Genomic DNA, 72,089 nt, shown 5'->3' on the forward strand with positions numbered 1-72,089 from the left:
GGTGTGGTTATTAACGTAAAAATAATTTCATTGTGATCGGTGATGTGATGAATTTTTGCCGTGAGATGTGAAATGGGGAGGAAGGAGACGAATTGTGAATTAGGGTTTTTTTTTATTTGTTTCTGCGTGAAAGGAGAGATAAAAGTTGAAAATTTTTTAAGGGCATTTTGGTCATAAACTATAAAATAAAAATAAGGATGTATTAAGATGAAGGGTAAATTAGACATATCAAGTTATTAAATTTAAATGAGGGGAGTTGGGTTTATTTTATAAAGGAGTATAGATAAAACTTATTATAGTAAAAATCTAAATAAGGAATATGAAGTCATCAGATAATCCTATGGTTATGATTTAGTTTTGCTTTTAATCTAATGGTCTTGGTTTTTTCTTAAAAAAATTTAGATGACTCTTTTATAATTATTAAAAAATAATATAAAAAAGAAATTCTAAACACATTATATACTATTTATATATTTATATATGTAAAAAAAAACAACCTTAAGATCAATGATAGGCAATGTAGAGTTTTAATTCTTTTATTCAATTAATTATTTTTATATTTTTTACTTTATAAATTGTAATAGTAAGGTTCTATTTTTTAATTGTTATTGTACCTACAAAGATAAACAACACATTCAAACTATATCACTAAACCAAATTATAATATTATCAATTTCAAAGTTAAATTTTGAAAAATTAATTTAACTCGGATGGGCAAAATACCATATATATATATATACTAGGTATTTTACCCCGCGAGATGCGCGGCTAGTTATAAAGGTTATTTTATACATTAGTAAATAGGTATTCTATAAGTTTATTATGTGGAAATTGATTATGTTATAGTTCATAGTTAAATTCTGGTCACCTTTTGACTTTTCTAACATGTCAATATTACAATCACTCAACCTACCATAGTTATTAAACACTTCTTTTGAGAACATTTACCCTAAGATATTTTGATATCATCAACAACACCATTTGTGTAAAAATAAATCAAATGTAAATCGATAATGTAACAAATTCCTATGTGGCAAAATCTAAAAATATTTTTAAAATATATTTATATTATTATTTAATTATATTGTATATAAATATTCGAAAAAAATATGGAGGCGACACATAAAAAAATTCCTATATGGCAAAGTCTAAAAATATTTTTAAGTTGAGTTGGATGGTTTTATAAAGTTAGGATTCTTATTGTTTTATTAGTTGTATAGATATATTATAAATTTTAATTTAAGGATAAAAATATGTTTTTACTTCAGCTGTAAATTTTGATTTGTATTCATATATTTATAAAGGCTTAAATTTTGATTTGTATTCATATATTTATAAAGGCTTAAGCTTAGTAAGTGCATTATGTTTTGTAAAAATATATACTTTATAATCATGAACCATAATAATTATTTAATTGAGTCGTTAGTTTCTTTATATATTTGTGTATAAAATTATACTAGTTTTAATTTAAAACTCATACAAGGTATAATGATCCAAAATATGATTTAAAATGGTGCAGTTACGATTTTTAAAAGTAAAAAGAATAAAAATAAATAAAGAGACTTACATTGAAAAATTATATGAAAAATATGTTAGTACATTTAATGACTTTAACCTAATATATATTTAGTAATTTGTGATTATTAGTAATAGTAAAATAGTAATTAGTAGTAATTAGTAATCTAAATATGGTTAGTGATGTCATCAAAACAATCCAAAGGTTAAATTTTAAAATTGTTTTTTATTTAAATGTCGAGGCTTTTTAAAAAAAAAATTTTAAGGTGTTCTTTTATTCTTATTGTTACATCATCCAAGTCATATAACTGACACAAGGGAATAAATGACTAAAAACACATAAATGAGACTTAAAATGTAGACAATTGAACAATATTAGCCAACAAATCAATATGGAAAACATGTATAATTTGGTAAATATCAGCGTTGAAATGAAGATTAGAAAGTAAGACGTAGAAGACATGGATTAGAAGGAAAGGAAGGTTAAGATTCACTGCCGTAGTTCATGTGAAAAAGTGTTTTTATAATTAGCCTTAATATATTTCATGTTTGAGAAGTGGAACATTCATTTCAAATTGATATCCAAGAATATGTGGATCTCTAGATCTATATACATATTGTTGTGCATATCAAGAATTAAGTCGAATAGTAAGCTTACATTTTGGGTATAAATGTATATGTAGATTTGTAGACTATATACATATTTTTATGGATATTGACATATTGTGAATGATTGAAACTTTATTTCTTCGGTTTGAAATGAAAGAATATCTTCATCTAATAGTTGATGAGTGTTGGTGTATTTCCGGGTGACAACATCATTATAGAAGTTTGTCTTGAGTCTATTGAATATGTACTTGTAATAAACGTTAAGTTTTCGCGTATAATAAAGTCAACCTTGACTGTTGACCAAGTCAAGCTCGATCTTTGACCAGGTCGAGGTCAAGGTCAAGTCAAGGCTTTGGCCTATTACATACTAGGTCCGTTTAAGTCCATTATGTTTAGTATAAATAGAGATTAACCTTATGTTTAAGGTTAATCTTCTAGCTTTTGATTTCTTTCATATTCTTGCATTTAGGAACTTGGTATTTACTTGTAATAGCATTTACTGAAGTAATATACGGTTCCAGTTTATTCATATTTGTGTTCATGTTGTTGATTGCTTTCGTATAAGAATTTCCGAACTTATACATTAGATACTTAATCTTGTTAGATCCGGTGGCCAAGGGACTTACAATTGGTATCAGAGCCAACGGAGTTATTCTTTTGGTTCGGGATTAAGGTATTAACAACAATAAAGGTGGTTCATTTCGATTCTTCAAAGTTTTTCGGTGAAAACAAGCTTGATACGTCCATTCGCTCAAGAACAAGCCAAACTCGACCTCGAACACGCTCCAAGGTCGAGCTCGACCTCACTCCAAGCTCGACCTCGACCTCACTTAACCTCGACATCGACCTTTCCTCAAAGTTTTTTTTTTTGGTGAAAATAAGCTTCATACGCACTTAACCTCGACCTCGACCTCCTAGCTCAACCACCATTCTCCTAGCTTGACCACGCTCCTTCAAGCAGACTCGACCTCCTAGCTCGACCTCGTCGAGGTCGACCTCAAGCTCGACCAAGACTAGTCAAACTTGACCTGATTTTGTTTTGACCATAACTTTCAAACCGTAACTCCGTTTTTGACAATTCAAGCGGCCACGAATTCATAAATGAGTCTACTTTCCAATGGTTATGGGAACATCACTTGACCTCGACCAGGTCGAGCTCGACCTCAAGCTCGACCTCGACCTCCTACTAGCTCGACCAACCTTCTGGTATTTTGTGTTCGAAGGTTCGTGCACTATAAATATACGTATCTTTTGTTCGAGTAAAAAAAAAGTTTTAGAATTGGCAATCTTGATTATGTTTAGGTTCTGAACTTGTCTAAATATTGAACTTGTAAACTCTTTTGAGTTTAGGTTTGATATCTATTAATCGAGTTTTGGACTTGTAAACTTGATCAACTCTGGATTCTAATTTATCACTTTTCGAATTGTCAAGAACTTGTAAATTTGATTTAGTTTTGGTCTATGCTTGTTGGAATATTGAACTTGTAAACTCTTTGAGTTTTGGTTCGAATTATGTAATAAAGCAATAGACTTGAAAACTTGATCAACTTTAGGTTCTAAATTTAGACAACTCGAATCAATGATGGCTAGAGTTCTATCCTTTATAGAAGATTCTAAGAAATCTTAGAAGGAATTCAAGACCATGCCAAAAAGGTTGTTCTGACAAGGAGCTACTAGGTTATCTCTTGATTGTATATGTGAACAATTGTGTCACCATGTTGTTATGGCAATGAGCTATTGTGTTATCTCTGGATTGCATATGTGAACAACTATGGGATTAAGATGAGAATGGGAGAATTGTTGTAACAAAAAAACAAACATATAGGTTGTTTTAAGAATTTTGTAGAGAAAAGGGGGGGATAAAAATTTAAAGCTTCCATGTTTTCTATGCAAAATTCTTGGATGTTCGTAGCAATGAAGATCATGGTGTTTCGACAGGGTTTTGTCATGATATCTTTTTGGTTTTGAATCTGTGTGACATGTGTCCGACCTAGTTTTTGGATCAAAGGCGCCTGATTTAAGATTAGGTGATTCAAATGAATCAGATGAAGATTGAAGACCGTGATTGAAAATCCGAGTAAGCTGTTCATGATCTTTGCTTAACATGTGTTTAGGATTTTGTCGAAAAGCTTTGGTGATAAAGTTAATCATTTGTAGCCGAGTAACTGAAAGTCAAACCTTTATTTAATGCCAATGATGTAGAGATGATTAATCCAGTGACTAGTGAAGAGGTTGCAGATTAAGTGGTTCTCTATGTATTTTGGAGATGCTTACCTTGAGGGGGAGATTTGATATGAAAGACTTTAGGTGATTGGTGGATTCATGAAGATACAAGACAAAGTCAGACACTATTGGTTGAAGACATGGATCTTGTGAGTGCTGCATATTTGAAATTCAAGTTACAAAATTTCTTATCATTGTGAGAGCTGATTAAATTCGATGCTGATTGTTGGAGATTCAACTTCTTTATCATATGTCGGTTAAGCTTGAAGATCAAAATAGATTGAGCGATGTTATTTTGCATAATATTTGGAGTGATGATATCCGAATTGCATGAGGAGGCAATGATGTCTGTATTACTTTGAAGTGATGATGTTTGGCATGATAATATTGCTTGGAGCTTAATTTGGTATTGTTCAGGGGGAGAATTACAATCTGAGTATTGGATTTATTAATTGTCATAAGGATACAGAGATTTTGCAGTTTGAAGATCAGTGTGCAGCGCATAAAGATCAAGTCTTACTATACCAAAAAAAGACATAATATTATTAGTTAACGAAAATTTGTTGATTGCAGATTTTTTAACTAATGATTGTCATTATTGATAGCAATAGTCAAGGAGTGCTTGATTGAGCATTTCCATTACTATCTCCATGTATTACAAGTGAAGACTTTGAAGATCGATGGAAACTTCTAAATGCTGATGTCAAGGGGGAGTCTGTTGGTGCATTTCCGGGTGACAACATCATTATAGAAGTTTGTCTTGAGTCTATTGAATATGTACTTGTAATAAACGTTAAGTTTTCGCATATAATAAAGTCAACCTTGATTGTTGACCAGGTCAAGCTCGACCTTTGACCAGGTCGAGGTCAAGGTCAAGTCAAGGCTTTGGCCCATTACATACTAGGTCCATTTAAGTCCATTATGTTTAGTATAAATAGAGATTAACCTTATGTTTAAGGTTAATCTTCTAGCTTTTGATTTCTTTCATATTCTTGCATTTAGGAACTTGATATTTACTTGTAATAGCATTTACTGAAGTAATATACGGTTCCAGTTTATTCATATTTGTGTTCATGTTGTTGATTGCTTTTGTATAAGAATTTCCGCACTTATACATTAGATACTTAATCTTGTTAGATCCGGTGGCCAAGGGACTTACAATGAGCATATTATAAGAAAAAAAAAATGTTAAACTCTACACAATAAGAATTGAAACCCAAAATAATCTTCATCTAATAGTTGATGAGGATATTATAAATATACAATATACTATATCATGTCAAATACACATAGCAATGTATGATATTATTTTATTTTTTTAATTATGAAGATGAAGTAAAAGAAAGAAACTAATTAACCAACTATTTGATATAATCATAAGCGTGAATTTGTCGTGTATTTTTGGTACCTCCTATTTTTAGGGGCGTTTTAACTCATCAATTTTTAAGACTAATGGGAGCAAGACTTTATGAAGAATTCCTTCATAGAGGCATCTTTTGACAAGTGACAATCTACTCATTAATGCTTCTCAAAAGAAGCCCCTTTTATGGACCAAACTTGTATTTTTTATTTTCTGTTTTATGTTTTGTGAAATAAAACTTTATTTTTTACAATTCTTTACCCTTAAATTTTTATCTTTGTATTTTTAAGCTTGGAACTATGTTTTGCAACTTAACCAACTTTTGTATTTTTAAGCTTGGAACAACATTTTAGTGATTCAAAATTTCCATTTACTTAAGCATGTTTTGTGAATATCTCATAACAATATCAATATTAAAAATCTTGTTGCAACTACACCCTTTAAATGGTCTACCAAATACAAATGTGGTGAGCGAGCCTTACCAATGCTATACTCATCTACACATGGGAGAGTAAACTCTTTATGGCATTGCCAAGATTCAAACCCAACATGGACGCATCAAAGTTGGGTGTGTTAGCCATTTATCCGCTATACCTTTCAAAAATAAAAGAGTAAACGACATAGATTGTCCCTGTGGTTTATCAAAATAATCACATTATGTCCTTTCTAATTCAAAACGTCACTGGCAGTCCTTTATAGGCGGATAAGGTTCACGTATGGTCCTTTGACCGGTCAATCGTTATCTACTCGCCGTTAACCCTCTCACGTGCCACCCACGTGAGGGGTAAATGGGTCATTTCCCTATCTAACTAACCAATAATGATATTTTATTCATTTTCAATTCTTCCACAAATTTATCCTTACATTATATAAATCTCACTTCAAAATTTGTTAGTTATTGCATATGTGGCATGCTTAGAAATGCAAAAAAACCCAAAAATCATTACAATATTGCTCCTTGGAAGGTCTACGGATTAGTTACTTTTATAAGAAGTTCAAATTTTCGAAAATGGATTAGTTATGCTTTCAAGAAGTTCAAATTTTTGAAAATTTGAATATGTAACCGTTCGTGTATTGCTTGTGGCGGTTACTTCCTTGAAATTACTTTTCTCCAGTAGGTTTAAGTTATTTTAATCCTATTTATGTGATTTTGTCCAAGTTCATGATTTATATAATTTATTATTGATTTATTTATTCCTTAAAATCCCTTTTAAATTCACTAAATTATAAAAACACTTAGAAATCATCACAAGAGTTTTTGTCTAAAATCCCAGGCCCTTTTTAGGCAAATTTTATCAATAAAAATTTGTAACCATTCAATCTCTCTTGTGTTTTTATAATTTGAGGACTTTTAAATATAAAATCGTTTACCGAAATAGTGATTTTTGCCTCATTTCTCAACCAATTTAAATGCTTCAAAAGGGATTTTTGTTCTTATTTCATTTTGTCCAGAATGTCCATCATATTTTGATGACCTAAGTCGTGATTGTGGTGGTGGTGTGCTATGTGCAATTTTGTGCTTTCGGTTGGTGATTATTTGACCCGAAAAGACTATTTTTGAGCTTATTCTTGCCATGCATCAAATGACTTGAGTTTTATACTTTTAATATGTCATATTTCCAGTATGTTCATCACATTTTCATGGTCATATAGTTATGGTGCATGTGTGTGCTCAAAATGCATTTTAACAAGTTTTCGGTTTTCGATTTCAAGCCTATTTTGCCTTGTTTGGTTCCATAATCATATTTTTGTTATTACCATAATTTTTCCAGAATATTAACTTTGATTTTAACACATTTGTCACTTATGACAAGCCTAGCTTCATCTCATAATCCAAACAATAATCCAACCTTCTTAAATCTAGCATATATGCACTTAAATCAATACTTTTTAACATAAAGCTTTAACTATCAAAAATCCATCATCATAAAAATATATTTTCATGAAATATTCCAGAAATATATATACAAATATTTATACATCATGTTCATCTTTTTATATAAAAAGTTACTTTACAATCTATCAACACATATCCGCCTTTTTGATGCTAGCTTTTATAGATCCAACACTTTATCAATAAAATCTATATTTTTATAAATATTTCCAGAAATATTACTTTCATAATATGTATGAATATAGCCATCTTTCAAAGGAAAAATCACATCAAAGACTATTAAACTTATATCCACACTTTTGGGTCTTAAACTAGTTGAATCCTTGGATCTTTCTTCATGGATTCAACATGCATGAGCATGGAAAGAAAGATCCTATCAACTTTGCCCTCATCAAGTGTATATTCAAAAGAAAACATGAAGAAAACACAATCTTTTGATAAAACCTTTTTAATATAAACAAGAACAAGATTAATCTAATAAAGAGATGAAGATATATACCCTTGAAGATCACTTCTAGATGATGAAAAATGGCAGATTTTCATGGCCTATATCTCCAAGAATACCCTCATTCAACACTTGAAACAACCCTTAAACTATTCTTGAATCAACCCTTTGTTTATCTAACCTACAACCCTTATTATTATTATCAAGTATTAAGGTTGATTGTTGTTGGTTTTCTTCTTGTTTCTTGGCTGCCGAAAAAGAGAGAGAAAAGGGAGAGAAGAAGAGTGTTTTTGAGAGAGAATTGATTAGTGTGTGTGAAATGGGAGTGTAGTGTGTGTTGGAGTGGTGAGTTCCAAGACTTAAGGCATGCAAAATTTGAAATGGAGGGATGTATGTGTGTGAAGGGGGGGGGGGGCGGCCTCATGGGGGGGGGGATTTGGAGGGGTTTTACTTTTTTTTTTATATAAAATTTTGTTGTATAAGTATAAGTGTAGGTATATGTTAAGTGTGGATTTAATTTGTAAGTGTTTTGTTAGTAAAATATAAGAAATGGGTTGTTTTAGTTAGGAATATGTATATGTGTGTATAAGTCATGTATATTTATGTGTGTGGATATATTTTTGTATTTTTAGTTGGTTACATAGGTCATTGGTTGTAAATTTGTATTAATTTTTAAGCTTATATGCTTACTTATTAAGTTTTCGACGCTTTTACGTACATAATACGTCCAATTATATTTTTAGTTGAAAATTTTATTTATCATGATCATATCCTCTTGATTTGGTTTTATTTTTGATTTGTTGGGCAATCCATAGGAATTTTGATTGGTATCTCAATTTTCGAGCCTTAAGCTATTATTATCGTATCGATTGATCACCTCTAAAAATTTTTGTTCCGAGGTATTTTCATTAGGAAATTCTTTTACATATCATTAGCTTTAGATTACTAATTTGGGGCATTACCTACTAGCTTCAAGTATAACTATGGCTTGCGGGAACGTAGACAACCTAACTAGCACATATATAATATTAAAAGTACGGTTGTTATAACCGCTGCCTACAATTACCACCAAATACCGTCGTCTACAGTCACCTCCAACCACCGCCGTCTACATTCACCACAAACCAACCATCGCGACTAGAATCACCACAAACCAACTGCCACCACCTAGTATCACCACCATCCACCGTCCCCCTTTCAATTAAAATCAAAATTTAGAAAAGAAAAAAAAAGATGACTGGCATGTTTGAACTATAATTTGTTTGATTGATTATGTTTTGAATGTCATGAATTTGAGTAAACGATTTTGTTTGTGGTTTAGATTTGGATTCAAAGTCGAGTTTTTATTAGGTATCATTGGAAAATAAATGTATAGTCGAAAAATTCCATCGGTAAAAATGATCGGAGAAGATGATCGGAAAAGAAAGAATGGAAGAATAAATTTATTTATATGATTTTCAGTTTTCGTCCCTTAAGTAGCAATTTTTCACTTTTCGTCCCTCAAGTAACTATTTTTTCACTTTTCGTCCCTCGGTGTAAGGTGAAATGACATTAGTATCTTCACGTGTCTAGCACGTGCGTATGTTAACGGCTATTTTTTTAACGCCGTAAGGCCAAAGGACGTTTATTGAAAAACTTGTCCAACTTTAGGGTGAAAATTGTAGTTTTCAAAGTTTAGGGATTAAAAGTGAAAAACGTGCCAACTTTTAGGACGAAAAGTGTAATTTACTCATTTATATATGTGTGTGTGTGTGTGTATATATATATATATATATATACAAGGAGACATAAAGAGTGTGAAGCCAGCGGTGGTTGCAGTGGGGTCATGGTGGTGCTCGGTTGGGGGAAGTCTGACGGTGTGGGGGAGATATATAGGGTTATTTTGATTTTTGGGATGTATTATGTATATATATGAATGAATGAGTGTGCATATTTTATATATGTAAAATGTAATAAGAGTAAATTACATTTTTCGTTCCTGAAGTTGGTACGTTTTTCACTTTTGATTTCTAAACTTTAAATATTACAATTTTGACCCTAAAGTTGGCCAATTTTTTCAATAATCGTCCTCTGACCATACGACGTTAAAAAATGGCCGTTAACGTTAGGGGTGTAAATGAGCCGAGCGTGAGCTTTAGTATATAAACTCGATAGTGCTCGAGCTCGAGATCGTTTAAGGAGCTCGGGCTCGAGCTTGTTCGAGCTTTAGTATATAAACTCGAGTTGGGCTCGTGATTTGTTAAGAAAGTTCGAGCTCGGCTCGTTTGTCAAAAAAATAAACAAATATGAGTTTGGCATGTTTAGGCTTATATGAAAGCTCTATTAATATAATAAATGTATATATATTATTATTATTATATTATATATGAAAGCTCGTTTAGGCTCGCGAGCTTAATCGAGTTATAAATTCAAAGCTCGAGCTCGTTTAGTAAACGAGTCAACAGTTAAGCTCGAATTCGGCTCGAAACGAGCTTTTTTCGAATCGAGTTCGAGTATTTCGCGAGTAGGCTTGACTCGTTTACACCCCTAGTTAACGTACACACGTGCTAGACACGTGAGGGTACTAATGTCATTTCACCTTACACCGAAGGACAAAAAGTGAAAAAATAGCTACTTGAGGGATGAAAAGTGAAAAAGTAGCTACTTGAGGGATGAAAATGAAAATCATACAAATAAATTTATTCTTCCATTCTTTCTTTTCTGATCATCTTCTCCGATCATTTTTACCGATGGAATATTCCAACTAGACATTTATATTCCAAATGACATTAGTACCTTTTTTTAACGCCGTAAGGCCAAAGGATGATTATTGAAAAAATTGGCCAACTTTTGGGTCAAAATTGTAACTTTTAAAGTTTAGGGATCAAAAGTGAAATACGTGCCAACTTTAGGGACGAAAAGTATAATTTACTCATGTAATAAATAAAAGAATATAATGATTACAGAAAAAGGAGTCAAAGTGGTGGAAATGTCATAAGTACCCCTCACGTGGGTGGCACGTGGAGGGGTTAACAAAGAGTAGATAACGGTTGACCGGTCAAAGGACCATACGTGAACCTTATCCACCTATAAAGGATTGCCAGTGAGGTTTTGAATTAGAAAGGATAAAAGGTGATCATTTTGATAAACCACAGGGACGATCTGTGTCATTTACTAAAAAAAAAAGTTAGTGGTCAAACAAATTTAAAAAATATAAATATTTTTATTTTAATAACTTCGATGGAGTTTCTAGTTCCATTTCATGGCTAGTAAAATCAGCCTCTGATTTCTTTTCATGACTTTGGTAAGACATAAACGAAGGATTGAGAACTAGCCGACTTACAGCACAAAACCAAGACACAAAAAATATCCTTTGTTACCAATTAAATTTAATATCTTAAGAAACCTATAATAATAATCACAACTTAAGAGCTGCTATGGCTTCTGGTTTAAAATCAACCCTCATACCCAAAACTCTCCTAACTTCAGCCGGGGTAAGTCTCCAAGTCATGGGTCCTGAATTATCACCCCAGAAATCCAAAATCTCAGACACCTTCTCCAAGTCAAGTATGGTAGCCATTTGAGTTAACCTGGAAAACTTATCCCTAACAGTCCTTTGGGTCATGCATGAGAAATAGCTAACCAGAGCCCTCACGTCTCGGTCTAGCTGCAGACCTCCAAGCTGACTAAATCTTTTTTGCATCATAATAAGTTCAAGCCTTTTTACAATAAAGTCGATCACCAAATGAACAAACGAGTCATAGTTGTTGGCAGTCATTAGAGACTGGAGCCATCCTGAGTTAGTCTCGACAGCATGAAGAAGTCTCTGGACCCATGGATCATTTACCTCGTTTTCTGCATATTCAGCTTCAGAGAGCTCGTAACTAACGGTTGCAACACTGTCTAACACGGGTCGGATTCGGAGTGTGATTGTTCCTACAAGCTGCTCTAAACCAGCAACTAAGGTTTTCTTGAAGGCATTGCTCAACTCCCCCAACTCAGATAGACACCACTTGATCCTTTCTCTATCAGCTGGAGCAGGAAATACCTGATAGAACCACTATTGTTAGATCATGTTTAATCAACAATACCCCCCTTGAGACTAGTTTAAAAAGAATAACATTGGTAAGGTGGCAGTATTAACGTGATTACTCATGAACGGGCACCCAGATTATGCTTTAGTTTTAATGGGTCAAAAAGATAATAGTACAACAGAATCTATAAAGGAAACAAGCAAAATGGGAAGAATGTTATCCAAAGTGTAGCGTTAGTTCATAAAACAGCCCAAACCATTCTATTCAAAAACTAACAATGACAAGTACTCAAAAAGTAGAAGTTTTTATCACTTTTGACGAGCCAAGATTTATACAAATGGACAAAATGGTGATCCAGGTCAGCCAAATCCTGCATGACTCAACACGAAAACATAAGTTACCCAATTTGACTCAACCCACTCCACCCGACTCACAACTTCCCACTTCTCTTGATGATACACTAAGACTCTTCCATGACTTTCTTAAACTTGGCAAGGGAAGTCTATGTGAACATTCTTTCCCTTGCACATTGACATTTTCTATGCAAGTCAGACACAAGACCTTCTGATCAGAAAAAAGTAATTTTGCCAAGTACTCAGACTGACCTTTTTATCGCGATGTTTTTTATTAGTGCAATGTTAACATGTAGAAAAACAGATGGCCAATATAAAAGGAGAAAAAAACAAAAAAAAACAATCCTAAAACATAACGATACATCCAGCTCACATCAAGAAGTTCAAATGCCTATAAATTACAATTACTAATACATGTGTATGCACACCATTTCTTCAAGAGTGCAAGCAAACAAACCAAGTATGCAGACAACAACCATCTAAGCTTCGTCATTTTGATATGTATAGCTAAAAAGGGTGCATGACCATGAACTATTACAGTTATAACCAAATCGGTCACAGTTCAGCAGTTTAACTTATAAAAAACACAGGAGTTGTGCACAGTTTATATCACTTAACTAATGATGTCCACCATACATACAAAATCATATATATGTTTCCAAATTCCAATCTTCAAATGTATAAATATTGTCTTTGCAAAAGCTTTCAGAAAGTGTTATCTACACACTGAAAATATAATTCTAATACCCCACAGTGTGCCAGGTGGCCAAATGTTCTCTACATATATCAAAACAAAACTCCACAGCATTCAACCAAGGAACCATGTCGTAATGTTCATCAGTCTTGCACTAAAGCACATCTCACCAAAGGCAAATAGAAAATGATCAACATGAATACTACATAAAAGCATACTACGTAGATGTGCATCAAGCAAGCCTATGGAGCATACTGGGAACTATATTTAGTAAACTTTTAAGGTGCAAGAATCAAACCAAAAGTTATAGTTTCACGAAAAGAGACGATACTTTCCAGGAGAGGTCCTGGGTTCGAGTCTTGCCAAAGGCAAACTTGAGATAATCAGGGGGGATTATTAAGTGGTTAACATTCACCTGGACATTAGCCTGGCTGGGGGATTAATGGGTGCCAAATGGTACATGGGATTAGGGAGTTCCCATCCAATTACCCTTTTTTTTTATGAAACATGCAAAATATTAATGAACATGTAGAATTGGACTATAAGTACTCACCTTAGCACATTTCTCTTCAATCTCATGTCGTAGTTTCAGGGCATACTCACTGCTCACATCCATATTATTCAACGCGGTAGCAATATCAATTCCAGTTTTCTGAACCCCAACACCACCCAAAAATAGCTTTCCTACAAGATTAGGCTCCCTCATTTTCTGCTGCAAAGCATCAGTATACTCACCAGCAAGCAAACTCACAGCACCACTCAACGTTGCAATAACAGAATTAATATTCGATGTCGATCTTGACCTATGACAGCTATCCCGTAAAACATAAAACACATCATTAACCATAGACGTTGTAAAACTATCCATTAAAGGCCCATCAATCTTGATTGCCTTCCTAACATTCTCAACCATACAAAACCCTTCCAAAACCACATAATAACTCGTCATATCTTGAGCAACTTTACTAAAATTGCCACTCCTAAAGGACTTAGTAGCTTTAGGAACTAATTCTGGAGCAACATGACTCAACCCTTTTATCTTCGAAACCATATATTCCGTATACTCCTCACCTAACTGTGTAAGTAACAATATCTCGTCCAAAAACACCTGAATTTTCCTCGGATCAGGCCCTTCATTCGACATCAAATCACTCTTATACGAATTAATTTCCGACGTCAACTTAGACAACTTACGATACTCCATATACTTTTTCAAAATCAAACTACCTCTTGAATCACACTCTTCTTGTAACTCACATATCGCATAAACAATCCCATCTTCCGCACACAAACTCATCAAAACATCCACATTCTCTTCAACTGCCAACGCAATATCCCTAAACAAATTATTCAAACACTTAACAAAATTCACCTCACCCTGACCCGTTTCCATCCCCTCACACAATTGCTCAAACTCGACTTTAGACCTCAAATTAATCACCTTTCTCAAATAACTAACGTAAACTTGCAACCCTTCTTCTTCCAACCCTAACGGCGAATACAACTTAATAAACCTCAAAACCGACTCATGATCACGTTTCTCGACACCCAATCCTAACCTCTTCCTAACAATACTCTCCAACTCTTTCTTATACCCTAACATCCTATCTCGTTGATCACAACCGGAATCTTTAAACTTAGCATCGATACTAAAAAACGTCTCTACGTAACTAGAAGCATTCTCAAAATCCTCAAATTCTAAGGATTTTATAACCCCATCAATACAATTAGTCTTTTTTTTTATGGCATCTAATCTTAACAAAGTTTCTCCAACACGAGATATAGCTAAATCGAGTTCGCGTACCCTTTTTAACTTCTGATCGGCTAAAATGCAAGTGGAACTAATGATTGACAACATGTGATCTGCCTCGGACTGTAGGGGGACAAGGGTGTCGGATAATTCTTTGAGGAAGTTAAGGTGCTTGTCGAGATCTGGTCGGAGATTTAAGCGTGATTCGAGATGGGTGTCGAGAGTTCGTTGGTATGCTCTGAATTCGTGAAGATGACGTTGCATTGTGGTGACGTCAGTTAGGGTTTGGATTTGGGAGATTGATTTTGGGGTGCCGAATTTTGTTGATTGATTTGTTGTTGTGGTGGTGGTGGTGGTCGGCTGTTCTTCTGTTTCCGGCGGTGGTGGGGTTAGTGGTGATGACGTCATCGTTTTTTCTTTAGAAGTCATGTGCGAAATCCCAGTTTTATTTACTCAATAAACTTAACAATTAAGAATTTAATTAATTCGGAACATTTTTTTTTTACTTAATTAATAAAAACGAGAGCAAGTATCCGCACGTTACGGTGATGATATAGTGAGAATGATAGGTCATAGAGTATGATAGGTCATAGGAGATTTATATCATAGAGTGTCATAGCTAAATGTCTTAGCCGTACGGGCTCCGCCCTCGGATTTAAAAATTCGTCGAAAATATATCGAATAACATCTTTAATGAAATAGCATGAAATTTTAAGAACGCCCATATAATTTTATAATTTATCGATGTACGGTTTTTGAGATAAAAGATTTTGAAAGAATTAGTGGAATAAAATAATTTATAGAGGAGAGAGAAAGTTGTAGGCAGATGTATGATACATTATGTATTATCATGTGTACATTGTTGAAATTGAAAGTTGAAACCCTAATTGCTTTATAATATAGTATATAGATAACCGTTAACTACCAATTTTTTACTTAATTCATACAAACGTTATTTATACATTCAACACTTAATCACTAAAAAAAATGTTGTTAGAAGATGATATGTATTTAAGGGTTTTTATATCGGGGTAAAATTCTCTAAAGTTGATCCAACTTTAAATTAAATCTAAAAGTCAAGATTTAAATTTGATATTTAAATATTTATCATTAAATTTAATCAAATTTAGAAGATCTCAATTCTTTTATACGTTAATAACTAGTTGCAATAATTTTTTTTTACTTTAACTCATTATATTGATACCCACGTAATATGGTAATGGTACAACGACAGTATGGTGAGAAACAACGCCAGCGGCCACATGCTGGGTAGTATATTTTTGTACAATAACTGTTGTAAATATTGCAGTCATTTTTGGTTTTTGTCCAATTTTCCAGCCAACCAGTTTGTTGAACTTTTGAGACCTGACTCAGTTTCTATAAGCTATTATCACCTTCAGTTCACTAAATATTGCAGATTTCTTCCAAAAAACATGTCAAACATTTACAAGTTAACCATTTCCCATTTTGGTACATAAACAGCCAAACAGGCCAAATAACCTAAATGGACACCAAAACTTTTTCCTAACCGTATGACAATCAAACGGCTGCGATTTTGAAGCAAAACCTGCATATCCAATTTACATTACATATGGAATACTTCCAACTTAATATAGCCAAACGGCTTCACATTGACGTCAAAACTTGCAGAAACCACAAAATCAGTTCTCCGACCATTTGAAACAACAATACCATTTGTTCACAATATTTACCCGTTAGACACTTGCTAATACAACGACCATTCAACATTTACAACCAAAATTGGGCATAACTAAAAAGCTAAGTAATTAACGGTAATTTAAAGGAACAGTTGCAAACCATCTGCAAACATTTAATCTCAGAGATGGCTTGTTTGACGGAGGTGCTTAACTATTAAAAGGAAGACTAATTGGTGTTTAACGTTGCAAAATGAAGATAGGTTGTGAACTTTCACACATGAACTCAGGAAGTTTAACTATTAACGGAAACAACACTTATTCGGATGCATTGTTTTAACATTACCAATCTGTACTTTTCTATAATCTATTCCCAATGGGGTTTTACACATTAGAATTTCATAAAAAAAAAATGCATCCAAATAAGTATATATGATATGAGTGAGAAAAATTCCAAGAATGAGGTTATCAGAAGGGTGGACTTTGAAGTTTATACAAGTTGAATTTTAAACATTTATTGATCAAGTTTTTTAATGCAACAAAAACCTGTACCAGCTGTCCTTATAACCTTATTCATACCCCTTCCGAAGAACAACTGTTTTTCATCTTACCTTATAGAGACCAAACTGTATAGATATAAGTTTTGTTGATAAGATCAATTAAGGATACCTTCAATGGCGGCTTCATCTGTGCGTAAGAACTTCACGTATGATGTCTTTTTGAGTTTTACGGGGCAAGATACACGTAAGAACTTTGTTGATCATCTTTATGCTGCTCTTCAGCGGCAAGGAATTCACACTTTCAAGGATGACAAGAGACTCAAGAAAGGAAAACGGATTGACCAGGAGCTTCTTAAAGCCATTGAAGACTCAAAGTTCTTTATAATTGTTTTCTCCAAAAACTATGCATCATCTTCTTGGTGCTTAGATGAGCTTGTCAAGATTATGGAGTGCCACAAGACGAATGAGCAGACAGCCTATCCTGTGTTCTATGACGTGGAACCATCTGAAGTTCGCAAACAGCGTGGTGCAGTTGGCAAAGCCTTTGCTAAACATGAGGAAGAATTAGCTGATGCTAGTAAATGGAGAGACGCACTTGAAGAGGCAGCAAATCTGGCTGGGTGGGAGTTAAAGAACACTGCCAATGGGTAATCCTTAATCATCGTATCTACGCATTCATTCTTTGTGTATAGTTTGTTTAGTTCACCTACAATTATCATTGGATGTATACGGCTTATCCTAAAGCTCTCATATTAGGTTAGCATAGGAAATTTCATATTTTTTTCCATCAAATTCTTTCAAATTTTTTGAACCAAACGTCCCTTAAATGTTTATATATGACTTTTTTTTTTACTTTCGATAAAGACAATTATCCGCACATCCACATATCTATACCTATACATATATATAAAATGATAACACTGGGGTGAAACTCTAGCACGTAGTACAATCATTATGTGACCACATGGTCCCACATATGAAAGCTAGAGGTCACATGTTCAAAACTTGCCAAAGGCAAGTGGAGAAACTATATCTTGTGATCCATGTGTGACGATGATGACTTACTGGACATAACTTTATGCGGTGTGTGTTCTGAGTAGCAAGACGGTACGTGGGAATGGTCCCACGTGCCCATTTACCTTTTTTCTTTTTTAAATGATGTCTACAATGGGATTAGAACCCACAACCAACCTATAAGTTGATGTGTCAACTCAAATACCACTCGGACCAGGACCCTTGATCATGAACATACTAATTGAAAGTTCTCTTTTTACATATACAGACATGAAGCTAAACTCATCAAATTAATTGTTGAACAAATTTCACTCGAGTTACGCACCATTCATTTAGATGTTGAGGAACATCTAATAGGCATGGATGCCAGGATGCAGGATCTGGAGTTGTCCTTAGAGATCGGTATGAATGATGTTCGCATGATAGGGATCAAAGGTATTGGAGGTGGTGGGAAGACAAGTTTGGCCCAATTTATTTTCGATAATGTATCTACTTTATTTGATGGTACAAGCTTTGCTGAGAATGTTAGGGAGGCTTCAAACACCTTTGGTTTGCGGTCACTGCAAAAACAAATACTTTCAAGTGTACTCAAGAATGAAGAAGTTGCTGTAAATAGTGTTCATGAAGGGAAGAACTTGATGAAAATGAGGTTGCGTGGCATAAAAGTTCTTATTGTTCTAGACGATGTAGATCATATAAGCCAGCTTGAGGCATTAGCTGGCTCGCCTTTGTGGTTTAAACCAGGAAGTCGAATCATTATCACCACAAGAGATGAGCAAGTGTTGGTGGCACATAGGGTACAATTTATTCATAATGTCAATCTCTTAACCAATGTTGAAAGCCTCCGTCTTTTTAATAGTTATGCATATGGAACTAACATTTCAAATAAATGTTACGAAGAACTATCACATGTATTTGTAAATTACGCTGCTGGTCTTCCATTGACAATCAAAGTTTTAGGCTCTTTTCTTTGTGGTAAAGATGAGCTTGAATGGGTAGGTGCTGCAAAGAGACTCGAGACAATTCCGTTGAAGGAAACTCTCGAAAAGTTAGAATTAAGCTACATGGGCTTAGAGAATGATCACAAGGAAATGTTCCTAGATGTTGCATGTTTTTTAAAAGGTTTGTTGAAAAATGTTGCAATCGGAATTCTTGAAAGTTGTGGGTACCATGCTAGAATTGGTTTAAGAGTTCTTGAACACAAATCTCTCTTAACTATCTCCAGTGATCAATACGTGGGCATGCATGACCGCATACAAGAAATGGGTAGGAACATTGTTCGTCGTGCTAACCCAGATGAGCCCGACAAACATAGCCGACTGTGGATCCAAAATGAAATTGAGGATGTACTGACTAATGACTTGGTAAGCATTTTTATGGATTTTACTTGCAAGGTAACCGAATGCATTTTTCACTAAGTATTGACATAACTCGTGCTAATGGATTTCTAAATTTTTTATTATAGGGTACTGAAGCTACAAAAGGTGTACTAGTCAACAGAATGTTGGATCTTGGTCCTAAAATTGTAACTAAAGGTTTTGGAAACATGAAAAATCTTCGATTTCTTCATGTTGGTAGGAGAATATCGGACAGATTTGTGTATCACTGGGTTTGTAAAAAGGAGTATGATCAAGTTAGCAAAAACTTACCAGACGGGTTAAGATAACTTACATGGGATTATTACCCTCAAAAGTCTTTACCAAAGACATTTCAAGGAAGTAATCTTGTTACACTTGAAATGCAATCAAGTGAAATCGTTGAGCTATGGCCAGGGGGAGACAGAACGGCCGGTACAATGGTATATTATTTGTCCAGATTAATGCTATATACCGGATGGATTGATTCATCAATGAAAAATGCTACACAAGATCGTTACTACCACAATATTAAAGTTTTTTCTATAAACCCTTATAATTTTGTTAACAAGTTACAAAATTTGATATGATCGATATACCCCTACATATATTTGGTCAAATTTGATATGATTGATATAACCCTACATATTTTTTTTATTTTTATTATGAAAAAATATTTGAAAAAAATTAGCCACCAGTGAGAACTACCATATATAAGAAGTCATCGGATGTCACCGGTAAAAAGTACTTCCTCCCACCGCATTGCGCGGGCACTTGCTCATTTTTATTAATTATTTCCTTTTTCCCTTTTGCTTACTTCAGGTTCTGAACAATCTCAGATTCCTAAACCTCAGGAATTCAAAGCTGAAGATGCTTGACCTGGGGAAGACCCCAAATCTCTTGAAGTTGGATCTTAAAGACTCGTATTATCTGGTGGAACTTCAATCACCAATTGGTTGTCTAAAAAACCTTGTCTACTTAAACTTAATAAACTGCATGAACTTAAAATCGTTTTCATTTATCAAACAGTTGGAGTCTCTTGAGATTCTTTGTCTAGCCCACTTAAATCTGATAGAGTTCCCAGATATAATCCCATGGCACCGCAACAGTTCTTTGCAAGAGCTACAGTTTAGATGCAACAATATAATAGAGCTACCCTCGTCAATTGGAAATCTTCAGAAGCTTGTTTATCTAGATCTTTATTCTTGCAGAAACCTTAGGAATCTTCCTAGAAGCATTTGTGATTTACGAAGTTTAAGATATCTTGATCTCCAGCATTGTTATAATCTTGAAGAATTACCTAAAGAAATTGGCCAAATGGAATGTTTAGAGAAACTAGATTTGGGTTTTACACGAATTAGATCTCTTCCGGATAGCATTTGTTTGTTGACACGCCTGAAAAAACTCATTCTTCAACAGACGAAACTTCAGAAGTTGCCTGGACAGATTGGCCAATTAAGATGTCTTCAGACGCTAGATTTAACAAGCTGTGATCAACTAGAAGATATTCCTGAGGACATTTGTAGGCTGATAAATCTGAAACATATAGCTCTCGGTTTTTGTGTTACAATTATGATAAAGCCCGAGGTACGTGAAAGTATACTTGTAATGTTAGAAAGTATGGAAGGTTTGAAAATCTCACCAAAAAACTTAAAATCCAAACGGAGTCGCAATATAATCACACGACAATCTAGATAAGTTATCTTAAAATAAATTTGCAAGCTACATGAAACAGGACGAAGCAGATGGCGCGCTGATAAGCATAGGACTGACAGGGAATTTCAAGAATGAGATATGGTCTTGGTTAAACTTCACCCTTTTGCACAACAATCTCTGAAGAAACATCATAATAGAAAGCTCTCTTCCAGATACTTTGGTCCATTTCAAGTTTTGCAGAAGATTTGGAAGGTTGCATATAAGCTGGCTTTACCTCCAGAGGCCCAGATGCATCATACATTCCATGTGTCCCTTCTTAAGCAAGCTCATGGCTCCAAATTGCCAGTTATTCCTCTGCCTCAAGCTCAGAAGTGGTCTCTTCATCCGCGGTCTATTTTGGACAGGAAAATTGAAAAATGAGGCAACAAGGCTGCAGTAAAGGTTCTTATCCATTGGGAGGGTCTCCCCATTACTGATGCTTCATGGGAGTTTGCAGATGAGATTCAGACCCGCTACCCAGATTTTGCTTTTTGAGGACAAAAAGTTGTTAAGGGAGGGGTATTTTGTAAGATTCAGACCCGTAGCCCCGGTATTTTTACATTACATCTGCCTATACCAGCCTCAAAAAAACACAAAATCACCTTCTGCATATAGTCGTATATGACATAGACACCTAAGGAGTCTCCCCTGCCATGCTCTACTGATTATTTAGACGAGCTCCCATAGCCAAAGTGGTCTGTTCACATAGTACTAATCTCACAGTACTTTCTTGTTCAGTTGGTTGTTTTACTTCTGGATTTTGAAAATTTGGAGCAATGATAATTTGTTCTAGCCAAAATCATACTGATGTAATTACAAATTTAGTTGTAGTTAGATCTATAAAAAGAATTATAAAAAAAGTTGGACAACAAAGAGGACTAAACAGCCATTTGATACCTATTTACATTGAAGCTTAGGTGACTAACGTATTTAGGAAACAGTTGCCGCGTGCAGAAAAACATGTCAAAAAAATTAAATAAAAACCTTCAAATCAACCGAAACCAGGGAGGGCTCGAGCCTACAACTAGGTAGTCGACAGAAAGCGCTCTAGAAAATATGAACTTTGTATGATCACCTGATGACATTCGACAGAAATCAGGTGATGTATTGACACAGTTACACAGAATTGCTGGCTCATTGAATACAAAATTTTAAGTCATAGATGACATAATTCAAAAAGACATACAAACTCCTACACTTGTCAAAATAGATACTCCGTACTATTATGTAAGTCACATCTGTTCTTTAATACTTTGGTCAGTTATCAAACCAACTAATGTTAGAATTGAAATCCTTCAACTTTTATGCAAACTAACTGCTTTATACACAAAACTGCATCTAAATTATTAGCATCATAAGTGTTGATAGGCAGTCATCAAGTTAGGTATGTTGAGAGCTTGTTCTATATTCACATTCCAGCACTATAGCAAATGATTCGATTCAAGCTTTTAGCTGAAGAAAGTACGGATCTCTAGTGGGTATCACATGCAGGTCAGTTGACCCCTTGTTGAGCCCAGAGGTTGGTTAATAAGGATTTAGAGTCTCAAACTCTCATTATCCAAGTTGTGTTGTAGATTGCGCCTTTCCAGTATTTTCTTCAGGGCATAAGAACATCTGTGAAAGGACGAATGTTATTATTAGTACAGGAAGAAAGACGATATCTAACAGCAAATACTCAATGAGGTAATGTGAAGGCTACTAAAATCGTGAAGCCATAAATCATTTACTCTCCCTTATTACTGGTTGCACCTCAAACTAAGCAAGGTTTTTCTCACTTAATGCAGTTCTCTAAATTATTAAGTTGTATCTGATATTCAATTGTATATCTTGCTTTCACTACCTAACATATTTAGTAAAAAGTGTTGGCCTTCTCATCATAAACCATCTAATAATACTTGTAATCAAAAAATGATATGTAAAAGGTCATTTGAAATTAATATGTGAAACAGTATCTAAGAAAACTTACCTCCATGGTAGGTGGTCAATGAACATACTAGGGGATACAACCATATCCATAAAGGCTTCTCTATTTGCCACATAAGCTACATATTCACATTGTGCATCTGGAGTAGCCCATCGTTTGTATAGAGGTATGTCATCGCTTTTCTTCTTAGGGACTATATGAATGACTGTGCCTGGCAGAAACAGTTCTCTGAAGTTCTCAGATGACTCTTCTTTTCGTGATGGCATGGCTTCCATAAACTGTAATAAGAGATTATCACGTGAGTCTCCGTCATCGGAAGACTGGTAATAAGGATTAGACAATCTGTTCAATGGATCATTTCCATCATGGTCGGCGTTTGAACTATCGCCCATCTCCATATCATACCAAAGGTTGAAATCTTTCAGTGGTTCCCGAACACTCTCTACAATGATTTCGATAGGAATGTATTAAGATTGTTAACTACTAACACACAACAAAATTTGCAGGAAATGAATACAGTAAACATGCAATATTTTGCTAACTACTAAGGTGGCATTTTAACCCATTTTCCAATGAATGGGTTGATTCAGATTATGTTTTATTAACATTACACATGGATAATATATAACGAAAACAGAATTGGGCCATTCAGGTTGAGAGTTGCCATAAACATTTTGCTGCATACAACCCTAAAATGTTTGATTAATATAAGATAGTCATACTTTTGATGCACTCATTATTTACCAAAAAAAAAAAAAGAGGAAATGAAAAAGAAAGAAAGAAAGAAAATGGATCAAAAAAGTGCTTCAAGCAACCGACACTAAAAAAGTGATTGGACCCATTACCCAACCCACCTGATCCGTCTAATTTCCATCTCTACAAGCATCTATGGTTGTAGTTGGGATTCTCATGATACAAATTCTGCGAATTTAGAAGAGTATTACTAGGTACCATGCATACGTTCACTGTGATTATAGTGCATGTTTTCTCTAATGAATGGCGATGAGCTCGACGCAGAAGCTGGAGACTCTTCCTCTTTGCTCCACAGATAGGTGCTTACTGAAAGAAATCGACGTGCAAGTTTTTGAATTATGGCCGAATCAGCATCTGCATCATTTGATAGTGCCAGCATGGCATCTGTTTGTAACCTCATGATTGAAGCAACCGAAAGGCGTGATGAGAATTCATTATCATACACAAGGCTACAGAAGATATGATATGAAACTCTGTCAATAACTAGTTGTGACAAAAATAAAAGAAACTATTAAGGTATAATGGTACTGTAATACCTTGTTACAAACCCCGAACATGCATTAGCTAAGACTAAATCCACACATGGAAGTGGTCCATAACTGTATACATGTAACCGAGAATATCGTCCATATAACTGTTCATAAAAACAGGAAAATTAGAAATGTATGAGTAAAATGAATTTAACTTTGGTGCAGATTATTCAGTTCAGTTACTGTTCATTTTCATACTAAATTTTGAAATTTCAGAAATGGATAATAATAACTGGGCTTCATGGCTGAAATTCGTGAGACAACTTGGAAACTTTATTTAACCATAAATATTGCTCAAGTGTGGGCTATTTGGTGGAGGGGTTTTACCGGGGCATGAGTTGTGCGGCCTGTGCATGTCGGTACCAATGTGGTATCAGGGATCGGGGTGTTCCCTCCAATCTACACCTTTTACCAAACTTGAAACTTGCACAAAATATGAGTCCTTGACTTTGAATTCCAACTACATGCTTTTTGTAGGCTAGATTTAGGTTTTGATTCGTGTTAAATTGAATGTTTATAAATTGTTTTTAAATATTGACTTTTAGGAAGATATAAAATGCCAAAATGGCACGATCAAATGATGTAGACAAGAAGAAGAAAGAAATGTTTGTTATATAGAAGTTAAGCATTAAAAGGAAAAAGAATCCCATGGCTGACATACAGGTCACTGCATATGCATCACTTGATGGATATTCACTCACGTTGTTCAAAACTTGAACTTTGTTTTCATGACAATTGTCAACGCGTAACAAGTCTCTGTACTAACTACTAAGCATATAGGTATATGGAGACAATAAGACCAAAGTTAATTTACTCTAACGGAAAGATTGAGACTGTACCTTCAAACCTAGCATTGCAGCTATAGCTCCACCAAGGGAATGTCCCACAACACAAAGGTTGTACCCTTCACATTCACATCCAGCTCCCAGCAATGAAGCAAGCAATCCACCTTCCTGAAATTCTGATTCGTTGTTTAAATAGTAAGAATTTATCTCAAGTAGAAAGCAGTGTAAATTTGATACCGTAGTCAGAAGCTGTTAGAAAGATATATAAAACATTCATTGAATGGGGAATTCCCAAAAGTATGTTTATTCCATACCTTTCTTTTCGGGATTTCCATCAATTTGCTCATACAGATCCCGTGCAGCCTCCACTATACCAGCATGCCCATAATGTGATGAACCTGGCGGAATAAGATTATCACTGTGACAACGGGGAGGAAGAAGGATTCTGGTCATGAAAATGTTGCCATAAGACATAAGTTACTCCATATGCAAGGGGATAAAAACAATGTTATAAGTCAGAAAATGCTACTAATTGGAAAGAGAGGATGTCATTGATTTATTTGTGTGAGAATCCAAGCATGCAACTCATTAAGTAATGGCTTATGGCGATAAAACATAATAGCAATAAACAAAATACAGATGTATACTCGAATTCAGAAAAAAAAAGGAAGGAGAGAGAGAGAGAAAGAGAACATACTATATCAAACCCTCTAAATCTTCTGCATCAAGCATGCATTCCCTGCTTAGACCATCAGTGAGGAGATCTTCAGGAGTTTCAGTTCCCCTCACACAAATCACTACAGATTTTAGGAGATGGAGAACCACAACAAAATATGCTGCTTCACACCTTGCCTGAAAAGCCGCATTGCACATGGATATGAGGCATTTAGAAAATAGTCATCAAGTAACTTTGACTCTTAAACTAAAGATTTAGCTGACTGCGTAACCACTCTATATAGACTCTTAGTTTTGGTTATATATAAAAAAAAATATTTAGCCAGAAATTATACAAACCTGACAGACACGGCCTTGTCGAAGTGAATCAGCAGGCAAATTAATATATCTCAAAAAAGCCCTTGCATGACCTCGCCACCAATTGTCACCTTTGAGTTTTGGAAGGCTACAGGAAATTGGAACTGTCAGTCACTACAGATGTAAAATTTATCATATCATACAGAGTATTACCCAGAGAAGACATGTCCATTCTAAAATGTCCTATATTAGCTCAAATAAAAAAACTATTCGATAACTTCTGATTTAACTATGCTGATATACTCATGTTCATTATCACAAATTATTAATGGAACTGTTTTCGGCCCACTGGCTACTTCCAAATATTATTTCTTAAGGGCGCTTTTAGATACTTCACTAATAGTTGAATACTCGAAATTTAAAAGGCAGTAAAATGGATCAGAAAGGAGTCTTTATGGTGCACCTGCGCCGAGTCCAAGGGGCCAAAACCCCTTGTCTATATAACCATGCACAAAGAAAGATTATAGGATTCCTTCCAACATCAAGCAAAGGACCCTGAGCCAAGAAAATAGTTATCCTCGATAAAATTATCATAGCAAGTTACAAAAAGATCTTAGCTCTGAAAAGACCGTATAGGCAGCCTCGGCAAATAAATGAAAATCAACAGCTCCTTGAATCAGTTCTTTAGGTGCCTCCACGATTTCCTCTTCAAATTTAGACATTGAACGCTCTCTTCGCAACAAAGCAAGGCCTGATTGGAGTAACTAATCAAGTCATGATAATAACTACAGCATAAATGAGTTCTGAATAAGCAGGGGAATCAAACCAAGTGAAGCATGCTACTTCTTAAATGACACTTTTGCACAGTACACAAAATACCCATCTTCTACTTGGTTTTCAAGGGTTTGTGGGAGTATGGGACTATTGGTAAAGGGTCACCTCGCAAAATATAGTTTAAAAATTTGATTTTGGGCTTACTAGTAGGAATCGAGTATTATTACAATGCCTCCCTCCATCCCATGATTATACTTGGTCCATCTTACCATTTTAGTTGGTCCCAAAAATATTGCTCATTACTAAAAGCGGATAGAATAGATTGGTTGAGCCTCCCATAACTCCCCTAGTTGTAATTAATGTTACCCAAAAATTCAAAGCGATAGATACATAAAAAAGGCAAAGTGGTTCTTTAAGTAAAGAGCAGGCTGCAACAAATGCATTATCACAAAATGTTGTATCACTTAATCATGTGATTTTTGTTATTATATAAAAAGGATGGACCTGCCAAGAGTTCAAGATGTCCTTTTCCAGATGCACGATAAGAAACAAGGTCACCCAGTAACTGTGCCACTGAGAAAACTTCATCTTCATCCATTACAGACCTAAATATAGAAAGATGTGAATTGAGAAAAATCAATGGCATGTGTAGGATTTGTGACTTGTAGACTAAACAAAATTGCAGAAGCTTACAAGTATCTGACACGTCCCAGACAGCACAATGCCTCACGAATGCCATGATCAAATACCTCTCGGTAATGGTGTTTCCATGCTTTGTTTTCATTTGTGTAGAATGACCTCCATCTTAACACATCTGATCCACTAAAACATTGTACCAGTGTGACAAAACACGCCATGATAATATATACCACGACCATACTATGCAGCCATGCGCTGTTAATTGTAAGAAGCTCTGCAATGACAACAATTTAAAGACAGTAAACTAATAATTATGTGCAGAAAGAACAAAATCATATGGTCATAAAGCAGAAACAAATTCATCTTATAGAGCATTATATGATCATTTTTTATTCGATTGAAGGAAAAAATTCACACACGATTACAAAATATCAAACATTATTCCCAAGTGTGACTAGGTACCACAACCTTTTGAAACTATCGTATCTTTCCTTACATTCCAAACTAATTTGCGTAAAAAAATAAAGGGGGTAAGAGCAATCATTCCAAACTAGTTAAGCACTGATGGAACCAAAAAAAAAAAAACACAAAGAAATGGCTGTCAGTTTTACCTATTATACAGTCATTAGGAGCTCGATCCTTGAAAAAGAAATTTGAAACATTGATTAGAAGGTAACTTGCTCCCAGAAACTGCAGCACTGTAATTACAAGTGCAATTCGGGTCCACAGTATCCATTTCTGGTACCTAATCTGTTAAGTGATAATAGAACTTTTGGATTAGGTGTTATAGCTACATATACCACTCATAAAACAATAATTTCATACAATGATATCTCATTGCCCATATGACCAGCTAGCACTTAATTATCTAGACAGGGATTAATCAAACACTTAAGTTGATCATCAAAAGAGAGAAAACTATTAGACCGTTATAAATAACCTTGTTATCAGATTACATTTAGAAATGAGGATTAGGAACTCGACACTAAACTATCAATATAAACTGTGCTTCGAAAGTATCGTGCATTGTTCCAATCATACTAGTTAAGAAGTTGGTAGAAGTCAACTGGTTCCCACGTTATTTCTTAATATAATAATCCAACGATTAGTTGCTAATAGAAAGTGAAGTGGGTAGGTTAAGCCTGTGTGGCCTAAACATATGCTCAAGTAGCCCTAAGAGGGAAAAATGTTAGAGATATGAAATTAACTCTATTTTATAATGAAAGTCATACTGAGATGGTATGAACCACCCTAATCACACAGACCTAAAATTGAATCCTACAAGTGAAAACCGCCATGAAGCTAAGAGCCTAAGACCACATTCAATAGCTAACATGAGCATGCAAACAACATAAATTAAACTGAAACATATAAAAGGAGCAAAACACGTCAAAAGGCCAATGCCCGGAAACAAATAAATTGTTACTGAAAAACCTAATATTAACACTTGACCAAATGTCACATTATGTTTAGCATAAACCAAATGAACAAGAACCAAAAAAAAAAAGACACTCCCACCCCCTTCCTTCTAAGACCATCCGTAACCCTTCACACTGGCTTACAGTTTTAAAATGTCGTGTAAGCTTTCACACTAAACAATTTGTACTGCAACCCTTCACACTTGTTTTCAAATTTAAACTGCCACGTCATCATTAATTTTTTATAAAAAAACATATTTTATTAAATTAATAAAAAACACATTTCATATATAAAAATACAGATACAAATACATTAATAAAAATGGATATAGCAATACATAAAATGTAGATTGTTGTAGTCAAAATGTGACAACATATTACCTTGGCCAACAGAAAAGGTATTTTTTTATTCTATAAATCTATTAGCCATTAGGGACATATACAAATAAAAATAAAAACGTGAACCAGCCCAAATCAACCTTTCACACTGGCTTTAACTCAACACATTGCCAAACTTAATTCGATTCGATTTTAAACTCAAAATTCAACCTCGGCTCGACTCTATAATCGGTTTTAAATATTACAAGAACAAGTACCGGCGCGTTGCGGCGGTAAGATGGTGAGGGTCATAAGTAGGTGATATGCGATAGGTCATAGGAGGTGATATGTGATAGATTATCATAGCCAAATGTCTTAGTCGTATGAGTTCCGCCATCGGATTTAAAAATTCGTCAAAAGTATATCGAATGACATCTCTAATGAAAGAGCATGAAATTTTGAGAACCACCATATAATTTTTATAATTTATCGGTTTTTGAGATAAAAGATTTTGAGGAATAAAATGATTTATGGATGAGAGAGAAAGTTGTAAGCATTGATGTATGGTACATCATGCATTATCATTTATACATTGTTAAAATTGAAAGTTGAAACCTATTTGCTTTATAGTATAAGTATAGATTAACTACATCAAATCAATTTTATTATCACTCCAAACCATCAACACATATAAATATATACATATGCACAATATGATATAATGAGGTGAAAATTTATATAATTTATACCCTTTGATGACGTCGAATTAAGGTTCCAACAGCACGTGCTTCAGTAGGGGAATTAATAATGGTTAAAGCCGTGGCTCTTTGTGCGAATGCAATTGGAATCATTGAAGCCAATCTTAAACATGAAATAATTAATATTATAATGAATGGAAAAACATCTGGAAATACACAGTCGGGATAAGCTGCGATGATTAAAATGAGGCTGATTATTATTAAAAGTAGGTTACAAATTCCGAGAAATATAGCGCTCCGTCTTACTTGATTTATGTGGAAATTTAACATCGTTTTTGTGAATTGATTGATGGTGTTTAGGATTCTTGCATTGGTTTGATTATTAGATCATATGGAAAATTATAATGATTAAGAATAATGATAGTAATTAGGGGAAAAGTTAAAACAGGGGTCGAAGAACAAAAAAAATTATATACTTTTTTTAATGGAAAAACCAATATGCTTCTAGCGAAGAAACATGTTTCCCCTTACAAACTCCTCCATGAAAATCACATGTATAAATATAAAATCTTTCCCCACTTCACAAAATCATGGAAGTATGGTGCTTCTAACAGCATGCTTGTTACCCCATTTTTTAAAAACATTATAATTGCGGATAATGCTAATTTTTATTCCAACTATGTTTGATATCTATACTAAACTAGATTTTAGACCCGTGTCCAACACTGGACACGGGTTTACGATATTATCAATATTAAGATCTTCATACATTTAATTCATAAAATCTTATAATTTTGAAGATATATGGTTATCAGTGTTATATTTTGCAAGTAATAATACAATAATCACATGTTCGTCACTGTCATTATTAGCTAAAACATATTCATGATATTGTTTGTCGTAGTTATTTTAGAAGGCACGTGCTACAATAATTTCTCTATTATAGGAACTTTTTTTAAACCAATTATACTAATAATGTGATTTTGCTATGAAAGATGATTAAGAATTTAAATATAAACATACTTGTGATCTTGTACTTGACATTCAAGATTTCAAGTATATGTATTTGATCATGATGCGGGTCCATCATGAGATCAGAGATGTCAAACCAGTATTTTAATTTAATTACTGTTATACGCTTTTTCAAATTACTTTCAGATTAGCCTCACGCTGAATAAGCGGCGGGCTAGATTTTTAATTTACTGCAAAATAATTAGTTTATTAGGAGTTAGTGACAAAACCCCAAACAAATTAGAATTACACATACTACTAGATTAGGTAAAGCAACGCGTCCCTTCGAACGATCCTGTAACTTACCACTAGGCTATATTACACTGACCGGGTTCTCTGCTCGTTACGTGTGTTTAGGTTAGATAGTTACTTGTACAACATAAATTTAAGGGTTTAGTGCTACGGAATGCAACAAACTATGACCGAAAAGTTATAGTGTGCACGAACTAACGATTTTCTTTATTTTATGTCGGAAACGTGCTAAAAAGTTCTATAGCATTAAAAAGTGACCTGATAAAAAGTTAACCAGTTACCATATTTGAATTTCCTCTTTGACTGCTTACTTTTTACATGGAATAATATATTTATCAAAAAAAACAAAAAGGCTTTATTTACAACCATAAATCTGTTTCACACTAGAAATGAAAAACAAACCCCATCCAATAACTTGATTTACAACCATAAATCAAATTACTAACTAAACCCTTTGTAATACTGTATGTAAATTTAAACACATCAATGGGCCTAGGATTGGGACTTACCTTTTCCTATTCTTATGATCTTATCTATAACTATTTATAAGTTGATTACCAACCATCGGCATTGTATGGTAAAAGTAAGTAGATCATAAGCAACCGTCGTGGGAGATAAACAGGAAATATGTTTCTATGGAAGTTTGCGAGGCCATCAATGATGAAGATAATGATCACCATGAAAATATCGTCAATGGCGGCTAAGGATTCATCAACATCAATAACATCCGGCCCTCTGTCGGAACTAATTAAGGAGATCCAGTGTATACCTAAAGAGGAGGGTTATCATAATTAAATTTTTTTATTTTGGTTCGTTTTTTGTTTTAGTGTTGTGACATCCCAAACTTTTTAATTAACGGTTAACTTGAATCGTTAAGTCAACACTGTGTGTCCGTTAAGTCTTTGGGAGATTTAATGCTTAGAAGTGTTTAATGTGCTATATGCCTAAGGCTTTAATGCCTTAGTGATTGATGTACTAATGTGTTTAAAGTGTATTTATGTGCCTTTAGAGGTGCTTGAAGTGTTTAACGAGTTGTAACTATTCCCTATAGGTGTTTTGAGCTAAATATGAGTCGTTTAGAAGCTTAGGGACTAGTTTTGACATAGGGTTAAACTAAAAAACGGGATTAGGGTGTAGGAGATGGTCATTAGCCTCTAACTACTGATATTATCATCTTCTCTTTGAACCCTAACCACCCTCTTGTGCCACAATCAATTCCTTGTTCAATTCCATCGATTTCGGGTCGATTCGGAGAGATCTAGGGCTTATATTTCGATCTTCTAATCATCTTCAAGGTATAGATTGCAATCATTACTGATTTTTGATCATTTCCATCTATTCAATTTGTTCATACCTGGTCTTGATCGATTATATGCTTTTCGTTGCTAGAATCGTTGATTTCGGGTTACCCGGTAACCGTTATTGCAATCTATTGGTGTGTTGGAGATTCCGGAAGGTATAATCTTGTTGTTACTGATATTTTTATGATATAATGGAGTCATTATGGGTGTCATATCAGATCTGGACCATAGGGTGTGTTAATCTATTGAAAATCGTCCGTTTTGTCGATTCAGTAACCTAAAACGTTTGTTATTGTGATGTAAATCAAGTAGGAGTTAATCAATGATTTCATTGCATCATTAGGCCTTAAAAGAGTCTTCTTTTTGGTGTAAAACCCGTTTTTGAGAAAAATGACAGAAAGAGACTAACTACCTGGGGTAATAGTCTAGAAATAGACAAAAGATGAGAATAGACAAAAAGAGATTAACTACCTGAGGTAATAGTCTAGAAATAGACAAAAGTTCAAAATAGACAAAAAGAGACTAACTACCTGGGATAATAGTCTCGAAGTAGACAAAAAGAGACAACTTACTAGGGGTAATAGTCAAAAAGGGACTATTATCTGGAGTGATGGTAATTACAGGGTATGTGACACCTATTTAGACTGTAGGTCAGTTTAGTCTCGTTATACTCATAAATCGGTCCTATGTTGATTATAGGTAGTCGAGAATACTTGCAAAGCTCGGTAACTTACGTTATCATTTGTTGTACGCTTCTACGAGGTAAGATACACTATTTTGACACGCTGAGGGTTCTACAAAAGCATGGTTTTCGTATTATAACTTCCTTAACGGTATTGTGTTACTTATAAGTATTCGGGAGTACACGGGAGGTTATATGGGCTATGCAAATGACCAATGAGGCCTGAAATGCAGTCCCAACGATATGAAATGTGCATGTTTGTATGGCTTGCTCATCTAGTTCACTAGACTCTTTAAGTTGCCATGTCACGTGCACGTTTAAGGGCCCAAACGTAAAGATGTATAAATGTGATGATTGTTTAGGTTGTGTAAACACCTAAACTATATGTGATGTGAAATCGAGCTCGTAAATTTAACGTGAAAGTGTTAAGCTTAACCCGTACTTGCCCTAGCCCGGTTAAGTGCGTTGATGTGGTTGCTCGGGTGGCTCCTTGCAACGAGGTATAACGTGAAGAGTAATACGGGAGGTCTTACCAGCCCCATTGTCATTGTACATACGGATTACTCCTGGAATTGGCTTGCCATTCCTTAACGACATTGATGGACAGCCGTAAGGTGTGTTCATCTAGTCGGGTGTGACTTCAGTTACACTTAAATGATGTTATGATGTGTTATGTGATGATGTTAAAGATGTTTAGGCACAATTAGGGTGACCTATTTTGTATGAAAGATGATGAATGAGATGATATGTGATGATATGTAATGATATGTATTCTAATGTCGCAAAACGATCTTTATAACGTTTTAATTGGACAAATGCTTTCTAAACATTGTGTATTCTTACTTAGCTAATTCGTTAGCTAACACTTGTTTCTTGAAAATGTGTTGTCCCCTCAGGTTTAGCAAGCTAAAGGTCGTTGATGAAATAAGGAGAGGCATGGGTAGATAGCAAGTGATGATAACATTAGTTTACCCATAGTTGCTACTCCATCTAGACTTTGATTTATGTTTTTGCAGTTTTCAGATTTGGAATGTTTGATGATTGGTTGCTTTATGTTGGGAAATCAATGGGTTTCCATTAGACTTATTCAATGATGTGATGAGTAACACCTTTTGAAAGAATAAACCAAACTGAATTTTTTTGGATTGGACTTTTAAACGTTTTTCCGCTTTCTTTGACACCGTTAGGTGAAAATTTTTAGAAATCCATATTTTTAAATGTTGGGTGTTACAAGTGTGGTTGAGGTGGGTCTTTTTCTTGTCTTCCTTTTGGTTCGATTTTTGAATCTGGTGTGATGGAGGTGCTTGTTTTGGGTCGTGGTGGTGGTAGGGAGTTAGGTGGTTCTCGGTTGAGGTAGCCGGTGGAGTGTGTGGTGGTAAACTTGGTGGTTGGTTGTAGTGGTTATTTTTTTAGGATGAGATTTGGGGTTTGGTTGTTGTGATATATATATATATATATATATATAGATTTTAGCCTATGTGGATGGTTAACCGGTGCCACATAAGCCATCTAATGTTTTTCATCCACTTTAATATATTTAGCCATTTTCCACCCATAGAATAAAGAAAATCGTTAGTTCGTGCACATTATAACTTTTCGGTCATAATTTATTGCATTCTGTAGCACTAAACCCTAAATTTAAAGACAAGAAATAAAAACGCACATCACCATACTATAATAAGAAAAGATAAACTAATTCAAACCCATAACCTACCTCCACTCTACGAACTATAAGCCATAGCCTATAACTTTATACTAGACCGTTTCAAAGTTTGATGCGGTTAGTTTATAAAGTTGTTAATACTTCAACCACAATAAGGCCGGCTTCTTATTGTGCTTTAATACTAGCAAGTTCATAAGCTAGCATCATCAAACACTCTTTCGGGTCCCATATAAAATTTCGAACACCTAAGGTCAAGTCATGTCTAAGGTTTAAGTCTAGGCACTCTCTAAATGAGGGAATACCTAAATCCCTTAAACCTCGGCTCTGATACCAACTTGAAACGACACGACCCGATTTAAAAGAATTAAGATTTTTTTTTTTTTAAAGTACCCCAATGCGCCGCAGTGGGAGATTGCATTCCCCACTGCGCCGAAGTGGGAACAAAACACTAAACATTTTCGAGGATCCTCACTACGACGCAGTGGGAGGATTAGTCCCCATTGCGCCGCAGTGGGCACCCAGATCAGAAAACCATACTTCATTTTAACACTTGATCAAACCTACAACTTTCTAACTTCAAAACCAAACTTCATAATCAACATTTCTGAGTTACAAACAAGTACTTGACACATTTTAAAACATAATTACAACATCCGTTTGATCTACATTCATGAACACAATCAAATAGGTCATTTACCCATATTGACACTTTTTAAGTCAAAATACAAGTTTTTGTCATTCCAAATGACCCATATATGTTCACCTTTACTGAAATATATACCAAGAACAAATTACCAAAATTCCAAGTGTATCAAGAGCCATAAAGAGGTGGGATAACTAGGTATCTACAACTTCCCAATTCTTGATGGCAATACCTTCAAACTTTCAAAAGCAACTTTCACTACTTCAAGCTCTAAACAACAACCATAGTTCCTTCTTCCGGAACCGCCTATAAAAAAGATGAAACAACTAAAATATAAGCAAAGGATTAGTGAATATACTTGCATACATTTATGAACATAAAGGAGGGCAACGCACAAAGGACTATTACATGTCACCTATGACACCGTCGTGTCATACCTACATGCTCACCTTTGCACTTTAACACTATATATGGATCCATATAAGCTAAACAACAAAATCAATATCACATATCAGGATTCTTAGGTCCCAGAGGTTATTAGGCCTCATACACAAGGAGTTCTTAGGCCCCGCTAATTACATATCGGGATTCTTAGGTCCCAGAGGTTCGTAGGCCTCACTAATCACGATGCCCCACATGGGCTTTAACGCCAAATCGATTTCCATACATGAAGTCCATCATCATATGGAAATTGATCCAACGTATACACGAAGGTATGCAAATATACTCACCTCCTCCGCAACTCGAACAAAACTCGATAATATGTTAATGCACAAATACAAGCTTCAACCTATAATCATATCATAATATGTATAAGCTTACATTCACAATCTTAACTAACTCAACTTAGTTATCCTCATCATTTACTAGCCTTTCTACATCCAAATCCATCCTATTTGTCATTGAGTTGCTTTCACTTTCAATAATTTCACTAGGTAGTTCAATCTACCACTTTCATCATCATTTCATCAACTAATAAAATCAACTTTTCTCACAAATCAACATTATCAAGTTAACATATATGTTTCTTAATCAAACTTATCATACAACTCAATGACAAAGTAGGTTATATAAGAATTTGGGGAAAATTATGCATAATTCAATTTCTAGCAAAAACCCCAAATTTTGGGTTACTCCAAGAACCCTAATTTCAATAGAAAAGATAAAAACTAGGTTAGGGAATCAATACCTCAAAATTCAAAGAACTAATTCAAGACTTTAGGTTAAAATATCTTCTTCCCCCTTTTTCTCTTTGATTTTCGGCCACCACCACTAACATCACAACCCTAACTTTTCAATTTTGCTTATTGAAGATTATTATTGTTGTTTCTATTCTTGAATTAAAATGAATTATACTTTGATTTGATAGAAACAAGAAGAAGAAGAAGAAGAAGCAGACGACTTGAGAAGCTTGGAAAATGATAGTGGAATGGTGAATAAGGGAGGGAAGGATGGCTGGCACATCCTCAAGATGCCACGCCCCCTTCTTAAAATTAATGGGTATTTTACCCGCTATCCACTAAAGTTATAACTAAATTAACCCCATATCCAAAAATAAAATACTATGAAATTGTTTTAATGTTAAAACTATAAAAAGGGGTTAATTTCTTTACCTTAAAAAAAAAAAACTTTGGGGTGTTACATTTTAGAATATGCATGAGATTTGATTTGATAGTGTTTTTATTTTTTTAATTAAATTAATTTCAAATAAATGAGACAGGTTTAGGAGTAAATAAAGGTTTAGTGAGATTCGGGATTGGGTTAGGAATTGTCTTAAAGACGTTTGATAATTAGTTTTTTAACTTACATAGATATAGATATATAAAACCTAATTCTATAAATCAAATTAACATTGAAATTTCTTCAAACGTCTACTGGCATTATCATTATAAAAAGTTACATATTACATTATTCTATTTCATGTGGCAATGTGGCATATACTCTGTAAGAACTATAAAATTTTTCAAAAATGAAGAATATACAAAAACTTAAGGTAGTTATCTTTTTCTCAGCCTATCTCCAATGTTAAGGACGTCCTTAGGTGTCCTTGAGCTGACACATCAAATCCTTACAAATTCTTATAAATCCTAAAAATCCTATAATTTATCTTCAACCATACAAACATCTTTATATATCCTTTAACTCCACTAAAAACAAAAAAAATATAAGTAAGGGCACCTAAGGGCATGCATCAAGCCATCAAAAAATCTTTAGTTTTGAACAAACTTCAACCGCAAAGAATATCCAAGAGCACCTAAAAGTACCTAAAGACGTTCAAAAACATCCTCATTGGAGATATTCTCATTTCATTGTTCATTCAAAACAATTATCAGACAATCACTTTCATTTATAATCGTGTTCATTCAACTTGTTTAAGTCATTCAGTAATTTAGATTCATCACATTTTTTTATATAAATAGGCTCTTACTTTTATTAGTTGACATTTCGTAACTTTATTTTCGTTAAATAAATTTATCCCAACATTGAAAACAGGACATTATAACTTTGTTCGTGTTCATTAAAAAATTGGTCCATTAGGATTTCCATTAGGGCCCAAACAATCTTTTTTCCAATTCATATGTGCAGGGCCCACGCCGTTCAGGCCTCTTTCACGTGCTTCGAACTGACAGAAACAACACAATGCCAACTGAAATTTCCAGCACCACAAATCTTCTTTTTCACAATAAAACTCTATAATCTTATTATTTTCTTCCATTCAACCAATTTTTAAACAGTTTTTGTAAGCGGTTTAATAGTTAGGAAGATGTTTAATGGTTAGGAAGATACTATAATGTATTACATTATATTTTTAGAAAATAATTAAAATATCTCAAGTAGCTATAATATAGTACCGATTTCGGTCGTGAAATTGGTTCCTCTTTTCTATACCCAGAAACCAATAAAAATGGGTACCGGTTTGACGCTCACTTGAAATCCTTTAGCTTTCTAAGTTTTTATTACCGGTACCAAGAAAAAATCTAGAGTTTAGGAATTATATTCATCCCTAGACCAATTTAGTGTGATGAATTTGTGAAACACATTGCTAGGACCAAATAAAAAATTATATTTATTTTCCGTGTGTTTCATTTTTTTTGCAAACAAGAGAAATGGGTTACAATCATATTCTCAGATAGCCAATGTTAGATGACTCTTTGCCTATGACGAGTGAAAGGAAAGACACAGATTAGGTTTTTTTCCCCCTTTTTCTTTGGGAGGGTATTATAGCTTAGAAATGCATAAAAGGTCAAATAGAAGCAGCCCAAAAAAGGATGATTTGGTTAAAATGTTATATGATCATATCACATGTAGCATAGTATAATCAACAAAGATGGTGTAAGTATTTAAAAATGTTTTTTGGCATACAGTAACGTATTGAAAAAAATATAAAATAAAAAATTATCCATCTTAATCTTGTATAAGAGATGAGAGAAGATATAAATAGTCTTATTTCAATATAATGAAAAGATGAATAAACTTTTGAACTTTGTTTCCGATCAACGGATTTTCAACAGATTCCTTTTTTTTTTTGTATAAGAAAACTAAAAATAACATGAAGTAGTGATACGAGTATAAAAAAGCAACAAATAAAAGCTTTAACAAACAAAAGCTTTCCTCGGTAATCAGTATTCCTCTCAAACCACTCAAAGTCACATTACTCACAAATATCAATGTTATTACACCACCCACCTGACTGGCCTGCTGCTAAAATGCGCATCTTACAATATCCCCCTAATTAAATTAAACAAACTAAAAAAACCCCACAATAAATAACAAAAAAAGAAAGAAAATAAAAAAAACGTAAAACATTTAACTTCAAATCATAACGTAAGACATTAACACACTCACTAACGCTATGTAAACTAACGGAGCTTTGACGGCGTTAACATCGTTACTAGCATCACTATTCTGTGAATCAGCAGTCGGCTCTTCAGCCGGAGCCGGTCCACTTGCCGGCGACTCCATCGGGGGCGCCGGCGGTGAAAGGAACGGCGAAGGCGCCGGTGCTGCTGGCTCCGGCGCCAACATCTCTGGAGCCGGCGCCGGGGCGCTTTCTGGCGACATATCCGGCGCTGGCGAAGGTGCTTTACCGAACAACTCAGTCGGTAAAAGTAGATTATCCACAGTAAAAACACATAACGGTGTTGAGTCTAGTACCGTACTTGCTAGTCTTGAAGATCCAACACCCGAAACCAAAGTTACTGAATCACCGGCTGTAGATACACTTAGATCATATTTACCACCTGCATTGGTTGCAAGAGTACTTATCGGTTTTTTGGTTGTTTTTAACGAGCCTTTTGGCGTGTATGAGCCGAGCGCGTGGTACTCTAAAAGCGCCACGAGCTCGGCACTGGTTAGTGTACTTAGATCTGGTGTCCCGGCCGCCTTAAATGCCTCATCTGATGGTGCAAATATTGTTAGTCCATTTCCTGCTGCTTTTTGGAAAACCTTTAATACTCCGGTGTCTGTTATTAGCTTCACAAATGTTTTGCATCCTGCTTTCTCCAACAAACCTATATATATAATAATAAAATATATTATACGTTGATAAAACATGATAACTATATATGCGAGTATAATGCAAGTTATTATTAAGCGAAAATGATCTAACTATAATTCATTGAAAATATACAATGATACTCAACATTTTTTGAGTTTTCACAAAATACCCAAACAAATCACAAACAATAGCTTGCAAATCTCAAACCATTTGAAAAAAAAATGCATGCCATGGTTTATGATTTGTTGAGTGTTTTGTGAAAACTCGAAAAAAGTTGGATGTCATCCTATATTGTTTTATTTTATTTTTTGATTTTTGGGATTAATTTAGCTTACTTTTTGATTTACTAAACCTAGGAAGAAAAAATCATACATAGATTAAAATAACTACTATGATAATAAATCTATAATATATGTAAAAAGTCTTTTTTTTTATTTTGAAAGGGTAATTGACATGAAAAAGAATAAATAAGGTAAGAAACAGACCAGTAATATTAACATCAGCTGAAGGAGCTGGAGCAGTTAAAATCCCAGGGGCAATAATAGGAGAACTAATTTCCAAAACAGAAATATTATACGGAATCTGTTTAACAGATTTCGTATAAGAAGAGTCGAGTTTGGATCCAGAAACAGCGGATCCAAACCCGACTTTACCGCCTTTCAAATCAGTAATATTAACAAACCCAACATTTCCAGGTGCATTCCCAGTGGTTTGATATAAAGTGGTAGATAAAGTAGTCCCATCTGAAATAGCATGAAGTTTTTTATTATCATAATAATCTAGTAAAATATGTAAACTTAATACAGCTTTTATAACAGATAGTGGGTGTTTATCAGCAAGTGATGACATAATGCCATTATTTAAGACCAAAACAGTAATGGTTTCATGGCTGTTGATGTCGTCATCAAGTTTTGTTTGTGTGAGGTAATTGTTAAACTGGCTGTATTCTGGGAATGGGGATAATATTGCTGTGATGTTGTGGGCTTTGGTGAATGTGAGGATTGTAGTTGTGATAATGAAAAAAGTGGACAGCGTGATGGTGGTCACGGTGGTCATTTTGGTGTAGTGGAAATTGAGAGTGTGAGAGTTGAAACTGAGATTGTGTGTGTGTGTAAGAATGGGGTTATGAGAGTTAAATTAATAGTGAGTTAAAAGTTAACTATGGTTAAATTAAATGTTGACTAGCTAGGGTTAGAGTTGATTGTTATGGGCTGTGGGGACTAGGGACTGGAAAGTGAGCTGGATATCAAAATGAAAGTTGTTTCGGTCAAAAAGACAAGAGTCCTCAAGGTTAAATTGAATTACAGTGGTACTGTGTTTGTTGATATTTAATAATGTGAAACGTTTTTACCATTTGTACATATCTGTTATGTCTTGCTTTGTACAAACTACAAAACATATATCTTGAACGTTTAAGTTGTGTAGTATATTTCATAGTGAAAACTGAAAACTGCTTAACATGTGTAAATGGTGCTATGTTTTTCATGGTAAAAATGTATGGTACAATTACAAATTTACTTACACATTTTCTTTCGACAAATTATCATGCCACTACATCATAATCTTCGACCACTATAACTACAAGTGTTAATTTTTCTAGTTTTTAGTCAAATTTAGTTTTGAGATCATTAGTGATTAAAGTGGGTAAAAATTCAAAAGAATTTTCATGTTTAATTATTTCATGCTTAATTCTTTTGAATCATAAATCAAGACTAGTGTGATTGTGATTAAAGTTCAAAAAAACAACACCAAATACGTTATCTTACTTTAATAAAGAATTGCTTACGTTATTGTGGTATTTTAAGTATCTTAGTTGTTATGTATTTTGAGACCGAGTAACATAATTGTACCTTTGGAAGCTTCATAACTACCAAACTCCATGTGGGATTTCTTATGTACACATTGTTTTTAGGTAGGATGCATTATTATAAGCATTCAACTTTACTATCAATGTATGAAATTAAAATGGATATTAAGAGAGACTCTGAGACAGGTTTGAACAAATCTACATATGTCCATCAACTCCCTTTATAGTCAAGCATATCATTTAATTAATGTTGTTACATTTATGTTATAGCTTGTGAAATTAACAAATAACTGGAAACATGGAATGCCAATGATGACAAGTGTTCGACTGGTTAGATACACTTTCAAGTTTTATCCTAGGTTTTAAGTTCTAACTCTAGGGATGACAAGTTTTAGATTTTTTCTCCGAATACTTGTAATGGCCCATAGTAAACGTCTTGTTGTCTAGGATACGTACAAGACTTCACCATTATACGGTGTGTTTTTCTGATGTCATGTCCTAACTGAATGTTCGGGGGAAAAATTTTTTGAAACATGGATTGGAAACACTACACTAATAATGGTACACTTCCTATCACTTTTCAATCTTCAAACATCTAAAGGCTGTTTTATTGTTGATCGAATCAAGCAAAATGGTTTAGAATATTATTGCTTTTGTTTTCCTGGAAGCACCTTCCAATTGGCTACTGGAGTTGCTGACCTAAATCGAGACTAAGCACGATACAACTGACTAACAATATGCGGTTGGGTGATTATTTGGAGAACAAGAAATGTGTGAAAATACTTCAATCACAAGGCCATCTCTATGGATGATAATGCTGACGAAATATAGTGTGAGCTACTTGTGGCTTATGGGTCAAAAATAAAGGCAAATTCACTGAATGATCATGGGATACTTGGAAATCATTCTAACTATTGTAATGTTAGGCCTGTGCTTATAGGTTGGGAGTCCTCAGGACTTCTTGCCTGTTATGTCAGCATCACATTACTCAAGACTCTTTTTAGGACTCTCACTGTTTATAAGGACAGCTTCTTCATAATTTTTTCGCCTCATTATCAATTCTTTTATAATTTTCAATTACTTAAACATAAAGTTAAATAACTATTTTTTTGATATAAAAAACATATTTAGATTAATAAAATTTAAAAAATAAAAAATAGAAATAATTATTTTAGGGACTAACTTGATAACATTTAAAACTCAAGAATTATATCATAAATATAGTATACTATAGGGGTAGAAATGAAAATTGCTTATTATCTATATCTATATCTATACTTCATATATAAACAAATTACCCATCTTCAAATTAAACACTCTACCTTTAAATTCTCTATTTTACCCTTTTAATTTACACTACTACGAAACACTTTAATCCTGAAATATCAAAAATACCTTTAAGAAAACCTTACGCCCAATTTGTCTCTCTTCCCTTCTTCTGAAGTTGCTTACATATTATACCAAAAAGCACACCCATACATGCGCTCCCCCCCCCCCCCCCCGAACAACAAAAGACACACAGACATTCCCTTATAACCACTTCCCTCTAAACCCCCAAAACCGTTGTCGTCTCCGCCGTTTAAAACACACATAGCCATAGGTACGGTGATTTGGTAATCGCGCGGGTACCACTAATTAACCAACTTTTATTTCTATACCCCGTCGCATCGTGCAGGTACAAAACTAGTATAATATATGTATATATGTGCTTATCTTCTTCCTCCTTTTACCTGCAAATTAACACCCACCCATTACAACTACATACAACACATTTATTAACATATATACACCATAAATATATATATGTTTACAAATCATAAAAAAAAAAAGAAAAGAAAACAAACGAAATTATTTTCGTGGCCCACCTTTCCTCTGTCCTCCAACTTCTTGGTGAAGAACTTTTGCTCGAACGCCGGACGCGGGACGCTTACTGCCAATGACGTCCAACTTCTTCACGTCAGAGGACGCTCCTCCAAGACTCCTTATAAGCACCGGCCTTATAGTAGCAATTAGCTCTATAGTTTTATTCCCTCAAACTGGATTGATGTAATCTTTCACCTATTGCTAATAATTAATAAAATGTTTTTGTTGATCTTTAAAATAAAACATTTTATCTAACATTCATAATTAATATATACATACATACAGGCCGGTTATATTAATAAACTATATTGTCAAACAGTGGCGGCTTAAGGTTTTTTGAGGCCTCAAACGGTATCAATTTTTGAGGCCTAGTTCATTACCATATAAATTAAAGTAAAAGAGAAAAGCAAAAAAAAAAAAAAGTAACTCGATTTTTATTATAAACTACTAGTAATAAAAAAGATATGGATGTTGACACCAAAACCAATAAGGGCGTTAATATAATGCAAATTATATACCGTAGTTAGTCTAAAATCCAAACATTAAGTCAAATATACAAAATATTGAGGCCTCGAAAATTTGGGGGCGTAAAACGACCGCCTAGTTCCATAGTACTATTAAGCCACAACAATGGACAGAATTTGTGCTATCAAAGGTTTTGGAGCTCCATTAACAACAATGAGCTGTCTACGTCTTATCTTTTTCATATCCTGTTTCTGTTATGATGGGGTACGCTGTTATTGTTGTTATTCCTTTATTTGCTCTATAAATGATAAAAAAACACGAGATAGAAATTAAGTAATAATTAGAATTAAAAGATGGAAGAAGTCTCCTTAACTTTTGTGCACACACATAGTTCAACTTAAGTAAGCATGTATTTTTGATATATTTCTCCGACCATCTCAAAATATTTATCTAGTGATGATCAAATAGAAGATATGTTATGAAGATGTAAAGATAACGGTAAAAATTTTGATCACTGATAGGTCAATGGTGTACTCGATCAACTCCATCCCCATGAGAAAAAAATCCACCACAATTGAAAACATTTGATGACTAGATACTTCGGTTGGTGGTCGTTAAAGTAACATTTAGAATATATTTTGCGTTTTATATCCTGGTAAACTACTAAACTATAGGCTCTAGCTTGTTGTCATCACACATTGCTGTCGACCACAGGTTTACGACCCTCTTTATATCACTAGAAAAGTTAGTAGATTACCAATGAGTTTTTATGAATATGATCTAGATATTACCTTTTCGTATTATTATTATTATTATTATTATTATTATTATTATTATTATTATTATTATTATTATTATTATATATCTTTACTTATTTACAAAACATTTTAAATTTTTTTTATGGTATGTCTTAAAAATTTAAGCATATTTATTTATTTATTTATTTCAAAAAAAGTCCCTTTCAGCATATTTATGATTATCAAAATCCCTCTCCACACACTACAACACTAAATTACCATATTTACCCTTACAACAAATTGTTACTCCTAAAACGAAATTTCGCCACAACGCGCGAGTATTATGCTCGTATATAATTATATAGATTGTGAGGATTTTTTAGTAAAATTTTAAAGCAAAGTTTTTTATTACAATGCCTAACCTCCAAGCCTAGGGGAGGGAGATTTACAATAAGCTTACAACCAAAAGTCGAAAGTACCCTCATGTGCAAGGGGGTTAACGGAGACTCACAAACGGACGTTAGGATGAGGGGTATGTTATGACACGAAAAATCACCATTGGGGTATGTAATGATACAAAAAAATAAGAGGGGCAAAACTTAATAATATGACATACCCTAGGGGTATGTAATGAAATTTTTTCTAACATAAACTTGTAAAGTTTTACTTACCTATTATTAACGTATTAAGAACCGACAAATAGTTTAGTCCAAATCCAAAATGGGATTCGTATGTTTGAAAATGAATATGGTAATATGGTGACTTGTCATTCCATGCTTAATGATGGCTATAAATGGGGGGTGCCATAATATTGAGCACTTCATTTGGCCCAAAGGGTCCAGTAGTCCTGTGGGGATTGTCTAATGGGAGATCACAAAATAAATGTATTGAAAACAAATATGATTCCTTGCAAAAGTAATATTTTCATGATGCATTATAATTATGGTAACTATAAAGTTATATGTTACTTTAAACTTGATGGCCATTAGTACACTAAAAAAAGATGAGATATGATATTTATCAGCGGTAACCATCATGCTGAGCTCGGGTTAGCGGGTTGAGGATCTCCAACTTTAAAACCGTCTTCAAAATGAACCCAAATTAAAATGAAACCTACTGATACACTTAACAAATGGATCAAACAAATTGATGGGTTGGTTGAGTAGATTCCAACTTCCAAGTCAAATAAGTTAATCAGTTAGCTGTGTTACTTTTGTGTCAAACATGTTAAGAAAACCCTAGTCATTTCTCGATAATCTAATCTAACCTATATAGTGTGTATTCATTACGAGTAGTTTCATTTGAATAAAAAAAAATATAAGTTTCATTTGATTGGCAGATTTTTAAGGTTATATTATATTTTACATAAAAAGTCTTTCTATGAACGTTTAGCTTGGGTATACCCAAGTTCAAGTCTGAGGAGACATGGTTTAACCCTATTGATAGTCGTGCATTCGGGCGGATTAGTAAGGGGTTTTTCCCCCAGCCCATCGGGTATTTGAAATAGGCATTTCTACTTCGAGGGAGCTCTCTAACACGGACCCGGTTAAGACAACGTATGTTAGACCTCCCGTTGTCGAATCGCGACACGAAATTCTCAAGCGAAATTCACCTTTCAAAAGAAATTATATTTTTCATATTTCAAAAATGTTATCGGGTTCACATGTCATCTTGTCGGCCCAAAGTCCCATCCGAAAGAAAGGAGAAAAAAAAACGGATTAACACGTTCGCAAGTTTGGAGTTTTCAAGCAACTATTTTTAATATTATACTTAAAATTTCAATATTGATTTTAAGTACTTTCTCAAAATGTCACTCCTATCTATTTTATTTTTACCTAAAATAACTATAATAATACTTATCTCTATCCTTAAATCTCAACCAATCATTTTTTCTTTCTCTTCCATAAATTATTTTATTCTTCTAGTTCATTCAAAATCTTTTATCGCAAAAACCGTACATCAATAAATTATAAAAATTATACGGGTGGTCTTAAAAATTTCATACTTTTTCATTAGAGTGTTCATTCGATATACTTTCGACAAAATTTTAAATCCGAGAGCGGAGTCCGTCAGGTAGATCACCCCATCAACACCACCACCACCGCCGCCGACGTCATTACATCACCACCCCGCCATCACCTCCATCACCGCTACAACGCGTGGATACTGTTCTCGTTTGTTATAGTGTCGATGAAGTCATGAAGAATGTTGTTCCTAAACTTTAATGCAAAAATATGGAATAAAAATATAAAATAGAACATGATTTTATACTCGTACTACATTATAACAAAGACAAGGGAGCTCTCTAACTCTGGTTGTCGAGATCTACCCTGTTTTATAACCTAGAGGCATTTTAAATGTTCCTTTTTCCTAACATATAATTTTGATATGCAAACTATATGTCATAAAGCTTGTATAAACTGGAACCAACAAGTAGTAATTTTGGTACATGGAAGGTGGAGAATGTTACCACGGGTATAGAGAAGCCTCAAGGTTTCATACAAGGTTGCATGAAGGAAATGCATTCTCTTGAGCACTTCACATTAATCAAGTCAAAAAGCTTTGACCTTGTCCCCATTACCTTGATAGCAAATACGTTCTTCTATTTCCGATACACATTTTTTTAATATCTCCAGATTCCTGCAACAATTTTTAGGATTACATCCATTAATATTGAACATCCATCTCTGTATACTTCTTGATATCAATTAAAAAATTGAAAGTATGTTCTCCTTGTGATTATTCAAGCCAACGATATAACAAAATAAAATCAGTGAAGTGTTCAAATATACTATAAAATGTTTAGCACTTAAATTGTGTTGTCGCTTTCCTAGTTCTGTTCTTTAGCTGATCAACTTGAGAACAAATTCATTGATAAGTTTGATATTCTTTTTAAGGGAAGCTTAACAGCCAATGTTAAGAACTCGTTTTAAGTTTGAGTAAGGGATCTACATAGTGCCAAGATGTCAATGCATTTGAATTATCAAATTCCGCAATAAATTAGTTCCCTTCTTCATTTAACCTTCGGAACAACCTAGGTCTACTCCAAAACCCAAAATTGTATACAACGGCCACATCTGATTAACGAATTCTGTTAACTAGGTATCCTTGCTGCTATCTTTGAGAGCTTAAAAACTATTTGGGGATAAAAAAAGCTTCAATGTAATGCATGTTTTTTTTTTCACTAAATCATTTGAGTTGTTTGAGTGATTCCCTTTATAATCATCTTGCAAGCCAACTGAGTCTTACAAGATTTTTCAGAAACTCCAAAGTTGTTGTATCACTTATATAAGCCTGACAACAAAGCCTCGAGTTGTAAGGTTCTGATACAGTGAATAAGAAATCGTTTAAATTAGAATTATCAAATTCCGCAAAAAAATAGTTTCCTTCTACATTTAATCCTTAACAACCTAGGTGTAACATTCGCAACTTTTGACTATGTTGACTTGTAACGAAACGAAATTTAAGGTATGATTAAAATGACAAATTTCCGGAACATTTTGGCATGTTTTAACGTAACGTTGAGTTAGATTGTGTTTACGGTTTCGTTCTAGCGTTTAAATTGGTAAAAAATAGCTATTGGTCGAAGTTAGCGGAGCGGGAGCCACCTTTGGACCTCTATAGGCCGGCCCCCAACTCCCACCCCCTTCCTTTCCCTTTTCATTTCTTTCTTTCTTTTTCTCTCCAAAGGAAAACACCAAAACACCTCCTTCTTCTATCTAAATTATTGGATTACCTATTGTTGTTTAGGCTGGATTAGTGATAAATACTTCATCATCATCATCAACTAAACCTCATATCAAAGGATCAAATCTCCAAGTGCAAAGAACCTCCATTTTTGGGTCAAATTCGGATTTAAGGGCTTTTGGAAGTTTTGGTAAGTAAAAACTATCTCATAATAACCATTTTATGTTATTGAACATGTTTCCTAGTCGGATATTACGAGTTCTTGGTCGAATTCGGGTCAAAAACGGGTTTGAGCCAAATTAGGGTTTCAAAGTTGGAAATTAGGTCAAAACCGAATTGGACGTGAAAATGATGTTATGGGTCGTGGTTATGAAGTGGGTTATGTTTGTTTAAGTGTAATTATGTTCCAAAATGAGTCTCGATGTTCCTTCTAGTCGATTTTGAGTGCAAATTGATGTTTTGGGTTGAAAAAGGGGGTTTATGCCCATCAGACTTAGCACGGCCTCTGAGTGGCTGAGCACGGCCTCTGAGAGGCTTAGCACGGCCTTTGCCCTGTGCAACAGCCGTGCTCCACTGATCTACCGGCTACTTTTTCACATTCCGCTTCGTTTCATATTCAATCGACTTGTAACTTCTAAGAGAGTCTTATAACACCATTCTAAGGTCAACAATATTGTTTAAACTCAAATCGAAACACTTTGATTTTCATGTCGATTATTGGTGCTAAGTCGTTGATACGTATTTGACCAAAACTCTTCCTTTGTATCCAAGCATTCTAGAATCACTTCTAATGCACCTTCGGGGATTGTGGCATCGTATAACTAGTTAGAACTTGTCATTTGGGATACCTTGTGATGCTATGATGTTGACGTAATAGGTTTCTGTAGCTGTGCTCCCCGCTTATCCGCTTAATTTCTTTCTAGCGACTTCTAGAGGACAAGGTGAGTTTCGTAAACCCTCCCTACTCAATTGAGATTCGGGCTGAAAAGTGTACGTGCTTGTTATTGTTGTTTACTCGATTGATTGATCGTTTGACTAACGTATGGACTTGTTGCTCGGTTAATTATGCTTCCGTTTATGAATACTTGTTGTGGTTTGGGCAGTTGTACATACATGGAAGACGGTTATACTTTCAATGAATAGGAGATGTGGTGGGAAGGCTGCGTGTGACCCTATATATAAGCATCAATGATTCCTTGAAATTAGAATCGTAAGAAGTGTATGTGCATTGTGTTGTTGATTGCTGGAAAACGTTTTGATAAGGATCGGGACATAGGATCTTGCATGATAACTTCTTCCCCCTTAACGTATTATAGATTTGTATTTGTATACATGTGATTGAGATAACGTGATTCCGCCATGTTGATGGCATAGTCCTGCCATGTTGATGGCATAACGATAAGTCCACGATTGGTGGCATAACATTGTTGTAAACGATATTGTTTAATGTGTATATTGTATATGAATGCTTAGTTGTAACGAAATGTGATATTACGCATTTGAAATATATGTAAGTCGTGCCGTGATATTACGCATTTGAAATATATGTAAGTCGTGCCTGAAACGTATTTTACGCATTGTTTATCATGTAAGTCGTGCCGGTTTATCGCGCATTATTCAATAAGTAAGTCGCGCCGTTATTGGACGTTATATTATATATATGTATGGACGTGGACGTGGACGGTGGATTGACGAATCCACACCCGGTATGATCATTGCCACATAATAACAATATTTTGTTAAAACGTATATTTTTATATTACGTAAAACGTGAACGTGGACGTGAACGGTGGATTGACGAATCCACACCCGGCATGATCATAACCGTGGATACGGGTTATTTAACCCGCGTATTGGACGATATTATATATGGACGATTATTGGACGTTGACTTGTATTGATTTGTGATAACGTTGACTTGTCTTTACTAAATCATTTGAGTTCGGTGTGTGATTCCCCTTATAATGATCTTGCAAGCCAATTAAAGTCTTATAAGATTTTTTAAAAACTCCAAAGTTGTTGTATCACTAAAGCCTCGAGTTGTAAGGTTCTAATACAGTGAATAAAAAAACATGGAAGAGACAATATAGACAAGCAGGATAACATAGCAAACTGAATAAGTTGTTACAGCACCTATAATTGTGATTACTAGCCCACAAAATGACTGTGCTCTGATGAGTTCTTAATAAACAAAAACCCAAATTCCATCAGCAAAAATGTCAGAGGTATCGAAATCATTGTGACCAACAGCCAACAATCCAGCCCATAAAGATACTGACCAATAAGCCTTGAACAAGTAATATAACATATGCACGCGGGTAAGAGCTGTATATACACATAGGTGCAATCTGATAACATTTTATCTAATCGATCAGCAAAAACCTAGGTATGTTAAAGTTGGTAGCTTAAGAAGGTTGTCTGCGCTATTGTTGCTGCAATAGCTGACACACACCCTGACTTGCTTTCATCAAAATTTGATTCAAAAGGCCCAAAAGAGGCTGTTCGATATGAAAGCATTTCAGGTCAAACAAGGCAACGTTGAAAATATGTACGAATTAAAATTGCAAAAAAAAGTTGATGAATGCAGGCCTTTTGTATGTTAGAGCTGGCAAAGTGGATGGAGTGGGTAAGAACTCAGGAGTAATGGGTTGTTACAGGATGTTTTAGAGAAAGCATCATATGGGCTTGGGTGAAAAGTAAGAAACATGTCCGGTCGAAGATATTATCGTTTCCAGAAAAATGTATCAACTAAGAATGTACTACGCAAAAAGATTACCTGAAGCTTCACAATGGTTTTCTGGGTAATTAGGTACATACAAGAGTTTTGGTTACAAACTTAAAACGACACATTATTGCCTATACATATACTAATACCTGTAACATATAAAAACTACCGTTTTTTCTTACCTTACACTATAGCCAACATTCTCATCTAAAGGTCGGGAAACAGAACCTATATATATTAATGTAGATGATACTTTACAGAAATGCCAAAAACTCAGCGTCTAATCATAAACAATGTGCAATAAGACATCAATATGATGAACCACCTCTGTTGCGTAATAAGCTCCCCCAAGAAAATGATTATTGGAAGTTTTAGGAACGACATCTGGAACTGACACTATTAGGGTCGAAAGAGGTTAACCTCCCTCGTATACATAACAATTGCAGCATGAATTGGTTTTTCACGAAGTTACCAAATAGGTGTACTCTTCAAGGGACAGAAAGTTCTAGATCTTTTCTTTTGAGATGATGTTGTTGCCATGTAACTATAATTGTTAGTGCTATGTGAGGAGTGATAAAAACAGGTCACTCGTAATTTGCTAAAAAAAATTATAATATCAAACTTGGTAAAATCGCCAAGGCATAATCAATCGTTTACGACTCCCTAAATTGCTAAATTGATAAAAGTGGATCATTATATTTGTAGTATTTTGTTTTTTGGTAGTGTTATTTAATATATTAACCATTTACTAAATTTAAGAAAAGAGGATGGAAGTGTTGGCAGATCAACTTGACTCAACTCCTTGCAAATCTGCAATAAACCACAGAACTTTAGCCATGCTGACCTGATAATCAACCTGTCTGACTGACCCATTTTATAATTATAACTGATGGAAACCAAGAAAGGATTCTTAATTTAATATACGTAAATCATAATTGTTACCCGAAGAACGACAAGATTAATAACATTAGCATTTCTCACTGCCAAATTTAGTGACACAAACCTAATAGGAGCAATGGCTTAATCCTTTTCCTATAAATATTCCCAATCCTTCTGCGGTTTTTGACCACCAACATTGTCAACAGAGTGACCACCCCTGCCCATCACGAATAGCAAAGGTGAACTTATAATCCTCGTACCTTTCAACCAACGTGGTTTCTATTTTCTACCTAATCATACATTTTTGACCATGTTGATAAGCCTAAGTGAAATAACTATTAGACTGATACAGGTCTAAAACTCAATTTTGTTTGTAGATTTATTATTTGTATTGAAGGATATTGCAGAAAGGGTGGGGTAACGACAGTTTGAACTAAAGTCAGTTTTTTTGCTGTTGTTTTGTTTCGCCTAGTTTGCAAATGGTACAGACGCTACCTTTTAGGAATAGGCAATGTGCATTATATCAATTATCAGCTAGCCTTTAAAAACTAAAGTGTTACTTGCTGTTATTTCAAAATATAACTGAAGAATAAATGATGCTAGAACTTTACTATCAAAATCAAGTTGTATAACTTAAAAAAAATAGAGAGAAACTACGTACACTTAAAATGAAGCAGAATTGGAAACTTGAAGAAGACAATAATGTTATCAATGTCTCAAATTTCATGCAAATTATCGGACCTATCTATTTGACACTGCTAATATGGATCTTATGGTGAATAACAATCTAGTAAACTTGTTGATAGAATATGATTAATAAATCAGGACAGAGGTCATTTTTTCCCTCGATTAGCAATGTAAACCAAAATTATATTGTTACATTAATGTTAAGATAGCATTCCATATCAGGCTGCTAAAACTTGGAAAGGCGATAAATTTTTTTCAGATTACCTGGTTAAGAGCTCTTTGATTTCCACGGACCCTAGAAGCTGCATTTAAAATTGAGGAACTGGCCAGTATAAGTCATGTTTGCAGAAGAAGAGGAGCTTCCGTTTTGATCCAACATCTCACGTAAACGCTTTCTATTGTACTGTGATCTTGGCTGCATTATTTTTTATCCTTCAACCGATAATAGTTATTGTTCATTAGAGGTATGGGCAGCACCAGTCATACCAAAGGCAGCTATATTCAGTATTTGGTATATGATATATATTCATGATTCTATATTTTGTATAATAGTTACTATTCATTGGGGTTGTATGTTAATAAAAGATGTAATGTAACATAATGTAACTGAGAAGAAAAGGTTAAGAAGTCCGATAAAGCAACATAATTTTCTAAAACTGTTTTTAGCCTATAATGAAAACATCCTGTTTATGTTAAAAACGAGTAACATCTAAAAAAAAGAGTGATATATATAACCATAACAGAAAGCAGATTTCTGTTATTATTTACTCATGAAATTTTTACCTTCTTTTATAGTGTTTCACTTTCTTAAACGATGCAGACTGCTTTTAATTGCAAACAGAGACTATTTCAAGTGAAAAACTATCTCCCTCTCCTACTAAAGGAGCTCAGGTGATTGCATCACTTTAGGATTATGTGTCAAATGCTTAGCATAATCTCACTAGATTATACACATTTTATACACCTAATGGCTTATGTCATGTATGTGTCTTTGTATAAATATAAGGTATAAATATATTTGGTGGGCCTTTTGGGTGGGAGATAGCTTAAAGAAGCCTTGTTTTTTTTTTAAAAAAGAGGCGGGTTTTTTTAAAAAAAGAGATAGCTTCTTTCAGATAGCTTCTTTCATTTATGAAAATTGAAAGTGAAAAGGGGGATTGTTAGAGAAAGAATGAGGAGAGATGCTTTATTATACATATTCCAAAAAAATTAAATTTCTCTCTACTTCTTCCATCTCCGGTCCGGATCATGAAAGAACTATCTATGGCTTGTGATTTCCATTCAAGATATGAGGTATGTTTGTTGATCTTATATATATATATATATGTTTCAGATTCGTCATCATCATCAATTCTTCTGGATCATTAATTTCAGATTCGTCATCATCATCAAATTATTTTTTTTTTTGGGTGTGAATGACTCATAATCAGATTCATCATCATCATCGATTCATAAAAAAAATTTATTGGTAAGTTTTTGTTTTTATGATTTTGGATTTTTTTAATTTAGGGTTTGAAAATAAAGATTTTCTTAGGGTTTTTGTTCATATTTTATTTATTTATCTATATGTAATTTATTTATTTTTAGATCTAAAGTCGTTGATTTTTTAATTTTTTTCTCATTCATCTTCTTTATTTTTCTTCAACTTCTCTTTCTCTGCATCTATTTCATCTTCCTCTTTCTCTACATACATATAGTTATATTATTATTTTGGTGAATCCGATTTTATGCAGTATATATATATATATATATATTGATTATGTTTTTTTGTTTTTTTCCAGATTGGGTTAGGTTGAAGCTAAAAATAAAAATGTGTGAAGGTATGGTTTTGGTTACATATCTACATTCTTTGAACTTTTAGAAAGTATGAATTTCTTAACATGATATTTATTGTTTATTGATTATTACTAATTTACTATTTTGATAGAATGTGATGGCTGTTAATAAATTCTTAATTTTGATAGATTTGGTGCAAGCTTTCTTTGCTTCGATTAGAGAAGAAGAAGACTAACAATTAAAGAATTTGATATTGGTAAGTTTTAATTTATTTATTCTTTATTCATGAACATCTTCATATATATTCAAAATCTGAAATTGAAAACTATATTTACTAACTATACATGTGATGCTCTTATATATATTGGAGATTGTGTCGACTGGATATATTTGTTGTGAATGTCTTTTTGGCATATGTATGTGGCGTTACAATTTCTGAAGGTTTCTTGACATTGCATAAACCGGTACAGAGCAATTTAATGAAGCTGTTCGGGTGTTGGATGTGCTTCTTTGGCAACATGCTGCCAAACAGTAAGCATTCAACCCTAAGATAATTATGGTTTACAATACTTCTATTCATAAACCTTCAATCATGTTTGTTTTGTGTGTTTGCAGAGGATGTCTAATAGTTAGACAATGTTTCTTTCACAATGATCCAAGAAACTCCATCAGCATCGGAGGTGGGATAGTGGGCTGCCGAGGGTTTCACTCCAGTTTTCGGGCCAAGAAACTCCAAGAAACTGCCAAAGCAAGGTTACTGATTAAATCTATAAGTTCTGATTAATCATGGCTTTTGATTTATTTGCAGATGTGTCAACCACAATGATTGTAAGGCCCGGAAAAGTCGTGGACTTCCTTCTGGAGAATCAGAACGTTCGTAACATGAGGGACATCGACTGGATAAAAGTAACAAGTTATATTCATTTAAGATTTTCACATACACAAGCTTCACCGAGAACAACTATTAGGAAGCACGAGCACGAGCTATTTAATTTTGCAGCCTATGTCATTCACTAAAGCATGTGAGTTATGTGAGTTCTAATCTGATGTTTAAATTAATTTTGTTGATAGGTCATTAGGAGAAAAGCTTGTGTATGTGAACATTAGGATGTTCTGTATCGATGGAAGATAGATGAATATTTTTTTTATATATTTGGTTTTTTTGGCAGGTCAAAACATGGTTTGAGAGTGAAAAGGATGTCCGCTTTGGTGATTGGAAAAAGAACCAGTTTAAACACCTCATTCAATATTGATGCAAAGGTAATTTTTGGTCAAAGTGATCATTTACATTATAGATTTATAGTTATTCAGTTTTGCGTTTCCTAATTATGCTTACAACACATGATGGGGTTAAACATCTTTAAAGTTTTTCCGTTTCTTTTAAATCATGATGGGGTGTTGTGGTTTATATGAATGTTTAGATACATGGCGGTTATAGAGGTGAGAAGCAAAAGTGTTCAAGTGGGTTGGGTAATAGATCAAAAATATACACAGTTTTAAGTGTGGGTCGCAACCAGGAGGGTTGGGTTGACCAGATGAAGATTTTACAAGCTTTATTTCATGTTAGGGATATAGATTAACCTGATAGTAAGTATTTGCATTATGATGAACTTTGGTGTGGGAGTGCAGACTTTTATTTGTCGGGAAGCGATGATTTTCAAGAAAATTCATAAAATGAATAAGGGGGTTTGGTCATTTATTGTTGTTTTTTTTGGAAATGGTTTGGATGGCAGTGTTGATTTCTTCATTTATGATTTGTTTTTGTTGCTTCTCAATGGAATGAAGATGCTGATGATGGTGACGATGATGAAAAGGTATTACGAGTTTTTTTATTGTTAGCTTTTGAGTTTTGGTGGATTTTATAGAAAGATAAGGTTGTTTAATTTTGGTTTTGAAGACATCATCATACGTTTTAAATTTTGCAGACATCATACTTTTAATTCTCTTCTTTATAAAAAAAAGTGGTCAATGTGAATTTAGGTTAAAAAGTGGTCAATACACTTATTTGATTATCAAAAAAAGGAAGTGTATTGAGCTGTTGCATTTACAATTTATTAGTATTTGTTATTGGCTTTTGCGTTGTTGATTTAATGGCTGTTAATTTACGTATTTTATACATTATATTGTAGGCATTTACTGGATAACTGAAACAGGCCATGGAGGTTGGATCCGTTGGAAAGGGTTATGATGAGGGTGTGAAGAATATAATTCCTTTTTTTCTATGAAAAGATTCAATTTTGAGCTTATTTAATTAATAATTCTTAAACTTCAAAAATTTGGTAAAACTTTTTTGGTTTGTTTTGCAGATGTTGACGGGGTTAGCAGCAGTGTGATCCTGATCTTGGTCAGTATCCTTTTTCTGTCATATATGTATCCGTGTATTGTATGTATATCTATATAAGTAATATTGTATTTGTGCTTGTCAAGTATTTTATGGCCTCTTTGAGAATTAGTAGGCTTTTGTATAAAAGAAATATGAAAATTTATGAGTAATCTGTTTTTGTCATTGACCAAGATGAAAAACTTGAAATTAAGGATTTTTTAGCGAGAAAGATGGAAATTTGGAAAGTTAAGTCTATTTTGAATTTCATGGAGGAATATGATTGAATGATTAAAGAGGTAGATAAGCTAGCAACACCATCATATTTTTGGAGAAAGATTGAAAGTGTCCCTAATTCTGATATATGTTCGTTTTTGTGGTAGTGGGAACTGTTCCAAATACTATGTGGAATGGTATAAAGGTGAGTTGTGTATAAAGAGTGTATATGTACGTATTGTTTGTGTACTATATGGAGTAGTATGTGTGTGAAAATATATTTCTGCAGGAAGTACATTAATATACTCCGCTTCAGTTGCAATTTGATGGGTTTTCATTTTGTTTTTGTGGTTGCTATTGATTTTGACTTATACAAAAGCTGTTTTAAGATCTTGAGTTAGGTTTAGAAGTAGCAATATTGATTAAGGTTATGTTATAATGTCAAGCTGGTCTATGGTGCGACATCAAGATGTTATGGGTGTCAATGTTCGGGGATGAGGTTGACGACTCGACAAATCGCCCCAGGAATGATTTAACAAATGCATCATGTTTAACAGAATGTAGAGGTTCTGGTATATTACTGGAATCTTTCCGCTATCGTATTTTTGGAAAGAACATTATTTCTGCTTCTATATATCTTAAAATTACATTTTATTAAACATGTGATGAAGCTGTAAGTAATTCTCAATCTTATTTAGGATTGTAAAATTGTATTGTTATATTTCTTTTCAATTACATAGATTTAGAGGTGGCAATTTCAACCCATTTAAGAGCACAGATCTCTTATATTAGAAATATTTTTGGATTATGGTTACAATAATTTTGTGTCTCTTATCCTATTTAGCACATCGAATAATTTTTCGATCTTTAGATAAAAACATACAAGCGGTTGGCTTATCTTTTTCCCTGTGTAATTGTATAAAAGTGTAATTGTATCACATATTTAATCTTGAAAAGGTTAACTTGGATGGAACTGTCACAATTTTGTGTCGGCCTGTGTTTTCTCTAAACACAATTGCAAAACTGCCCTGTTCCTTCGGTAGTTATGTCTGTATAGTTGATGACATTACTGCATATGGCCTTATTTTGATAGAAATAACTTTCGTGCAGGTCTTCTTAACTCTAACGCATCCGGCTATAATGATGTAAACACATATAGATGGACATTACATATGGCAACGAGACGAACATTTCCTTGACAAACAATGATGCCTCTAAAGCTGGAGATCCTGGAGTTGCTGGCATTCCTTTTGTTTTCTTAGAATAACTCCTGTTATTTGTGGAAAAGTCAGATCCAACAAGCCTAGGGTAAAATTATAGTTTATGACTACTTAAGACTACACGTTTTATGCATTTTTTTAGGTTATCTTAAAGAAGGTGGTTGTTTTCAAAAGGGGTAATATTTATTATCTTTTATTTTGTGTAAAATATTGTTTAGAAGGTCATGTGTTTTTATATTGGGTGTTACGGGGCCATTTAGCTTCCGGTTTTTGCATCCATAGAAATTTTTATTAACTGTTATCATTAAGCCATTCAACAAATGCAGTCCGCCTTATTTCGTAGTCAAAAAAATAATTTTCGAAAAAGTAAATTTTCGACGTAGTCAAAAAAATAATTTCAAATAAGATAAATTAAAAATCGAAAATAAATTATTAGAAACATTTTAAATTGATACAATTTATAAATTTTAGGGGTGTAGTTAAAAGAAACACGTTTTGATTTTAATAAAGCGCAATTTAAATTACTTTACATACAAAATAATACTCGCAGTGTAACAAACCTAAATGGCGGTTTTTTCTTCTATATGAATATGTAAACTATATAGAATATCGCAAATTCTTATTTAAAACTTTGTGTCAAACATTTAAAACACATAATAATGTATAGATTTGAGGCTAAAGTTTTTACAAACATGTTTTCATTAATACTCAAAATTTATTTCAGTTTACTTCAGATTTTTTTATTACCAGTGGTGATTGGACCTAGTGACATTGTCTCTTTATTGTCCGGTCACCAGCACAGTCACAAGATTAATCACATACCAGACAAATAAAACGCGGTTATGTCTTCTATAGAAATGTGTATAAGATAGATCTTTATCAAATTTTCTTCGATCTCATCCGCGTTTAACGCGGGATTAAATCAGATTATTTATGTATAATGTATGAGTGTGGGGTAAAAAGTTTAAGCAAAAGAGTGGACAATTCATGTTTTGGGATTATGTATAGTGAATGAGTGTGGGGTGGAAAGTTTTAGTAAATTCTCCTCACTGAGATTAGATGCTAGATACAAAATTTGCCATTCATATTCATATTCATATATTTATATATATGAGCAGCAAAGAACCTTCAAAGAAGTCTACTTGGCCATTCTTGTATCATTTTCAATGTCCTCAACTATTTTGTTATTTTTTCCCCATATTACCGGGCATAATAGTTTAAGTAGTTTATTTTATTTAATACAACTGATAGTATAATTTTCCAATCATCAATCCATGGTTTCGCACTTGCTCTACGAATACTTTCCAACTAATGCCCGTGTTTTCACACGGGTTCTATATCTAGTTACATACTATACACCATGAAGTAATTTAAAACAAAAGTTTATCAGCGATGTATTGTTTTACGTTTACATTTTTGCAATCAGCTATAGCTCTGTGGAGACTACACAAGAACAATGATTAGTAACTGAATCACTTGATCTAGAGTTTAGTGAACTTAACAATCAAGACTTTTTTAACCTCAACAAACTGAAAAATGAAACCAACCAAATTTGGCTGCCTTCGTTCTGTAAACTGCACAACCAAGTTTTTTCTGCTGGTTCTACTTAATGCCATCAATTGCAAATATACCATCTGTTCAAACAAAAAATAAAAAATGGCAAAGATACCATGGCCAAACAAGTCTTTTGCTGTATCTTTATCATACTCGCTTTTCATGTAATTATCAAAAGTTGATTTTAACTTATATATAAGATATTTGTAACATCAGTTGCTTATAATGAACTTTGATGAGTTGATCAGGAGTAAAAATCCTGTACTTATGGTGTTTCCGGGAAATATCAGCTAGGTAGTCAACTAGTCATGGACGTTATAGAAGTATAAAAGTTGATCAAATACAGTCTTGACAACTGGGAAATACTTCAGGCTTCTGATCAATATTCCAACAGATAAGTTCAGCAAAAAGATTGAAAAGGTTATCATAATGAAAACAATTGTTTTGCAATTTGACGGCAGACGCAGTACATAACTTCATCAAAGTCAGAGTAGAACTACTAGAAGAGAGCATATTTATGTAACTTGATGTAGTATATAACTTCATGTTAAGTATCAAAGGTTAAATCAACTCATTCACACTCATTTATCTGCATAGCAGTTGCAACAACTTACAAGTATGTAATTGATACGGAGTTAACCACTTATGACATTATTATGGTTTAACAACACAAAGTTGTCTTTAATAACACTATTATCAAAAAATTACTTAGTCATTCAATGAAAGGTAGAAAATGAGCTTAAAGCGGATCAATAGTATGCTAAAGCTATGTGATGTAACTAAAAGCGCTAAAAGAACACAAACCTTACTACATTTACGTATCTTTATAAGCTTTCAAAACTTCTCCAATGTCCATTTCAGAGTAATGTGGAACCACTTCATCTGCAGCATCACTCATAGTCTCCTCTTCTTTAAAAGATTTATCTACCCGAATCATGTTTTCATCCTCGGAATCACTCTCAAACAAATCAACATCCTCCAAATCAGCCAGATCATCAAAAGTTTCAATCTTTTTCTTCCTTCCTCTATAACCAGTAAGACTCACAACTTTCTCCTTCCAAACAACCAACGGGCATTTCTCAATTAACTCAGAACCTTCATAAGCTTCCGTCAAGAAAACACTAAATCTTTTCCCTCTTTCAGAAACATAAAATATCCCAAAATGCTTCAATAATATCCTCATTAACTTTTGGGGCATCACAAATTCCCTCCTAAAGTGAGTTAAATGATCAGTAACCAACCGTTTCTCATTCATAAAGCTTAACACCTCGTGCATTACCGCAATTGCTCGTTTATCAAACTCAACCGACCCCGCCTTGAGCTCCTTTGCATCTGCATATGGAGAAAGATACTCCCTTTTTTGAAAATGTTCAATCGGCCCTCTATACCTATACACTTTCCTGTAATCAGGAGGAAACTTCATCGGAAATGGCAACGACAGCATACCCGGAACATGATCATCCGTTTTCGTAACACCAAGAACTTTTTTTTCAACTTCTGTAACAGCCCAAGCCGGGTTCCAAGAAACAAGCTTCAAGTACTCAACTTCATCCTCATTTTTAAAAACCCGAAAAACGTCTGGATATTTATACACCCAATTCTTCCTAAAATCATATGGTAACCCCAAATCCCTCCTAAAATGTGCTATTTTATCCAAAGGTAGAATCTTTGTCACAGACATCATCAACAACCTAGTAACATGTTCTAACGCCTTTTCTTCATTCTCTGCAATCAATCTCTCTTCTTCTTCAACCAATTCTTCGCCTTTTTTCGTTAACCCGACCCACGTGGTACCCCTATGGTCCTTATACATTTCAAACAATTTTGGAGATTTTCGAATAAAGTCGGATAATTTATGTGGTTTTGGCAAGTTTAGTGAACGTCTGTGTTGGTCAAGGGACCTAATGGGTATGATTTGTTGGGGTTCATGCTTTAAAAGCTCCAATAAAAACAAGATTTTCGAGGCAATTTTGTGTTTTTCGACTGCGATTTCAAGGGCGTGGACTCGTTTCTGTTGGCTTCGGTCTTGAACACGTTTGCTGGTTGTCATTAGTCGTAAATGTGAGGATGTGAATAGACAGTAAAGATTGTTGAATGATTTGGTTAGAGGTTTTATAAGCTGGGTTGCCATAGAGAAATTGGAAGTGTTTGCTAATCAGGTGTTTGTTGAAATGCCTGACTGAAATGATAAACAGAATACCTCCCCTTTCGAATCAAAATGGGATTTTTAATAGTAACACTGTCATCATGTAAGGTGTTTTTGTTAGAAATTTTTATCAAGATTTGATGTGGGTAAATTTTTATGTATCAAAAAATTGTAAAATGGTAGAGAAGGCCAACAGAAGATAGAGGTCGCCAACGGGAAAGGTCGGTGAAGTCTCTCCTGACTCCCAAAATGTTTTGAAAAGTAAGAAATCTTTACAGTCGTTTATTTTTGAAAGAATTAAAATTCATTAAAGGAATTGGAATTGAAATTTATCATATTTGTAATCTTGTTTGGCTTGTAAATTTATGAGTGGAATTGAAATGTTTATTTAAATAAAAAGACAATAACATCCCTCAATAATAAAAACCACCAAATAAAACTGTATCATCTATCTATAGTTTAATAATGAATCTATATTATACGGAGTATATAAATTACAAGTATATATGGTCCTTTTTTTTTTTCAAATCTAGAAAGATTTCATAAGCTATATACAACTACCAATCAGATTACAATCAATAATCACTATTAAATAAAACCATTAAATAGCTCCAAGAATCGAATGAATCTGGCATGTATGTCTATTAACATAAATCCCTACCAAATCAAATAAAAAAGAAGATAGATAATGAAAAAAGAAGAAGCAAGAAACAGGGAGAAGAAGTAAAGGGCTTCTTCGAGGTCGTGTTCGGGTTTGTTAGTTGGTTTTACGTTCGTGTGTGGCTTTTCTTCTTTTGTGTTTTTGGTGAAAATGATTTAGAAGTTTGAGTGCCACTGTTGTCGGTAGTGAGAGTGATCGATGAGTTTGATTTGTGATGGTTGAAGGTTTTTAATGGTGAGAAAATGGTGATGAGACATTGTTTGAAAGAGATGAATGACAGAGATTTCAGGGCTTCTTTGGTAAATTTATGTACATTCCATTGAAATGTAAACTTTCCTTCCATTTAGTGAAAGGAATCTTGAATTCATATGAACAAAAGAATTTGAAGGAATTTGGAGAATTCCAATTCCTTATATTTCTCAACCAAATAACTTATGCAATGGAATTCAAATTCCAATTCTATTGAAATCCTTATAATTCCATAAACCAAACACCCTCTAATATTTGAATTAATAAAATTTCATCTTAATTTTAATCTTACTCTATACTAAGAGCATAATACCCGCGCATTACGGCTGAATTTTATAACCATCTTTTTAATTGAATAAATTGGTTACAGGGTGTCAAAAATATAGATTATAAGAGTCTGTCGATTGTTTTAAAACTATATGGTATTTTATTGTTGTAGTGTGTAGAGTGACATTTTGACAACCAAATATATGTTGAAATGAGCATTTTGGGAGGAATAAATGTTTAATCTCTTAATTCAATTCTCTTTATAAGGGGTTAAAGATAACTAAATGAGCATAATGCCCACGCGTTGCGGTAATTAGAAGGTGTTGACAATATAAAAGGAAGGTGGTGGTGGAGATCGAGGGAGGTGGTGTGAAAGGACCGGACTCGATAAACCGAAAGTACGAAAGTTTTTTTTTTTTATATCCCCACTGTGCCGCAGTGGGCTGAGAACTCCCCACTGCGCCGCAGTGGAAAGTCTCGACACAGGAAGGAAAAAGCCCCACTGCGCCGCAGTGGGTTTGTCACACTCCCACTGCGCCGCAGTGGGAGGAATATGAAATCTGGTCCGAAATAATCCATTGTGCCGCAGTGGGCAAAGCTAGCCCCACTGCGCCGCAGTGGCCCATCTAATCAGCAACCTTCAAGTGAACAATTTTCAAATCAAACCAAAACTCCCAAATTTCAACCCAACTTCAACATATGACATATTCCAGAATTACAAACGAGTATTTGACATCATAACGTACATACTTACCAATTTCATTTGACCCAAGAACAACTACACCATCAAATGGGTCGATTACCTATTTTGACATTTTTGCAACCATAAGGAGCAAACTTTGCCAAAATCAAAAGACATATAAAGGACCATTTACAGGAATGTACCAAGATATGACATAAAACTACCGAATGTACCAAGAGCCAAAGTCAGGAGGGAGGACTAAGTGTCTAACCAAAAGAATGCCATTCTTTCGAGAATAGCCAAATACCTTCCAATTATCTACAACCACTAGCAACTTCAATCTCTATTCTTCAAGACAAGCAAACCTAGTTCCTTCTTCCGGAACTACCTATAATCAAAAGGGTAAACATCTGAAAGGTAAGTGAATGCTTAGTGAATATGCTTGCATATAATCATATAAACGAAGGAGGGCAATGCTCAAGGGACTGTTGTATATGGACTATGACACCGTCGTGTCATATCCATAATACTCACCCTTGGGCTAGGGATTACATGGATCCATATAAGCAAATGATTACAATCACAATCAAATAGAACAATAACAAATGCTCCACATGAGCCTATGGCCACCAATTAGGCCTTTAATCAAACTCAACCATAAACATGGGACTTAACGCCAAATCAATTACCACCATGGACTCACTCAACATGAATGGTAATTGACCCGACGAATATACAATATATGCAAGTATACTCACCTCCTTCGCGAAAACAACAAATAATCAAGATAACCGCAAAAGCACAACATCAAGCTTTCAACCTATCATATATCATAATGTATACATAAGAAGATGTTCACTTTCCTAGCTATCTCAAACATAGCTAAACAACCCTTTCACTAGCATTCTAACCTCTAACCCATTTCACTAAGTCATTGAGTTGCTTACTTAACAAATCTTTTCATATAAATTCCAAGATTTTATCATCATCATCATTATTTCAATTACTAATAAAATCACCATTTTTCATAGTTGGAGTTTCACTACCAATATTCTCATTTAAATAAATTTTTAACATAAACAACTCAATAACTAACTCATTGTATGCAATAATTTGGGGGAATTTCATACTTGGACTCATCACTAGCAAAACCCCCAATTTCTTACGTTCATAAACCCTAATTCCTAGTAAAGAAGGGAAATTAGGTTTGGAAGTGATTACCTCAAGGAATACAAGACCAAATCAATACTTGAATTCACAAATTTCTCCTCCCCCTTTTTCCTTTGAAATAATCGGCCACCACCACCATTAATTTACCCACACCCTAACTTTTAAATTCTTGAATGGTATTTGGTTATAGTTCTTGATGAGTCTTTGATTTGAGATTAGAAGTCAAATTTGCATGAATTGAGATTGGATTGAAAGATCAAGAAGGATGAAAAAGATATTGGAGTAAGTTAGGTGATGGAAGTGGGGTGGGAAAGTGTTTGGCATTCTAATGTGATGCCACACCCTTTTTTTTACTTTTGTGGGTATTTTACCCGCTATCCGTTAAAGTTCCAACTAGATTAACCCCATATCCAAAAATAAAATATAAGGAACTTATTTTAATGTCAAAACTACAAAAAGGGTTAATTTATTACCTTAAAATTATTGGAGTGTTACATGGTGGAAAAGGAGGGTGGCGGCGGAGGTGATAGAAGGTTAATGAGAGTATGTTATGATTAGAGAGAATGAGGAAAATGAGGGTATATAAAGGTTTTATGCTTAAGTAGAGTTATTTTGAGAAGAAAAAATATGCTTAATCTCTATATCCAGTTCTCTTTATAAGGGACGAGCATAATAAACCCGCGCGTTGCGGCATAATTTTATAACCACCTTTTTGGATGAATACATTGGTTACAGAGTATGATTTTACGACAGTAAAGTTGTGATTTATTTAGCTATCATTTAGTTTTAGGAGTGACAATATGTTATTAAGGATAAATATGGTATTTTAGTGTTGTAGTGTGTGTATGGACATTTTGGGAACCATAAATATGCTTAAAGGGGCTTTTTGAGAACAAATCCAAATCTCTTTATAAAGGGTTAAAGATTATAGAAAAGGAGGTTGAGGGTACACTTGGCACCTCTTGAAACTCCTTTTAGGCCTAAAGCTCTCTCATAATTATTCTAGAGCTGTGTCTTTTTTCTATATTTTTTATTTTTTATTTTCTTATTAAATAGATAATTAGTTTTCAATCAAAACAAATATTTTTAAATTTTAAAGATATATAATATCCTTAAAACTCTCCTAATAACTTATTATATACACAACCTAAAATTTTATAAATCATTCTCATTTTTATAACTTCCCTTCTTTCTATCTTTAATAAACAATCAAGTTGGATTTCTCAACAAAAAAAAAAGATACGGTTTTTTTATATCACTTTAATTTTATCTTTGGTATTTTATTCGTGTTTGTTCATTATTGATATTGAATTGCTATGTTATTGTTATTTTTCATATCTGTTAATTTATTTTGTTGTCAATTGTAGTTTGATTCATCTTCTATTACAAAAGGGCTTATTCTTTTAAATTTATTTTGTTCATGTTTTGTTATTTTTCACATGTTTTGTTATTTATTATTTTAATATTTACCTTTGATATATATGTATATATATATTTTTGTGTGTGTGTGTGTACGTGTTGAGACTATCCGTCCTTCGTACGAGACTGAAAACTAGTCTTAATATATACTAATAGGCAAAAGACTTAACCTCAATTGACCAATCATAGCTTTTAATTTTTTAAAACTAATTAAATAAGCACATGTCTAAATTAATTTAGTTTTTCATCACCAATTGACATTTTTAAACCTTTTTCTGAAAATAATAATTTAATAAAATAAAATATTTAAAAAGACAACCGACCTAAACTCAATTAACCATTCACAACTTCTAATTTTTTAAAATTAATTAAATCAACACATAAATTTTTCTTAAAAAAGTTACAAAATGTTTTCATATTATATTAATGCTATCGGTCCAATAAAATTATCCTACGTGTCTAATTAAAATAAAAGGCAATATGAAACAAAGATAAAAAGATGAGTCCATTAACAAATTAGATGAATTAAAAGATAAACATAAATAATATGTATACTATTGCGTAGTTATATTTTTACGTGAAATATTCATTTGAAAACTAAATTTTCTGTGAAAATTAGAAAACTGCAAAAACAAAATGTGATCTGAATTTAACACAATGTGTTTTATTGTTTAATCTAAAATACGTTGTGTTAAGTTTTAAATCACGGTGTGTTTTTGATAGCGTTGTAAATCAAAAATTTGTTCAAACATACTATGATATAAACTTAACACAATGTGTTTTCGAAAAACATATTAAAAACACATTGTGTTAAATTCAGAACACAATGTGTTTTGACAGTTTTCTAGTTTTCACGAAAAATTCAGTTTTCAAATGATCAAAACCCATAATTTTACCGCCTAAATAGCAAAATTCTATGTTAGTTTGTTTGAGTTTTGGCATCTTTCTGAATTTAGTTCTTGCAAAAGCTATCGTTTATATTCGACTTGTTATATTAGTTGCACAAGTTGATAATAAAAGTTTGTTAAAGTGCGAAGCAGAGTGAGCCATAAAATGTAGAGACTCATAACGAGTTTTGTGCTACTTATAACAAAATTTTATGGATCCGCCACTCGTAGCATGCATACCCGGTAAAGGAGGGTCGGGTTTAAAAGTAAATTCACATAGTTCAGAATATGAACCCTGAATTCTTGATCACGGGTGGTGGATCATGAACAATCGAATAAACTTCTTGGTCGATGGGAGGCGGATCATGTACAATGTGAAGGGCCTCTTAAAGGATGGGAGGCATATTAGGCTTTTGGTAATATGGTTAAGGGTAAAATAAAACAAACATTAACGTAAAGCAAATAAGATAGAATGAGAGAGTGACACATGTCTTATTATATTATTTAAATAAATTTAATTCAAAAGGACATTTTCATACAATTGCTTTTATTCCATAACCAAATATTTTTCTTCTTTTTCTCATTTCCCTAAACAGATTTACATCTTTCAATTTAAACCATTTAAATTAGTTAGACCAAAAGTTGTTTTCACGTTTTATATTCCATATGTTAGTTTAAGATTAAAATTTCTTAGAAATTGTCAACAATTGGTGTGGTGATGATCAACTCAATTATAATTCATATGCTAAATTTTTTAAGTCTTTTCTTGAAAAAACAAAATGTTGTCCAGTTAACCATGACACTTATAGAGTCATAATATTGGCCATTTGGGGGCATTGAAATTATTTTGTTTCACAACGTATGAGTGGATATATTTGTATGTTCTTTATTTTGATGTCACCTTGCTTTTTATTAATCCCTACCATTCTTAATAACGATTATATATATATATATATATATATATAGGGTAGAGATCCTGGAAGAAGGAGAGAAGGTCCTATGAACCAATCACAATGCGACATGTGTCAAAATGAAAAAAAATGCGCGGTGACATTTTGGTAAATAAATCAAACTTTTTTGAAGTTATCAGCCTGGGTTCCGATCAACTTGGGTCTGGGTCAGCTTGGGTTCTGATCAGCTTGGTTGGTCAGCCTGGGTTCTGATCAGCTTGGGTCTGGGTCAGCTTGGTTGGTCAGCATAATTAGTTTGGTCAGCTTGGGTCTGGGTCAGGTTGGGGTCTGTTCAGGTTGGGTCAGCTTGAGACAATTTACACAGTCTACAAAAATTTAGATTATGGGTTCTGGGTTTTGGGTCAGTTTGGGGTCTGGTCAGGTTGGGGTTGGGTTAGCTTGATACAATTTACACATAATCTACACAAATGTAGATTAAATCTACACAAATGTAGATTACGGGTTTGGGTCAGCTTAGGATTCGATTGGGTCGGCTTGGGGTGGGTCAGCTTAGGATGGGTCAGCTTGGGCTAAATCAGGTTAAGGTGGGTCATCTTGGGCTGAGTCAGCTTGGGTTGGGTCAGCTTGAGGTGGATTGGGTCAGCTTAGGTTTGAAGTCAAATTATTTACAAAAATGTCACCGCGCATTTTTTTTAGAGGCGACGTGTCACACTTTGATTGGCCATTAGGACCTTCTCTCCCTTCTCTCCTTAACACACCTTCTTATTTGATCTCTCTCATATATATATATATATAGTGATAAGTTATTTTGAGAATCTTTTTTTTTTGTGAGAACCTTTGAGAACTTTTCAAATCTAGCCCAACCGATGATTATTCTTTACATGAAAATTGTTTTTTGATTATTTTCTGAATAACTTATGTGTAATTTTGAAGTTTATAATTGTGTGGAGGCATGGATTATCATCCGTTATACAATTATGTGGAGATTTGGATTCTTGATCACATGTGCACGAATATTGCTATGATCACTGTATGCAAGTCGATCACATGTAATCATAGCAATATTCGTGCACATGTGATCAAGAATCCAAACTTTTCAATTGACGAGGGTAGTTCAACAATGTCACTCATGTAGATATGAAGGTGTAGCAAACTACTGTTCGAGTCTGCTGGAATTATATCTGGAAATTCCTTATGATTCCATCTAAATAGTTTAAAATACTCAAGTGACTCTAAATGCTTGATAAACGAAAGAGATTTTAAACTTTTATAACTATCTATACTTAAGTAGACAAGTCTTTTTAGACGTCCAGTGGGAACACGGACTTCCACCAAATTCCAACATTCTTTGAGAGATAACCTCTCAAGATTCAGAAACATTCCAAGGTCACAGTACCTCAGATGATATGTCCTATGCAATACAAGGTACTTGAGTTTCTTCATATCCATTCCCCCTTCCCAAAGTTGTTCAATATCGCTGTAATAAATTTCAAGTGAGACAAGATTATTTAATCCAGATATTTGGGATAAACAACTATTAGGGTAACTCCTCAAAAACACATATTGTAGTGCACTCGGGAAGTATTTGCAAATGTAACATTCACGATTTTTGACTTTAGTTGATTTGTAATTTGACATAATTAAATGTGAACGATTTCGTGAGTTATATGAATTATCGAACATTTTGTCATGTATTAACGTAACGTGGAATTTATTTGTGTTTACGGGTTCATTTTAGCGTTTAAATGATTAACGTTTAGCTATTTGTCGAAATTAGCGGAGCGGAGTCTCAAAAATGAGACCCTGATATGTCCATTTATATGCATATTCCCATATCGTTTCTAAGTCGTTTTAAGCTTAATTATGTGCAAATTATATGTATATTCGATGCTTTGATGGTATTGTTAGTGATTTCAGGCTTAGAACAGGTATATTGACTAGAAATAGCTTTTTGGAAGGTTAAAAGATGCATTAGGATGATTCTTGGATGAGTACGAGTGAAGACGAGTTGAAAAATACAAGTTTTGCAAAAACTGGAAGCTTGTGCGGCGCACAAAACAGGCATGCGGCGCACAGAACGTTGTGATTTTGGACAGGGAATTTGGCGATTGTGCCTGTGCGGCGCACAGGAGAGGCGTGTGGCGCATAACGGGTTAAGGAAAGTCTGAAACATGGAAATCTTTGGTTTTGTGCGGCGCATAGATGGTATGTGCGGCGCATAAAAGAGGTCGGCTAAAGGGTTTTTGATTTTTCACTATAAATACAAGACCATAACCCTCCCATTCGATATACAATCACCTTTAGTCGATTTTAGGGTTCTTTGGGGCTATTCTCAGCAGCTTTTTCGTCCATCAAGGTCTAAGGGTTGTTCGTGAGCTTCAAGGCATTCGGTTGTCGATTTTCTTAGCGTTTACTTGTTTTCTACACATTGGTACAATATGTTTTTCTATATTTTTACTCTTTGTGCTTTGTTTTTGATTATGAGTAGCTAAATAATTCGTCATCCACTGAGATGAAGTGATACATTGAATAATGGTTGCATAATCTTTTGAATTCAAGTTGATTTGATTTAACGTTGTGTCGTAATCTTAGCTTATTAATTCTTTGTTATTTAACTTTTAATTGCGGATAGTTTTTGCATGATCTCAGTGGTAACTTAGGTTGTGTAGAAGTTATTTTGATTGCTTGGTTAGAAGCAATTGTTTCTATGATGGGTACGGTAGAAAGTAATTAATAGTTAATAAGGGTTAACGGGTTAATGGTTGGGTACAATCAATAGACACAATTGTTATCTAAATAACCAAAACAATTAGTTGGCTAGGAAAGTTATGAAAGGCGTCTTGGGGTACCGGTCTTAGTAATGGAACTAGTTAATTAAGGGAATTGAATAAAGTAACGAACTTGACGGGTACTGGGTGAGTCTTTGTTTAGTTCTCGGTTATAAAATCAACATATTTGAATTGGTTCTTCAATTATATGCAACCTAAATAATGTGTATCATGGAGTCGAAGTGGATGATCTTCTCATCCTATTTGATTTAAAAACAATTTTCTTTTCGATAAATTCTTTGGAATTTCTAACTCTTTCAACCAACTAACTTTTTCAACATAAAATCAAGATGACGTGGTGTCTTTAAAAAACCAAACTCTTTCTAACTACTTAAAACTCGCTAGCTCTTTGTAGCCGTGGAACGAACCTTTACTTACTTTAATCTATATTGCATATGAACGGGTCCACTGCCCGATTGTGTGTGGTATTCGATTCGGAGTATTTTTAAGGATATTAATTTAACTAGATTTTCACACATCAGACCCCAAGGCCGGCCCCCTCACACCTTCTCTCACACATCCTTCCATTCATTTTACTTTACAAAAAAATCTTATATCTCTCCCTCCCCTCATTCATTATCTTCTTTTTCCTCCCATCTACCTCAAATTCTCACCATAAATTCATAATAAATACTTGTTTCCTTGTTAGATTAACCAATTAACATAAATCCTCATAATAATAATCATCATTTTGCAAGAATCTAGGGTTTTGAAGTGCTCATCCTTTACAAGTTTCCAAGAATTCGAAATTTATGTTCCAGGTTGTTTTGGTTAGTGAAATCTAGCTAAATCTCTCCATTTTATGTTATTGAATTTGTTTCACAACGTATCTTTTGAGTTCTTGGTTGATTTCGGGTCAAAAACGGACTTGAGTCAAATTAGGGATTTATTTAGGGTTTTGGTTGAATTAGAGGTGAATTCGGATTTGTATGATGTTATGTGTAACACCCGTCATTTAAAAGTCTGGATTTCAAAAAACTTTGTCAAATAGCGTTTA

General features: G+C 34.0%; 4 protein-coding genes, 1 long non-coding RNA gene and 1 pseudogene across 9 annotated transcripts; 2 read left to right on the forward strand and 4 right to left on the reverse strand.

Annotated features, from left to right (window-relative positions):
* Positions 1–11,346: 11,346 nt before the first annotated feature.
* LOC122597222 (conserved oligomeric Golgi complex subunit 4-like) lies at positions 11,347–15,264 on the reverse strand. The gene is made up of 2 exons (XM_043769845.1): positions 13,660–15,264; positions 11,347–12,073 (listed from the first exon to the last, which is right to left on the reverse strand). The coding sequence occupies exons 1-2, from the start codon at positions 15,262–15,264 to the stop codon at positions 11,444–11,446; spliced, it is 2,235 nt and encodes a 744-aa protein (XP_043625780.1). The 3' UTR covers positions 11,347–11,443.
* An 805-nt stretch (positions 15,265–16,069) lies between these two features.
* Positions 16,070–21,171, forward strand: LOC122597223 (annotated as a pseudogene).
* A 1,034-nt stretch (positions 21,172–22,205) lies between these two features.
* Positions 22,206–30,287, reverse strand: LOC122597873. Its single transcript, XM_043770454.1, has 14 exons — positions 29,938–30,287; positions 28,064–28,202; positions 27,507–27,726; positions 27,318–27,418; positions 26,669–26,790; positions 26,503–26,594; positions 26,082–26,187; positions 25,765–25,919; positions 25,382–25,485; positions 25,122–25,243; positions 24,289–24,386; positions 23,951–24,201; positions 23,042–23,441; positions 22,206–22,689 (listed from the first exon to the last, which is right to left on the reverse strand). The coding sequence occupies exons 1-14, from the start codon at positions 30,214–30,216 to the stop codon at positions 22,611–22,613; spliced, it is 2,268 nt and encodes a 755-aa protein (XP_043626389.1). The 5' UTR covers positions 30,217–30,287; the 3' UTR covers positions 22,206–22,610.
* An 8,743-nt stretch (positions 30,288–39,030) lies between these two features.
* Positions 39,031–41,041, reverse strand: LOC122597875 (fasciclin-like arabinogalactan protein 10). Its single transcript, XM_043770456.1, has 2 exons — positions 40,422–41,041; positions 39,031–39,949 (listed from the first exon to the last, which is right to left on the reverse strand). The coding sequence occupies exons 1-2, from the start codon at positions 40,990–40,992 to the stop codon at positions 39,252–39,254; spliced, it is 1,269 nt and encodes a 422-aa protein (XP_043626391.1). The 5' UTR covers positions 40,993–41,041; the 3' UTR covers positions 39,031–39,251.
* Positions 41,042–54,572: 13,531 nt separating this feature from the next.
* Positions 54,573–58,491, forward strand: LOC122597877. 5 transcript variants are annotated; one of them, XR_006323487.1, is made up of 10 exons: positions 54,573–54,606; positions 54,751–54,818; positions 55,033–55,093; positions 55,178–55,593; positions 55,732–55,822; positions 56,348–56,376; positions 56,692–56,755; positions 56,869–56,906; positions 57,545–57,670; positions 58,209–58,491. It is a non-coding gene; the product is annotated as an uncharacterized LOC122597877 (long non-coding RNA). The 5 variants fall into 5 exon arrangements; XR_006323485.1 differs by lacking the exon at positions 57,545–57,670 and having other exon boundaries at positions 56,296–56,376; XR_006323483.1 differs by lacking the exon at positions 57,545–57,670.
* Positions 58,492–60,547: 2,056 nt separating this feature from the next.
* Positions 60,548–62,380, reverse strand: LOC122597874 (protein WHAT'S THIS FACTOR 1 homolog, chloroplastic). Its single transcript, XM_043770455.1, has one exon. The coding sequence runs from the start codon at positions 62,001–62,003 to the stop codon at positions 60,687–60,689; it is 1,317 nt and encodes a 438-aa protein (XP_043626390.1). The 5' UTR covers positions 62,004–62,380; the 3' UTR covers positions 60,548–60,686.
* Positions 62,381–72,089: the final 9,709 nt, after the last annotated feature.

This window comes from Erigeron canadensis, chromosome 4, assembly GCF_010389155.1.
Source record: "Erigeron canadensis isolate Cc75 chromosome 4, C_canadensis_v1, whole genome shotgun sequence".
NCBI lineage: Eukaryota > Viridiplantae > Streptophyta > Magnoliopsida > Asterales > Asteraceae > Erigeron > Erigeron canadensis.

What these genes read in the sequence shown, in the direction of transcription:
- LOC122597222 (XM_043769845.1), bottom strand. Translation starts at nt 15,264, where the DNA reads ATGACGTCATCACCACTAACCCCACCACCGCCGGAAACAGAAGAACAG. An exon ending in TTGAAGAGAAATGTGCTAAG is followed by an intron (nt 12,074 to 13,659) that starts GTGAGTACTTAT and finishes TGGTTCTATCAG; the next exon opens with GTATTTCCTGCTCCAGCTGA.
- LOC122597873 (XM_043770454.1), bottom strand. Translation starts at nt 30,216, where the DNA reads ATGTTAAATTTCCACATAAATCAAGTAAGACGGAGCGCTATATTTCTC. An exon ending in TAATTCGACGTCATCAAAGG is followed by an intron (nt 28,203 to 29,937) that starts GTATAAATTATA and finishes ATCACTTAACAG; the next exon opens with ATTAGGTACCAGAAATGGAT. An exon ending in ATTGACCACCTACCATGGAG is followed by an intron (nt 22,690 to 23,041) that starts GTAAGTTTTCTT and finishes GTCCTTTCACAG; the next exon opens with ATGTTCTTATGCCCTGAAGA.
- LOC122597875 (XM_043770456.1), bottom strand. Translation starts at nt 40,992, where the DNA reads ATGACCACCGTGACCACCATCACGCTGTCCACTTTTTTCATTATCACA. An exon ending in AGCTGATGTTAATATTACTG is followed by an intron (nt 39,950 to 40,421) that starts GTCTGTTTCTTA and finishes TTATATATATAG; the next exon opens with GTTTGTTGGAGAAAGCAGGA.
- LOC122597874 (XM_043770455.1), bottom strand. Translation starts at nt 62,003, where the DNA reads ATGGCAACCCAGCTTATAAAACCTCTAACCAAATCATTCAACAATCTT.